Raw genomic sequence first — 60,948 nt, forward strand, 5'->3', positions numbered from 1 at the left:
TGCTTCTCAAGGTCCACTTGACTTCACATTCCAGGATGTCTGGCTCTAGGTGAGTGATCACACCACCATGGTTAACTGGGTCATGAAGATCTTTTTGTATAGTTCTTCTGTGTATTGTTGCCACCTTTTCTTAATATCTTCTGCTTCTGTTAGGTCCATACTGTCTCTGTCCTTTATTGTTCCCATCTTTGCATGAAAAGTTCCCTTGGTACCTCTAATTTTCTTGACGAGATCTCTAGTCTTTCCCATTCTATTGTTTTCCTCTATTTCTTTGCACTGATGACTGAGGAAGGCTTTCTTATCTCTCCTTGCTATTCTTTGCAACTCTGCATTCAAATGGGTACATCTTTCCTTTTCTCCTTTGCCTTTCACTTCTCTTCTTTTCACAGCTCTTTGTAAGGCCTCCTCAGACAACCATTTTGCCTTTTTGCATTTCTTTTTCTTGGGGATGGTCTTGATCACTGCCTCCTGTACAGTGTTACAAATTTCTGTCCATAGTTCTTCAAGCACTCTGTCTATCAGATCTAATCCCTTGAATCTATTTCTCACTTCTACTGTATAATCATAAGAAATTTGATTTAGGTCATACCTGAATGGTCTAGTGGTTTTCCCTACTTTCTTCAATTTCAGTCTGAATTTGGCAATAAGGAGTTCATGATCTGAGCCAGTCAGCTCCTAGTCTTGTTTTAGTTGACTGTATAGAGCTTCTCCATCTTTGGCTGCAAAGAATATAATCAATCTGATTTCAATATTGACTATTTGTTGATGTCCATGTGTAGAATCTTCTCTTGCGCTGTTGGAAGAGGGTGTTTGCTATGACCAGTGCATTCTCTTGGCAAAACTCTATTAGCCTTTGCCCTGCTTCATTTTGTATTCCAAGGGCAAATTTGCCTGTTACTCCAGATATTTCTTGACTTCCTACTTTTGCATTCCAGTCCCCTATAATGAAAAAGACATCTTTTTTAGGTGTTAGTTCTAGATGGTCTTGTAAGTCTTCATAGAACCATTCAACTTCAGCTTCTTCAGCATTACGGATTGGGGCATAGACTTGGATTACTGTGATACTGAAAGGTTTGCCTTGGAAATGAACAGAGATCATTCTGTTGTTTTTGAGATTGTATCCAAGTGCTGCATTTTGGACTCTTTTGTTAACTATGATGGCTACTACATTTTTTCTAAGGGATTCTTGCCCACAGTAGTAGATATAATGGTCATCTGAGTTAAATTCACCCTTTACAGTCCATTTTAGCTTGCTGATTCATAAAATGTCGATGTTCACTCTTGCCGTCTCCTGTTTGACCACTTCCAATTTGCCTTGATTCATAGACCTAACATTCCAGGTTCCTATGCAGTATTGCTCTTTACAGTGTCAGACTTTACTTCCATCACCAATCACATCTACAACTGTGTGTTGTTTCTGCTTTGGCTCTGTGTTTTCATTCTTTCTGGAGTTATTTCTCCCCTGACCTCCAGTAGCATATATGGCACCTACCACCCTGGGAAGTTCATCATTTTTGCCTTTTCATACTGTTCTTGGTGTTCTCAAGGCAAGAATACTGAAGTGGTTTGCCATTCCCGTCTCCAGTGAACCACGTTTTGTCAGAACTCTCCACCATGACCCATCTGTCTTTGGTGGCCCTACATGGCATGGCTTATAGTTTCATTGAGTTAGACAAGGCTGTGGTCCATGTGATCAGATTGGTTAGTTTTCTTTGACTGTGGTTTTCAGTCTGTCTCCCCTCTGATGGAGAAGGATAAGCGGCTTATGGAAGCTTCCTGATGGGAGAGACTGACTGAGAGGGAAACTGGGTCTTGTTCTGATGGGCAGGGCCATGCTCAGTAAATCTTTAATCCAATTTTCTGTTGAAGGGCGGGCTGTGTTCCGTCCCTGTTATTTGACCTGAGGCCAACTTATGGTAGAAGTAATGAAGATAATGGTCACCTCCTTCAAAAGGTCCCGTGCACACCTTAACTCCATATAATCGCTAATCTCTTCTCCATTTGTATATTGTTATCATCTCATCATGGCATCCGGTCCCACCACTTCATGGGAAATAGATGGGGAAACAGTGGAAACAGTGGCAGACTTTATTTTTCTGGGCTCCAAAATCACTACAGATGGTGACTGCAGCCATGAAATTAAAAGATGCTTACTCCTTGGAAGAAAAGTTATGACCAACCTAGATAGCATATTGAAAAGAAGAGACATTACTTTGCCAACAAAGGTCCGTCTAGTCAAGGCTATGGTTTTTCCTGTGGTCATGTATGGATGTGAGAGTTGGACTGTGAAGAAGGCTGAGCGCCGAAAAATTGATGCTTTTGAACTGTGGTGTTGGAGAAGACTCTTGAGAGTCCCTTGGACTGCAAGGAGATCCAACCAGTCCATTCTGAAGGAGATCAGCCCTGGGATTGTTTGGAAGGAATGATGCTAAAGCTGAAACTCCAGTACTTTGGCCACCTCATGCGAAGAGTTGACTTATTGGAAAAGACTCTGATGCTGGGAGGGATTGGGAGCAGGAGGAGAAGGGGACGGCAGAGGATGAGATGGCTGGATGGCATCACTGACTCGATGGACGTGAGTCTGGGTGAACGCCGGGAGTTGGTGATGGACAGGGAGGCCTGGCGTGCTGTGATTCATGGGGTCGCAAAGAGTCGGACACAACTGAGCGACTGATCTGATCTGATCTGGTCATCTCAAGAACATTATGGAGATTGAATTATATAGCTTGTGACCTTTTGTGATTGGCTTTTTTAGCATGATTCTCTGGAGATTCAACCAGGTTGTTGCATATAACAATAGTTCATTTTTTAAAAACAGAGATGTAATTGACATACAACATTATATTTGTTTCAGGTATACTACATAATGATTTGATATTTGTAGTTATTGTAAATGATCACCACAATAAGTCTGATTAACATCCGTCACTATAGTTACAAAATTTTTCTGTCTTGTGATGAGAACTTTTAAGATCTACACCCTTAGTAACTTTTAAATATACAATCAGTATTATTAAGTATAGTCACCATACTATACATTACATCCCCATGACTTATTTATCTTATAACTGGAAGTTTGTACCTTTTGATCCCCTTCCCCCACCCCCCAACCCCCACCAGCATCTCCAATCCTTGCCTCTGGCATGCTCTCTGTATCTATGACTTTGTTTGGTTTGTTTTTAAGATTCCACATATAAGTGAGATTATACAGTATTTGTTTTTTTCTTTCTGACTTATTTCAGTTAGTGTACTGCCCTCAAACAGAGTCAGACTTTATTTTGGGGGTTCCAAAACCACTGCAGATGGCGATTGCAGCCATGAAATTAAAAAGATGCTTACTCCTTGGAAGGAAAGTTATGACCAACCTAGATAGCATATTCAATACATGAACCTTGAACTTCCAGATGTTCACGCTGGTTTTAGAAAAGGCAGAGGAACCAGAGATCACATTGCCAACATCCGCTGGATCATCAAAAAAGCAAGAGAGTTCCAGAAAAACATCTATTTCTGTTTTATTGACTATGCCAAGGCCTTTGACTCTGTTGGTCACAATCAACTGTGGAAAATTCTGAAAGAGATGGGAATATCAGACCACCTGTCCTGCCTCTTGAGAAATCTGTATGCAGGTCAGGAAGCAACAGTTAGAACTGGACATGGAACAACAGACTGCTTCCAAATAGGAAAAGGAGTATGTCAAGGCTGTATATTGTCACCCTGCTTATTTATCTTATATGCAGAGTACATCATGAGAAACACTGGGCTGGAAGAAGCACAAGCTGGAATCAAGATTGCTGGGAGAAATATCAATAACCTCAGATATGCAGATGACACCACCCTTATGGCAGAAAATGAAGAGGAGCTCAAAAGCCTATTGATGAAAGTGAAAGAGAAGAGTGAAAAAGTTGGCTTAAAGCTCAACATTCAGAAAATGAAGATCATGGCATCTGGTCCCATCACTTCATGGGAAATAGATGGGGAAACAGTGTCAGACTTTATTTTTTGGGCTCCAAAATCACTGCAGATGGTGATTGCAGCCATGAAATTAAAAAATGCTTACTCCTTGGAAGGAAGGTTGTGACCAACCTAGACAGCATATTCAAAAGCAGAGACATTACTTTGCCAAAAAAGGTCCGTCTAGTCAAGGCTATGGTTTTTCCGGTAGTCATGTATGGATGTGATAGTTGGACTGTGAAGACAGCTGAGCAGTGAAGAATTGATGCTTTTGAACTGTGGTGTTGGAGAAGACTCTTGAGAGTCCCTTGGACTGCAAGGAGATCCAACCAGTCCATCCTAAAGGAGATTAGTCCTGGGTATTCATTGGAAGGATTGATGCTAAAGCTGAAACTCCAATACTTTGGCCACCTCATGTGAAGAGTTGACTCATTGGAAAAGACTCTGATGCTAGGAGGGATTGGGGACAGGAGGAGAAGGGGACGACAGAGGATGAGATGGCTAGATGGCATCACCGGCTCGATGGACATGAGTTTGACTGAACTCTGGGAGTTGGTGATGGACAGGGAGACCTGGCGTGCTGTGGTTCATGGGGTTGCAAAGAGTCGGACATGACTGAGCGACTGAACTGAACTGAACTGAATTACCCTCAAGGTCCACCCATGAGTTTTCAAATTTGCAAATGGCAAGATTTCCTTCTTTTCATGGGTAAAAAAATATCCATGTGTATGTGTTTGTGTGTGTGTGTGTAATATTTTCTTTATCCATTCATCCATAGAGGGACACTAAGGTTGCTTCTATATCTTGGCTAGTGTGAATAATGCTGCTATGCTATGGGGGTACTCATATTTTTTCATGTTAGTGTTTTCATTTTTTTGACTAGGTACCCAGAATTGTAGTTGCTGAATTGTATGGCAGTTCTATTTTTCATTTTTTGAGTAACCTCCATGTTGGTTTCCATGGTGGCTGCACCAGTTCGTTTATTATTTATTTATTCCTATTAGCAGTGCATCAGGGTTTCCTTTTCTCCAAAGCCTCACCAACACTTGTTATTTGCTGTTTTTTGACAATAACCATTCTAACAGGTATGGAATGTTATCTCATTGTGCTTTTCATCTGCATTTCCCTGGAGAGCAGTGATGCTGAACACCTTTTCATGCGCCTTTTGCCCATCTGAAGATCCTCTGTGGGAAAATGTCTATTCAGATTCTTGGCCCATTTATTAATTAGATTGTTCTTTTGCTGTGAAGTTGTATGAGCACTTTATAAATTTTTTATGAGGTCTTTATAAATTTTGGACGTTAAGCTCTTATCAGATAGATGACTTGCATGTCTTTTCTCCCATTGAGTAGGCTGCCTTTTCATTTTGTTGGTTTCTTTTACTGTGCAATAGTTCGCTTCCTCTGACTGCTGCAATCCACCATGGTGTGGATGGACAGCAGTTTGTTTAATCACAGACTGCAGAATATCTGGATTGTTCTGACTAGTTTTGGCTCTTACAAGTAAAACAGGTATAAACATTTCTGTACAAGTTTTAGTGAATACTGCTCTCATTTTCGCAACTGATCCTGAGGCTGTTGCTAGTATTTATGACTTTCCTCTGTCACTTCTCATTCCTTTGCCTTAATCATAGCTGACATTTATGGAGTGTTTACTACATGCCAGACCCTGTCCCAAGTGTTTTATAAGTATTACTCAATTCTCAAAATAACCATTTGATATATGAACTATTATTACCCCGTTTTTACAGGTATGGAAACTAAAGTAGACACAGGTACACAGCTAGCATGTGTTAACACTCAGATTTAAATCCAAGTAGTGTGTAGGCCATGAAATGTTTGCACCTTGTTTTATGTCCCGGGATATGTTCTAGTGTCTCCTGTTTATAGCGTATGGGAACTTGAATAGAATTTGTAACCTAATGTTGTATGAAAATTGTATAAATCTTAACTGTGTTGAATTGGTTCAAAATGCTTTTCAGATCTACTACATCCTTCTAGTTCTCTGTATATTCATTCTATAGATTTTTGAGAACTTGATATCGAGACTCCAACTAAAAATCTTAATTTATCTACTTAAAAAAAGCTGTAATATATAGTGGAACCTTGTTCTGTATTTTCCAAGTCTCCTGTAAATGTGTTGTCATACTTTGATAATTTTAAAAAATGTTAATTAAAAATAAAAATATAGAAATCCAGGTAATCTGGTACCAGAGCTCAGTCTCTAAACCACTGTTACACAGTCAGGTCTTAAGATGGTTGGATTCTTTTCTTACGGAGTGACCTAAGCCTTCACTCCTGGAGGATCTGAACTCTATTTTCTTGCTTCTGCTGCTTTAGTCTTCTGTTAACTTTAACCACTGGACATGGTGGTATAACTTATTCCTGGGTGCCCCTGGGTTGCACACATCTTCCTCTCATCCTGTTGTGTAACAGTAACCTTATTTTCTTTAAATCGTCAGAATCAATCTTCCCTTTTCTACCTGTTCACTCAATGGCATAAAAACCCTCCAATGGCCAGGTGTCTGCCTCCGATTCCAGTGGAAGGAGACTACTGGTGTCTCCTCTTTGTGGGAGCGTATCCCTTTGGGATGTGTGTGTGCTTATGTGTTCAGTTGTTCAGTTGTGCCTGACTCTTTGCGACCCTGTGGATGGTAGGCCGCTAGGCTCCTCTGTCCATGGGATTCTCCCATGGAGCGGTTGCCATGCCCTCCTCCAAGGGATCTTTCCGACCCAGGGATCAAACCTGCGTCTCTGATGTCTCCTGCACTGGCAGATGGTTCTTTATCACTAGTGCCATCTGGGAAGCCCCTTCTTGGAATATCAAACCTCTAAACCAGAAGAGCCAGAGTCACTGGACTACAAGTAAAAATATCGTGAATGGGTTATTAGGTGGAGAACTGAGAGGCCCCGCTCCCTGCTCTCTCTCTGTCTTCTTGGGCCACTGTGTATGCTGGCTGAGAGAGAAATGGTGTCATAGAACAGCTGCCAGTTCAGGGCATACACTGTACTCCCCTTTGTGGTCAGCACTCCGTCCTCAGAAGGTTTGGCCATAACTAAGTCTGTGTAATGCCAACTGCTTCTGAGGGATGGGGTACATCATAAGATCCATGACTCCCACGGGTCTTCCTGGAATACGTAAGAGTGTGGACTCTGGAACCAAACTGTCTGGATTCAAATACAGGGCTCCCCACTTGCTTACCCACTGTGACTTTGAGCCATTTACAAAACTTCTCTGTGGGCTTCCCTGGTGACTCAGTGGTAACGAGTCCACCTGTCAGCGCAGGTGACATGGCTTCAATCACTGGTTCAGGAAGATCCCGCATAACACAAGCAGCTAAGCCCATGCGCCAAAGCTATTGACCTATGCTCCCCAGAGTCCATGCTCCACAGCAAGATAAACCATCGTAATGAGAGGCCCACACACCGCAACTATAGAACAGCCCCTGCTCCCTGCAACTAGAGAGAGCCAGCTCAGCAGCAGAGACCCAACACAGCCAAATATAAATTCATAATAAAGCTATATTAGAAAAGCCTTCTCTGTAACTTCTCTGAAACAGATAAGTCAGTTTCCTTATCTGTAAAATTGGAATAATAATAGTATGTAGTTTAATATGGTTGCTGTGAAGATTAGATGAGCTAATGAAACAGAGCAGGACCATATGGTCCTTCCCCACCACATCCTCTGCCTGCATTTTGTCTGTGGAAAAACATCAGCCAAAGAATAAGTTTAATCAGAGGAGTGAGAAAATCAAAATCAGAGGAGTGACGGACACCAAAAAAGAGCAGTCAAACAGGACAAAGCAATAATAGTCAATAAGCAAAGTCAAGAGCCTTTAGACCCTCCTCAAGAGCTACAGCAGAGAAGGCAATGGCAACGCACTCCAGTGTTCTTGCCTGGAGAATCCCAGGGATGGGGGAGCCTGGTGGGCTGCCGTCTCTGGAGTCGCACAGAGTTGGACACGACTGAAGCGACTTAGCAGCAGCAGCAGCAGCAGCAAGGGCTACAGATAATATTCTGGGCCATATCTTATGAGCTGTCTTATAGATACCGAAGCTCCTACCAGGGGGAAGAAGTTAACTTACACGATGACCAGACTGTAGCCATGACGTAAGACATGACAATTCTGAGAAGTGGCCTCAAGGAAATGGGAATAAAAACCAACCCTGGAACTGAATACTAACTGTACTTGTAACAGTCAGGATGATGCTGGTCAGACCACCACATGACCAATTTCAAGAGGACTATGCTGTTTCTGCATGTAGCCCCCTCCCTCCATCTATAAAAGCTCTTGCCCACTGATTGTCAGTCAAGGGGAGTCAGCCTTTGGACAGTAGTCTGCTCTGGTCACCCTCCTCCGCCTGTCCCCAGTTGTCAGCATCTAAAATAGAGCAAACCCTCCCTCAACTTCCTTCTTTATTGGCTTTTGAGGGGTGAGCAGCTGGACCCCACTTTCGGTTACACTAATACTTGCAGAGATCTTCACATGCCAGACACTGTTAGCACTTTCGCCGTACAGTGAGATTCTGGTCAGAAGCCGTGTTTGTGGGGAACCGTGTATGTGAGGCATCCAGAGTGTCCATAAGTGGTGGGGATGGCAGATGGAAGGGAGCGGGGGAAAGAAATCCAAGGCTAAAAATATGTTATTGCCTTTTAAGAAAGGGTGGGACAAATTGAGAGAGTAGCAATGAAACATACACATTATCATGGATAAAATAGATCACTAATGAGAAGTTGCTATATAACCCAGGGAGCTCAGCATGGTGCTCTGTGACAACCTAGAGGGGTAGGATGGGGTGGGGGGTGGGAGGGAGGTTCAAGAGGGAGAGGACGTATGTATACCTATGGCTGATTCACGTTGACGTATGGCAGAAACCAACACAACATTGTAAATCAATTATCCTCCAATTAAAAATAAATAAGTTTAAAAAAAATAAAATAATCATGAAATCAACAGTGGAAAAAAGAGATATGTAATTGCCTTCTAGAGAGAACAAATTTCTGCCCTTTCCATGTGGGAAGAGAGCTAACATAAACACACTTCATCACGTGGGTGGGCTGGGTTTCTAGCATTTGTGGGCCAAGTAGTCTTCCCCACTAGGTCTGACTTGGTAAGGGGTGGTCCGTCCTGTGAAGGCCACATTCAGCTGTGTCCTTGGCACCACAGCCACTTTGTCCATGGAATGTCTGGGGGGAAGGCAGGGACAGAATGACAACCAAAACTCAGGTTCACCTCACCCATCTAATCACAGGATCAGCCTCTAAGAGAGTCAGCCTTATGATGGGGAGTCGATGTACTGGACACAAATATTCTTGTGTTCTGGGGTCCTCCTGTGAATTCTACTCACAAGACTTCTTCCCAAACCTCTGATTTTTGTTCCAGCCAAGTTTGTCCACCCAGCCAAAGCACTGGCCTTGCGCATGAATCACTGGAGATCCCCTGGGTCTTCTCCCAGTGGAGGCAATGATGCATTCTACTTGAAATTTTACCCCTTGCAGGATTTTCTTTCTCCATTAACATTCAGGATCATCTCTCAGAAAGGCTTTATTATTCTTTATCAAGAGACAATTATTATCTACAATTTAAGAAAAGGACCACTGATTCTCTAGAGTTGAAAGTAAATACCTTAATTACAAAATCCCATGTTAAAAACTTCTGTTTTCTAAGTGTTAAAACATTTTTTAATTGTGGAAAAAACCTATATGATTAAATGTACTGTCTTAATCATTTTTAAATCTACAGTTCAGTAGTGTTAAGTATATTCACACTGTTGTACAACAGAGCTCTAGAACTTTTTCTCAGAAAGGCTTTATTACTGCAATAATAACAGTAATACTTAGAGCATGTAAATACTATTCAAAGAGCTTTACATATATTGTTATCTAATTGTCAAAGCAACTTTTGAGGGTAGGTATTTTTATTGTCTCTCTTTTAGAGATGAGGAAACAGAAGTACAGAGGGATTGAGACGTTTGCCTAAATTGATATAGCTAGGAACTGGTAGAACCAGAAGTCAAATACAGGCAATCTGGTGCTAGAATTCTTGCCACTAATCTTTCTTCTTAAACCATGGGTTTGTTTAAGCATTTTTAAAAATTGGAGTATAGTTAATTTACAATGTTGTATTCATTTCAGGTATACGGTAAAGTGATTCAGTTATATATATATACACACACATATATATATACATACATATATAACTGATTCTTTTTTCAGATTCTTTTTTCCATTATAGATTATTACAAGGTATTGAATATAGTTCCCTGTGCTATATAGTGGGACCTTGTTGTTTGTCTATTTAGAATTCTTGCTGTCAGTCTCTTAATAATAAGCTGGTGATGGTATATGGTGGAGAGCCAGCCGGCTGTAATCCAAGCTGGAATGTTGTTTATTTTTTTCTCCCTTTATCTTTCATGCCTAACTTGTCCTGAAGCCACTGGAGGGGAATGCAGGAAGAGAGGCTATTTGATGAGACAGGGCATCTTGTAGCTTCTTTCTGCCTTCAGGGTAATTTTAGGCTCCACCCAGCTCTATTTGAGGATGAGGAGCACCGGGGCCTGTGAGACCCTGGGCCAACTAGATGGATTAGGTAATCCTCAATTCATGACGGGGCTAGGGTCACAAAACCCCATGCTTGGGTTTTGTTGGGATCCAAAAGCTACTTACCAAGAGAAGTACAGTTACTTGCTGAAGTGGACTGGGCCTCAGCACCCTTTTGGGCCACCCTGGGGACTCTCCCTCTGAGACTCACTTGTCACAGCTTCAGGGATCACCCCCGTTTATCAAGCACCACTGGATCCCCTGAATCATGAGGCCCCAGCAGCCGACATGCTTGAACTGCAGCCAGGAGCAGCCACAGAGTATTTCCTGGCCTGAGACTCCATTCTCCGAGCGCTACTTCTGCCTCTCAGATTTCAAGCACGGCCCCGGCACCACAGCGTCATGGCACCCTGGGGGCTTCTATGGTCTTGCTGTCCACCCAGAAAAGTTGCCTGGCCCCACAGCCACCAAAGCCCACTCCCCACTGGAACTATTTCTTTGTGTCACAGTCTGGCTATCCAGGGCCAAGTCCCATGCTTGCTCCTGGGTACAAGGGGACCTGAGACAGCGAGGGTCTGGTCTTTTGGTCCCTGTAGTGGTTGCTGGGTTCTGCCTCCCACCAAACTTAAAAAAAGAGGGGGACTTCCCTGGCAGTCCAGTGGTTAAGACACTGTGCTTCCAATGCAGGGGTCTAGGTTAAGTTTAAAAGGGATGTATGTGTTGGCCACACCCAAACAATAAAATAAAAAAGCAACCTATTCCAAAGAGTTGTGAAGATTACGTGATTTACCACTTATAGTGTAGGGTTTAGAGGCACAGAGTCTAAAGTCAATTCCCTGGGTTCAAATCCTGGCCTCCGCCGCTCCCTGCCTATATGACTTTGGCAAGTTATTTCCCTTTTGTATGTGTAACCCCCGTATTTGTCAAATGGCCACAAAAGCACTCACTTCACAGTGCTAGCGTGAGGATTAAACAAACAGAGGATGTAAAGAACTTAGAGAAGTACCTGGCACAGGCATGCTTGTATATGGGGCTTGGGTTCATGCCTCTTTAAGTCCTTAAAACAGCACTAAGGACTTAGTAAGCATTTAATAAGTGATAGCTGTTGTTGTTATCATTATTACCTATGTCTTGCCTACTTGTCCAGGTGTGTCTCTGAACCTCATCCTAGAAGTGGAATTCCTATGTAAAATGGTATGCATGGTTTCAATTTTGATAGGTATTAGCAGACTGTATTTTGTTAATAAGGCACCGACTGGTACTCACACCAGTCCTAAATGAGTGTGCCCTTTTCCTCATGTCTCACCAATACTGGATTTTAACCTTTTAAAATATTGTTCTTCTAATAGGAAACAGTGTTATTGTAGTCTTTCATTATTTCAATTTTCAAATTGTGCATTTAGTTGAAGCCTACTATTAAAATTTTAAAAACACATAATTGGGGAATTCCCTGGTGGCCCAACAGTTAGGACTCTGAGCTTTCACTGCCAAGGTTGCAGGTTCGGTCCTGGTTGGGAAACTAAGATCACCACATGGCCACAAAAATTGTTTTAATTTAAAAATCAAGATAAAAATACATAATTGATATATAACATACAAAATTTAAGTTTCTCCCTATATTTCAAGTCTTCAGAGAAAACCATTGTTAGTTACATTTGGTATACCTGGTATAATAAAGGAAGATTTATCTCTGCAAAGGGCTTCCCTGATAGCTCAGTTGGTAAAGAGGCCACCTGCAATGAGGGGACCCCAGTTTGTTTTCCTGGGTTGGGAAGATCCCCTGGAGAAGGGAATGGCTACCCACTCCAGTACTCTGCCCTGGAGAATTCCAGGGTCACAAAGAGTGGGCGTAACTGGGTGACTTTCACTTTCACTTTATGTCTGCAAACCCTTTTGTATGTATATAAATATACATAGATATAAGTTAAACATATATAATTTAAACTAATTAGTATAAATTAAGGAGAAGGCAATGGCAATCCACTCCAGTACTCTTGCCTGGAAAATCCCATGGACGGAGGAGCCTGGTGGGCTGCAGTCCATGGGGTCGCAGAGAGTTGGACACAACTGAGCGACTTCACTTTCACTTTTCACTTTCATGCACTGGAGAAGGAAGTGGCAACCCACTCCAGTGTTCTTGCCTGGAGAATCCCAGGGACAGAGGAGCCGGGTGGGCTGCCATCTATGGGGTCGCACAGAGTCGGACATAACTGAAGCGACTTGGCAGCAGCAGCAGCAGTATAAATTAAATTAATTTAAGCAATTAATTAATTAAAACTACACAGTTTAACAAGCTTCCCAGATGGTGCTAGTGGTAAAGAACCCTCCTGCCAGTGCAGGTAGATGTAAGAGATGTGGGTTCGATCCCTGGGTTGGGAAGATCCCCTGGAGCAGGGCATGGCAACCCATTCCAGTATTCTTCCCTGGAGAATCCCATGGACCGAGGATCCTGGAGGGCTACAGTCCATAGGGTTGCAAAGAATCAGACATGACTGAAGTGACTTAGCGTGCACATGGTTTAACACATTAATTTTATTTATAGTTTTAATTAAATGGAATTATACTCTTTTTTTTTTTTTTTGCCTTTTACCCCTCGACTCCTTGGATGTCCTGTAGTCCATGGGGTCACAAAGAGTTGGACACGACTGAGCGACTGAACAATACAATACAAAACTGTACCTTATGATTACTTGGTGTTCCATATTATTGATGTTACATAATGTATTTAACCATTTCCTGTATTGATTATTCTCAACTTTTTGCTATTACAAACAATGTTGCAATGAACAGCCTATTCACATATTAGTGTGCTTGTCTGTATCGTATACATGTCTTTCCATAGAGTAGATTTCTGATTAAAATGTTGCTGTGCTGTGCTGTGCTAAGTTGTTTTAGTCATGTCTGACTCTTTGCCAACTCTATGGACCATCTGGCCCACCAGACTCCTCTGTCCCTGGGATTCTCCAGGCAAGAATACTGGAGTGGGTTGCTATTCCCTTCTCCAGGAAATCTTCCCAACCCAGGGATTGAACCCGCATCTCTTATGTCTCCTGAATTGGCAGGTGAGTTCTTTACCACTAAAGCCACCTGGGAAGCCCCATAAAATGTTGCTGCTGCTGCTAAGTTGCTTCAGTCGTGTCCGACCCTGTGCGTGTTGCTAAATTGCATTCTTAAAATATTCCACTATTTATATTCTTGGAATGTGAAGTCAGTGGGCCTTAGAAAGCATCACTATGAACAAAGCTAGTGGAAGTGATGGGATTCCAGTTGAGCTATTTCAAATCCTAAAAGATGATGCTGTGAAAGTACTGCACTCAATATGCCAGCAAATTTGGAAAACTCAGCAGTGGCCACAGGACTGGAAAAGATTCGTTTTCATTCCAATCCCAAAGAAAGGCAATGCCAAAGAATGCCCAAACTACCACACAATTGCACTCATCTCACACGCTAGTAAAGCGATGCTCAAAATTCTCCAAGCCAGGCTTCAGCAATACATGAACCATGAACTTCCAGATGTTAAAGTTGGTTTTTGAAAAGGCAGAGGAACCAGAGATCAAATTGCCAACATCTGCTGGATCATCGAAAAAGCAAGAGAGTTCCAGAAAAACATCTATTTCTTCTTTATTGACTATGCCAAAGCCTTTGACTGTGTGGATCACAATAAACTGTGGAAAATTCTGAAAGAGATGGGAATACCAGACCACCTGACCTGCCTCTTGAGAAACCTGTATGCAGATCAGGAAGCAACAGTTAGAATGGGACATGGAACAACAGACAGGTTCCAAATAGGAAAAAGAGTACGTCAAGGCTGTATATTGTCACCTTGCTTATTTAACTTATATGCAGAGTACATCATGAGAAACGCTGGGCTGGATGAAGCACAAGCTGGAATCAAGATTGCCGGGAGAAATATCAATAACCTCAGATATGCAGCTGACACCACCCTTATGGCAGAAAGTGAAGAGAAACTAAAAAGCCTCTTGATGAAAGTGAGAGGAGAGTGAAAAAGTTGGCTTAAAGCTCAACATTCAGAAAACGAAGATCATGGCATCTGGTCCCATCATTTCATGGGAAATAGATGGGGAAACAGTGGAAACAGTGTCAGACTTTATTTTGGGGGGCTCCAAAATCACTGCAGAAGTTGATTGCAGCCATGAAATTAAAAGACGCTTACTCCTTGGAATGAAAGTTATGACCAACCTAGATAGCATATTGAAAAGCAGAGACATTACTTTGACAACAAAGGTCCGTCTAGTCAAGGCTATGGTTTTTCCAGTGGTCATGTATGGATGTGAGGGTTGGACTGTGAAGAAAGCTGAGCACCCAAGAATTGATGCTTTTGAACTGTCGTGTTGGAGAAGACTCTTGAGAGTCCCTTGGACTGCAAGGAGATCCAACCAGTCCATCCTAAAGGAGATCAGTCCGGGGTGTTCTTTGGAAGGAATGATGCTAAAGCTGAAACTCCAATAATTTGGCCACCTCATGCAAAGAGTTGACTCATTGGAAAAGACTCTGATGCTGGGAGGGATTGGGGGCAAGAGGAGAAGGGGACGACAGAGGATGAGATGGCTGGATGGCATCACCGACTTGATGGACATGAGTTTGGGTGAACTCTGGGAGTTGGTGATGGACAGGGAGGCCTGGTGTGCTGCAATTCATGGGGTCGCAAAGAATTGGACACGACTGAGCGACTGAATTGAACTGAACTGATACTCTACCCAATAAAATACAAGCATGACCTTTCCCCCATACTCCTTCCAACCCTGAATATTATCAATCGTTTTATTTTTGAAAATCATATCATACTGCTGTTTTAACAAGCATTTCTCTAGTTGTTAATGAGATTGAGTACCTCTTTGCTTATTTATTAGCCATTTATCTTTCCTTTTCATATTCTCAGCACATTTTTCTGTTGTTCTTTTTCCAATATTAATTTGTTGGAGATTTTTGGATCTGGGAGCAGTCACTGTTTTTCAGTTTGAAACTTTTAAACTTAGGTTACTGAGCAGACTTTTGATAAGCTAGACAGGAAATCTCACAAATATTTATTTACCAAATAGAAACTGTTAATATTCCAGGTCCTGGGGAGATCCTAGAGGAAACAGAAGGTTAGACAAGTGTATGGAAGACAGAGAATCTACATGAAGACTTTTTCCCAGGCCTCCTTCTGATTCAGAATTAGAACTAAGGACAGGTGTCCCCAGACCTCAGGATTCCTGTCTTTCTGGGAGAAGCAGCCCCTATCTTCTTCCCAGGGAGCATCTTGGTGCTGAGGTGAGAAAGCAGAGGCCCTGGGCTCCCCAGGGAAGGAGATGATTTGTTCCTGCCCATCCTGATTCTTAGTAGAGAAACTGTGACTCAGGAATATGACTCCAGGGACCAAAGGTCCTTCCAGTCTCAAATAGAAGGTTTTTTTTTTCCTTTGGAATTTTATTTACAGTATTGTAACATGTCCAAAATGAAGACTTGATTAACAGGTTTCATGGCTTAATTTGGGCCATTAACCAAGACTGATGCAATTCTTTCTTCCCAGGCTCTTAACTGAAAGGGTGCAAGCCAAGTGGGCCTCTATAAAGATGAAGACGATGGCATTAAAGTCATTTTATGGCCTTCGTCTCAGCACTCCTGGAGCCAGTCTTGGCAAGGGAGGAAGGCTTGGTGGGGGTGATGGTAAACTTTCACTTTTGTCCCTATAACCGATATTACCTTTTCTAGAACACATAACTGATTTTCAAATCCACTTCACCTTTTCTTCTTGTAGACTAGATGTATAACAAGACAGAACTTTTGTTCCAGTCAGACTCCTCATTTAAACAGAAAATCAAGGACTTCCCTAGTGGCTCAGTGGTAAAGAATCCACCTGCCAATGCATGGGTTCCATTCCTTGTCCAGGAAGATCCCACATGCCATGGAGCAACGAAGCCCGTGCGCATTAACCATTGAGCCTGGGCTCCAGAGCCTGGGAAATGCAACTACAGAGCCCATGGGCTGCAACTACTGAAACCTGGGAGTCCTGGAGCCTGTGCGGGCTCCAGAGCCTGGGAAATGCAACTACAGAGCCCATGGGCTGCAACTACTGAAACCTGGGAGTCCTGGAGCCTGTGCTGTGCAACAAGAGAAGCCACCGGATTGAGAAGCCCGAGCACAGAAACTAGAGAGTAGCCCCAATTCATCACAACTAGAGTAAGCCCGAGGAGTCATAAGGACTCAGCACAGCCACCAGTTCAGTTCAGTAGCTCAGTTGTGTCCAGCTGTTTGCAACCCCATGGACCACAGCATGCCAGGCCTCCCTGTCCATCACCGTTTCCCGGGGTTTGCCCAAATCATGTCCGTTGAGTCAATGATGCCATCCAACCATCCCATTCTCTGTCAAACCCTTCTCCTCCTGCCTTCAATCTTTCCCAGCATCAGGGTCTTTTCCAATCAGTCACTTCTTCACATCAGGTGACCAAAGTATTGGAGTTTAGCATCAGTCTTTCCAATGAACATTCAGGACTGATCTCTTTTAGGAGGGACTGGTTGGATCTCCTTGCAGTCCAAGGGACTCTCAGGAGTCTTCTCCAACACCACAGTTCAAAAGTGTCAGTTCTTCAGTGCTCAGCTTTCTTTATAGTCCAACTCTCACATCCATACATGACCACTGGAAAAACCATAGCCTTGACTAGATGGACCTTTGTCAGCAAAGTAATGTTTCTGCTTTTTAATATGCTATCTAGGTTGGTCATAACTTTCCTTCCAAGGAGTAAGCGTCTTTTAACTTCATGGCTGCAATCACCATCTGCAGTGATTTTGGAGCCCCCAAAAATAAAGTCTGACACTGTTTCCACTGTTTCCCCATCTATTTCCCATGAAGTGGTGGGACCAGATGCCATGATCTTCATTTTCTGAATGTTGAGCTTTAAGCCAACTTTTTCACTCTCCTCTTTCACTTTCATCAAGAGGCTCTTTAGTTCTTCGCTTTCTGCCATAAGGGAGGAGCCGTCTGCATATCTGAGGTTATTGATATTTCTCCCAGTAATCTTGATTCCAGCTTGTGCTTCTTCCAGTCCAGCGTTTCTCATGATGTACTCTGCATATAAGTTAAATCAGCAGCGTGACAATATACAGCCTTGACGTACTCCTTATCCTATTTGGAACCAGTCTGTTGTTCCATATCCAGTTCTAACTGTTGCTTCCTGACCTGCATACAGATTTCTCAAGAGGCAGGTCAGGTGGTCTGGTATTCCCTCTCTTTCAGAATTTTCCATAGTTTATTGTGATCCACACAGTCAAAGGCTTTGGCATAGTCAATAAAGCAGAAATAGATGTTTTTCTGGAACTCTCTTGCTTTTTCGATGATCCAGCAGATGTTGGCAATTTGATCTCTGGTTCCTCTGGCATTTCTAAAACCAGCTTGAACATCTGAAAGTTCACGGTTCATGTATTGCTGAAGCCTGGCTTGGAGAATTTTGAGCATTACTTTACTACCATGTGAGATGAGTGCAATTGTGCGGTAGTTTGAGCATTCTTTGGCATTGCCTTTCTTTGGGATTGGAATGAAAACGGATCTTTTCCAGTCCTGTGGCCACTGCTGAGTTTTCCAAATTTGCTGGCATATTGAATGCAGCACTTTCACAGCATCATCTTTTAAGATTTGAAACACCTCAACTGGAATTTCATCACCTCCACTAACTTTGTTCATAGTGATGCTTTCTAAGGCCCACTTGACTTCACATTCCAGGATGTCTGACTCTAGGTGAGTGATCACATCATCATGGTTATCTGGGTCGTGAAGATCTTTTTTGTACAGTTCTTCTGTGTATTTTTGCCACCTCTTCTTAATATCTTCTCCTTCTGTTAGGTCCATACCATTTCTGTCCTTTATTGAGCCCATCTTTGCATGAAAAGTTCCCTTGGTATCTCTAATTTTCTTGAAGAAATCTCTTGTCTTTCCCATTCTATTGTTTTCCTCTATTTCTTTGCACTGATGACTGAGGAAGGCTTTCTTATCTCTCCTTGCTATTCTTTAGAACTCTGCATTCAGATGGGTATATCTTTCCTTTCTCCTTTGCTTTTCACGTCTCTTCTTTTCACAGCTATTTGTAAGGTCTCTTCAGAGAGCCATTTTGGTTTTCTGCATTTCTTTTTCTTGGGGTTGGTCTTGATCCCTGTCTCCTGTACAATGTCACAAACCTCCATCCATAGTTCCTCAGGCACTCTATCTATCAGATCTAGTCCCTTAAATCTATTTCTCACTTCCATTGTATAATCATAAGGGATTTGATTTAGGTCATACCTGAATGGTCTAGTGGTTCTCCCTAGTTTCTTTGATTTAAGTTTGAATTTGGCAATGAGGAGTTCATGATCTGAGCCACAGTCAGCTCCTGGTCTTGTTTTTGCTGAATGTATAGAGATTCTTCATCTTTGGCTGCAAAGAATATAATCAACCTGATTTTGGTGTTGGCCATCTGGTGATGTCCATGTGTAGAGTCTTCTCTTGTGTTGTTGGAAGAGGGTGTTTGCTATGACCAGTGCATTCTCTTGACAAAACTCTATTAGCCTTTGCCCTAATAATTAATAAAAAAATAATTTTAAAAAGAATTATTATCTTGAAGGGATGCATACTGAAATATTAATTCAAAATACAATAAAATGCCTAGAGTTCACTGCCAAAAAAGAAATCCAAGGTAGAGGGAGGCTGGGAGGTATAGTTGAAACAAAATGGGTTATAAGCTGATCTTTACTGAAAGTGGATGATGTACCTGTGGGTTCATCATCCACTTTCAGTAAAAAATCATTCATTCTATTTTTGTATTTATTGATATCTTCCAGAATGAGAGAAAGAGAGAGATCTCCCTATCCTACTTGCTATTCTTTTTTTTTCTCTCAAGAGATAGGAGCAGGGACTTTCCTGGAAGTCCAGTGGTTAAGACTCCAAGCTTCCCAGCTTCCCTAGTGGCACAGTGGTAAGGAATCTGCCTGCCAGTGCAGGAGACACAGGTTTGATCCCTGATCCAGGAAGATCCCACATGCCATAGAGCAACTAAGCGTGTGTGCCATAACTACTGAGCCCATGCTCTAGAGTCTGGGAGCCCTAGAGATCGTGCTCCCCAACAAGCAAAGCCACCACAATGAAGAGCCAGAGCCCTGCAACGAAGAGTAGCCCCCAACCACCGCACTAGAGAAAACCTGCACAGAGCAACGAAGACCTAGAACAACCAAAAATAAATAAAACAACAACCACAAAAAGACGCTGTGATTCCAAAGCGGGGGGTGTGGGTTTGATCCCTGGCGGGTGAATTATGGGGCTTTCCAGGTGGTGCAGAGGTAAGGAGCCCACCTGCCAATGCAGAAGACATGGGTTCGAACCCTGAATCAGGAAGATTCCATTGAGTAGGAAATGGCAACCCACTCCAGTATTCTTACCAGGATAATTCCATGGACAGAGGAGCCTGGCAGGCTGTAGTCCATGGGGTCGCATGGACTACACTACTACACACAAAAAGAAGGAGGAGGGGAACTAAGATCCCATGTATCACCCGGCATGGCCACACACACAAAAAAAAAAAAAAAATTAAGGAAAAAAAAGAGAAATAGGGACAAAATAATTAAGCGCTTTAAAAACACTTTCTTTCCCTTCTTCAGAGTCTCCCTCGCTCTTGCCATTAGACCAATAGCCACTCCTCAGCACTGCCGACTGGGACGCATACATCTGACCACACTGCTAAGGTGCTTGTGGCTTAGCACCCCAGGGGTAATCCTTGCAGCTCAGGGGTGAGGTCACCCCACAAGACAAAGACCGAAACGGTGGGTGGCGAAGTTTCAAGCATCGGCTGCAGGCCAGAGGGAGGATATTTCTGCGTGTATTAGAGGTAGGAAGGACGCTCTCTCACATTCTGCCCTTTGCAGGAAGCCCTGGCAAAGGACAGTGTGGTTTTCTCTTTATTTCTCTTCTCTGAATTTTGTTGTCAGTCTGGGCAGCAGGCTCTGAATTCAGCATTGTTCAGAGAAGGGAGATACTGCGAGAGGAGGGTAAGCAGCTGGATAAATTAGTAAGATTCTGTCTCATTAATGCGGGATGAAGAAAAAAGCTCCTTGCCTCTCCAAGTTTGCTGTGGGCCTCTTGCTAGCATGCAGCGCCCAGCCTGGCACCAGTCACACCTGGTAACAGCTTCTCAGTAAAAGCTATTCCTTCCTCTGAGAGTGCAGAGAAATGAGCAGGGTAGGGCTCAGAAATTCTGAGCTGGTTAAAACCTCAACCTGTCTAGCCAGTTCTGCTCCAGGCTGCCATGGGCTGCTACTTTATGTGCTACAGGCATTTTTGTATACCTTCGTGTGTTCTTGGGCTCTTGGTTTGTTTATCCTGCTCTTTTGCACACAAATCTGTCCCTGTATATACCAGACAGCCCTATCGAATGTTGTTCTATCATCTTGACATTGTTGGACTTCCTTCCTAGCACTTATATGGAAGCATTAGTCACTCAGTCATGTCTGACTCTTTGCGACCCCATGGAGTGTAGCCCACCAGGCTCCTCTGTCCATGGAATTCTCCAGGCAAGAATACTGGAGTGGGTTCTTCTTCAGGCGACCTTCCCAACCCAGGGATTGAACCCAGCTCTCCTGCATTGTGGGCAGATTCTTTACTATCTGAGCCACCTGGGAAGCACCCTAGAATATATATGAAATGATCCTATTTATTTATACATTTACTTGATTACTTGTTATCTAATGATATTAGATAATATTCTAAGGCTATCTCCCTTAGAATGTCAACTCTTTGATAGAAATTTTGTCTTGTTCACCAATTTGCCTACCAAAACAGGGTATTTGTGGAGATTGAATGCATGAATGACCATGCACACGTTTGTCTTCCAAAGGAGAGGGTGGACAGGTTAGTGAGACAACTGCTGTGTGAAGGGTCCAGAGCCAGTCCTTCTCCAAGGCATGAGATCCCACTGTGGCCCTGACCACACCATACTGATCTTCCACCCAGCTTTCCTTCCTTTCTTCCTTCCTTCCTTCCTTCCTTCCTCTCTCTAATATTAATATATATGTGTTAGATAGCATATTGAAAAGCAGAGACATTACTTTGCCAACAAAGGTCCGTCTAGTCAAGGCTATGGTTTTTCCAGTGGTCATGTATGGATGTGAGAGTTGGACTGTGAAGAAGGCTGAGCGCCGAAGAATTGATGCTTTTGAACTGTGGTGTTGGAGAAGACTCTTGAGAGTCCCTTGGACTGCAGGGAGATCCAACCAGTCCATTCTGAAGGAGATCAGCCCTGGGTGTTCTTTGGAAGGAATGATGCTAAAGCTCAAACTCCAGTACTTTGGCCACCTCATGAGAAGAGTTGACTCATTGGAAAAGACTCTGATGCTTGGAGGGATTGGGGGCAGGAGGAGAAGGGGAGGACAGAGGATGAGATGGCTGGATGGCATCACTGACTCAATGGACGTGAGTCTGGGTGAACTCTGGGAGTTGGTGATGGACAGGGAGACCTGGCGTGCTGCGATTTATGGGGTCGCAAAGAGTCGGACACGACTGAGTGACTGAACTGAACTGTGTTTGTTTTGTTCTAATACCTTTACTTGGAGTTTGTTTACAAAAGTAACACATACTTGTTATCTTTTCTTTTCTTCTTTTTGGCCACACCTTTGTTTTGGCTGTGTAGCTTGTGGGATTTTAGTTCCCTGACCAGGGCTTGAAACCTGGTCACAGCATTGACAGTACTGAGTCCTAACCCCCGGACCGCCAGGGAATTCCCCATGCTGGTTATCTTTTAAAATGCACAAGTATATTTTTTAAATAATGGAAAATTATCCCCTTCCTTTCATTGCCTCTTTCCAAAGGTAACCAGGCTGGCATTCAGATGTATATGCTCCCAGTCTTTCCTGGAGCACAGGGGAGTTTTCACCACTCCCCCCACCAAGACTGCACAGTTCCAAGCTGAGGACATCTGCTTCCTCACTCCTCTCCCCCTTTCAAGAAAAACTCTCCATGTTCTGAGATTTCTCAGAAACAAAACACCACAGCTTTCCACATTCCTTCTGTGCTCCCCACCCTCCTCCTTCAACCAAACAAAGCAAAACAAAACACAGAAATGCCAAGGAATGATTATAAAAACTGTGAGCTCCTGAATCAGGCAGATCTGGATGGAAATCCTGCCATACCATCTGTCAGTTGCCTTGACCCTCTCTGAGCCTCAGTTTCTTTGTAAGAGAAAAGATGATTTACTTACAAGAGTGGGTTGGGACAGGGTTAAACTGGACGCTAGACAAGGGTTGGTGCGTGGGAGGAGATTTCATAACTTAATTTTTCTTTCTTCCCAACATCACTCCCAGGCCAATTGCGACTGCTTCCCTGTCACTTTTGTTCTGCTAGAGATGAAGAACACCAAGGTTTCTTTTCTTTTGTAAAAACATCATGTTGTTCATCATTTCCTCCCCCTTCCCTTCACTGGGTTTAGTACTTCTTTCCTCAATTCCCCGTTTCCCCGTCAATGTTCTCAGGGCCCCAAAGAAATCGGGCTTCAGGTGAAAGAAAAAGGGGGGACCAGCAGTGCCCCCCACCCCCGCCCCCTGTGGCTGCGGCTCCAGGACTACCCACTTCAGCCAGGAACACCCCACTTCCTGTGTGTGGAGGCCACAGCCAAAGCTCGGACAGCGGTTACACAATCGGTTACACAATCGCCTGGCTGTCTAGTTGTTAACCTGATAACCTATCACCTCTAATAATCACTGTGCCTCTCTGGGGCTTGAAACAACAGAAGGAATACACCCACCCCGCCAACCTTCCCAAGCACCCAGTTTCGGGCTGGGGGATGCCCAGAGTCAGGGCGTCATGCAGGGCCACCCAGGTGAGTAGACTGAAGTCCAACTCGCCCAGCTCCAGTTGGCCTCTGTTTCAGGAAAGGGATCCCTGAAATTCCTGAGAAGCAGCACTAGGGGCACTCAGGAGACCCGTGCTGATTGGGGTACAGTTCACCCCAAGCCCTGTTCATACCCAAAGAAGCAAATACACCAAGGCACTTCTCCGTTATCATTATCAGTCTGAACCCTGACCCTGGATTGCCTCTACCTGCAGCCCCGATTGGGACAACTTTCCCCAGAACTTTTCAGGCTCTGGAGTGAGGATTCTGAGAGAAAATCACAGGAAGAGGCTAGAGGTAAGAGTGTGGAGCCGCAGGGCATGAGAGAACTTGCATTGCGTGACAGACTCTGGGACAAGCTAAATAATAGCTTCTTTGAAGTTAAGAACTATTGATAAGGGGGGTGCTGAGGGTTCTTTCTCTTTCAGATCTTGGCTGTTAGTCTCCCTCAAGCCAAAAAGTAGAAGAGTAGAGAAGAGGTGGACAATAGAGACCCCAGAATGAGGGTGGCCAGAGGGATGGGGCAGGGTGAGTGGAGGCAGCCTGGAAGCAGGAAGCTGGCAAAGGTGAAGAAGTAGCCCTGAGGGGCCACCGCCTGTGGGACAGCTGCACCCCCTTGTCAGCTGCCTGGGTGACAGTACAATGGCGAGGATGTAGAAGCAGGAAAGAGCCAAGAGGGGCTGAGTGACACTGGGGATGAGGGGATAAGGGAGGACCCCGGTCATGGGCAGCCACAGAGCATCTTCCCTTGAGTCAAATGATCCCTCACCCATGGGAACCAGGAGGCCAGACACCCATCACACCACACACCAAAGCCCAGCCTCGCTTTCCTGCCTGCCACTCTGGTTTAGAAGCCCTGTGGCTCTTTTCGACAGGCAACCTCAAGCCCAAACATTGTTACTTTTACTCTCCAATAAAAACTTCAGGGCAGAGCTTTCATCCAGGAGATGAAAGAGGCTTCCTGAGACCAGAGCCAGCAGGTTCCTAGAAGAAGGGCGTGGGGGTTACTCCAGTCACGTAGCCAAGTTTGATGACAGAGGGGGCCCTTGGTTTCGAGATGCACAGCAATTTGTGGGGGTCCTCTTTTCCAGCTCTCTAAACCCTCACTCCCCAGATGAGGGCAGCCCCCAGAGAGATAAGGGATCAGGCTTTAACCATCCCTCAGTTCTTGAACAAGTAGCTGTCATTTGCCTAGGAGCTGGGACACTCTATTAGCAGGCTCAGAAGTCATGGAATCCTCCAGTTGGAGAACTATATCCTGGATAGATGGAGAGCCTGAGTTTTAGGGCCTGTCACGGTCAGCTAGGGACAATGGCATCACGCTGGGCTGTCCTTGGGCCCTGCTATGCTGCCCTAAGGAGTTGTTGGGGCACCAGGCTAGGAGGTGAGGGAGAGCATTCCACTTTCACCTTCTGAGGTTTACGAGGGTAGTAGAGGGTAGTAATGAGCACTGCCAAGCTTCTTTCCACTTCAAAGCTTATGAGGAGCTAATGGGTCTGGAGAAGGTGGAACCTGGACACACAACCCCGCCCTGGCCCCTGTCAGGGCAGCTGTGGTAGGGGAACACAAATGTCTGGAATAAGAAGGAACCTCAGGAGGGAGTTGACCCTGGCTATGGATTGGGGAGCAAATGAGCCCACAGTCCTCAGGGTCTCTGAATGCCAAGAGTCAGGTCCACGTGCAGAGATGAGTGTTTAGAGATCCAGAAACGTGTGAGCATACACACTCATGCCAATACACATGCCCATGCCCATAAAGGCATAAACATTCTGGCAGGTACACAGATGTACACAGGCACACACAAGCACCCTCACATAGCCACACTGACACAAATACACACTCCCGCAGGCACTTGCACATACACGCAGGCAGCACACAGGTATACAGGAGCGAAAACCCGCCCAGATACACAAAAGCGCATGGCCAGGCCCCCACCCCGCTGAAGGGAAACGTGCTCAGACATAGCGCACATCTGCACACGCTCAGGTTCCTTCGCACACACACTTGCACTCTCACACAAACAGCTGCCCAGGCCATTTGAAAGTGCCCCAGCTAGCCAGCCGCTATCCGTCATTCCCGCCTAGCTGCGGCCCGGGCCCTCCCCCTGCCCCGCCCACCCCAATTGTTTGTATAAATTCCGTCCCGGTGCCCCTTTCCCGCACAGCCAGCCAGCCTGGACACCTGCACAACCTTCTCTCTCTGCCCACTCTTGGCAGACCCCTCGGGAGCAAAGCGCACCAGCGAGCAGCATGGGTAAGGAGCGGGGCTTCTGACCACCGTGCGCTGCCCGCCGCTGGCCCGCCCCCCACCAGGAAGTGACCGAAAACCTGGAGCGGGAGCTGGTTAGCGGAGGGAGCTGCCCGGCTCTGCTCCACTGTCGCCACCCCACCCCGACCCCTGCATTTCCCAGAACCAAAGTTCTGGAATCGTCTGTCTGGGAAGGCAGAGGGACTGCTGGGAAGGGTGACCTTGGGCTCCCACCCAGCTCCCCAGCTGCAACCTGGGACCAGGGCGCCTTGCTGCAGCTGAGAAAATACGTACGGGTGAGGGCACTTAAGAGCTACTGTAGGGTCTCTGACAGTTACCATGGGAGACTGACAACCCTGATTCAGTCCTAGGCCAGCTTCTCACTGCAGGGACTAGGGAACCCGGCCTTCCGTGGCCAGGGGGGCTCTCTAGCTATCCTGCCCCACCAATCACTCCAGGAGGGAGGTCAGGGAGCCCCCACACTCTCTTAAAACGGGGGGCAGGGGAGAAAGGCTGTTTCAGACTGTTTCAGTGCCTCCACCTTCTCAGTTCTCCAAGTCTGCAAGCTCTCCTATTCCCCTATGCGTGGACTTCTTGATGTCAGGCTGAGGAGGAGCCTGGGTCTGCTTGGGAGTATTGAGGTTCTTGCCTCCTAGGACCTGGCTCTTTCCTGTGCTGGTGGAATGCCCAACAAGCCAGCCTGGCTTTGGAAGAACCCCTGGGCTCATCTCAAACCCAAAGATAGTCAGAGATGTTGCTTGAGATGCTTAAGATAGATGCTCCCCGAGAAAGAGGACTGATGATCAGTGGAGTCTGAGTGGCTCACAGGGCCTGACCCTGACTGGGAGAAATGCTGTGGGTGTTGCGGCATGGGGCACTTGGGCTCTGGGATGGGAGGATAGTGCTTAGGGGCAATACCTCCTTCACAACACACCTCCTTCATACCTTTACTTCTCTCTCAGTCTCTGGCTTTGCAGTTTTTGTATCTCTGTCTTGATGTCTTGGAGTTGTTTTTTTTTTTTTAATATTTTTATTTATTTATTTGGCTGCATGGGGTCCTAGTTGCAGCACCAGGGGTCTTTTAATTGCAGCGAGGGTTCTCTAGTTGTGGTGCATGGGTTCCAGAGCTGTGGGCTTAGTAGCCTTACTGCCTGCAGAATCTGAATTCCCCAACTAGGGATCGAACCCACATCCCCTGCACTGCAAGTCAGATTCTTAACCAGTGGACCACCAGGGAAGTCCCTTGAGGTCTTGGAGTTTTGAACCTCCTTCCATTCTGTTTCTGGCAAGCTCCTTCCCCTCCCCCTCACCTCCTGTGCCAAATCCTGACACAGCTTGGTTGTAGAGCTGAACAAGTATTAATTCCTTGGGGCTGGGCCTCACCTGTCCCAGTCCAGCCCAGCCCTCTCTCTGAACACCAGGCACTGCCTTGGATCTCTGGCACAGCTCTCCCCATATTTATACAACATTTCTCACCTGAAAGTACTTCTGAATACTTTGTCTCGTTTGGCTTTCACAGCCACTTAAAGAAGAAGGTGAGGTATTATTAGCCTTTTTAGGCAAAGGGGGAGAAAATGGAGAGAGTAGATGTCAAACCTGGACTTTGAAAGCACACTCTGGACTCTCCATTGCTGTTACTGCCTTTTAGACTCCTAAGTCATGTGGCTGCTGCAAGTAGGGGACCTGGCTCCCTGGCTGAGGGCCTGAGCCCAGGTACCAGTGGAAATGGACTCTGGAGCAGTGGCCAGACTGGCCAGGCTCCAGGCAGGGAGGCCGTGTCAAGTCCTGTGAACTCCACTCCAGGGTTTTTTTTGGCCTACAACTCCCTCAGTTTATTCCTCAGCCCTTCCTCCAGATTAGGCCCCAAATCCTGATGCTTAATGCCTAGTGGTAGCCATCCTTGTCAGGGACTGACTTTGGTTCCTGACTGTGGTCCCCTAGATCCACGTGGCTTCTCTTGCCAGACTTCAGGGGACAAGGAGGGCCACTTCCTACAGCTCTGGTGGTTGGGCATCTGAACTCTCCAGGGTTGGCTTACAGATAAACCAAGTGGATGGGGCCCACACAGGGGTAGAAACTGGTCTAAGGATCTTCAGCTGGGTCTGTCCTGCAGCCTTGAACTTCAGCCTCCTAACTCTTCCCAGACTCTTGGTTATATAACCCTAGCACTGGCTGGCAGCCTGAGGTTCAGGACCCAGAGGGGAGGGAAGCAGGAAGTATCCGAATTCCTGGCTTAGATGCCTTTCAAGTGAAATGAGATGAACAGGCGCCACCTGAGGGCTGTTCCTCAAGCACAACCAGGGTTAACTGGCTGCTCCCAGGCAAGGACACAGCCTCATGCTTGACTTCAACTCCTGGTTTATTTCTCATACAAGCCTACTGTGGTATTCTTATTACCCTCTTCTTACAGATGATGTGAAAACTGAGGCCAAGGAGGTAAAGTGATGTGTCTAAGTTCCCATGGCCAGTCAGTGACCAACCAGCTGAGATGGGGACCCAAGTCAATGTCATAACCATTGCACCACACAGCCTCCCCTGCACTTACCCTTCTCCTGCCTCCCCTGGGTCCTGCTTGAGGGTCGTGCACCTTCAAATATATCTCTGCAACTCTCCCCACCACTCCCACACACTCAGGAAGGTCTGGAGGGGACCTGGGACGGTTCCTCTGCCTTGGCCAGTGGTGGGATGGGAGGACTGGGGGGTGCAGCATGTAAGGAAGGAGCCTTCGCCCTCCAGAGCGTGGGCCAGCCAACAAGCCCCATTGTTTCCACAGCTACCAAATGTGGGAAATGCGGACCTGGCTACCCTTCCCCTCTGGAGGCCATGAAAGGTAAGTGTGAGAAGGCTGAGATCCAGCATCCCCAGGGGTGGGCAAGCCAGTGCCTGTTACTGACCCCGTTGCTGGCACACCAGCACTGGTCTGGCCCTCCTCCCCAGCACATCACCCCCACCGCCTGCTTTCTACCCTCTAGGACCCAGGGAGGAGCTTGTCTACCTGCCCTGCATTTACCGAAACACGGGCACTGAAGCCCCGGATTACCTGGCCACTGTGGACGTCAACCCCAAGTCTCCCCAGTATTCCCAGGTGAGGTGGCGCTTGGACGCCAGCGGGCCCTAAGACCCCCTCCTCTAGATTGCTCTGACAGTCCCCTCCCCACCCCATCCTTCTTCACCCTCTCTGGGTCTGGTTGTTCAGGTTGCTCATTGCAGAAGAGCACCCCCACCCATGTGCAAGGTCAGTGCTGGAATCAAGGCGGTGCTCTGCTGCCAGCTGCAGTGGGTCCAGGGAGCCTCTTTTGAAAAGCACACAGAGGCATGGTCTGGATAAGCACCGCCCATACCCGCTCTCCTCTGCTAGGTCATCCACCGGCTGCCCATGCCCAACCTGAAGGACGAACTGCATCACTCGGGATGGAACACCTGCAGCAGCTGCTTTGGGGACAGCACCAAGTCGCGCACCAAGCTGTTGCTGCCCAGCCTCATCTCCTCCCGAGTCTATGTGGTGGATGTGGCCACCGAGCCCCGTGCTCCAAAGCTGCACAAGGCACGTCCTCTGCCCCAGCCAGCTCTGAGCCCCTAATGTGCTCAGCACCTGGGGCAGCCTATGGGCAGGAAAGCCGCCCCTACAGCAGCTGCCTCGGGCCCCTGCACAGGGTCAGGCTCAGCAGCAGGGAGCGGGGCTGGACTTTGGAGGAGAGTTACCAAGTGTGCTGGGTCATTGTCACCCAGGGGCACCACAAGGGAGGAAGGAGGCTCTTGTTTTTCACTCTGAGCTGAAGGAGCCATTTCTTCCCCAGTGAGTTAGTGAGCCCAGGGTTTCCCTTAGGCGGAGCCTCTGATCCCTCCTTTCAACACTTTGCTGAGTGCCCTCTTTGTGCCAGGCGCTCACTGCTGGCCGCTGGTGATACAGAATTGACACTGGCATCCTCCCAGCCTGGGAGGAGCTTATGGTCTCAAAGGGCTGTGAATGCCCTCAAGACTGGGGAGGAATGGGAAGGAGGGAGGAGAGAAATTCCAGCTTTCTGCCAGAGAGTTGTCAGTCTGTCTGACGCCACTGCTGCTCTGCAGACTGAACCTTTGCCATATTCCTACAGAGAAAATTGTGTCCATGTTTGAAAGGAAAAGAGGGTGGGTCAGCAAATGGAAGTGTGGGAGGGGAGGAGTAAAGAGTGGAGACTCCTGGCCCTGTTGGTTTCTGACATCATTCCTTACCCCTCTCCAGGTCGTTGAGCCCAAGGAGATCCATGCCAAGTGTGACCTGAGCTACCTCCACACCAGCCACTGTCTGGCCAGTGGGGAGGTGATGATCAGTGCCCTGGGAGACCCCAGGGGCAATGGCAAAGGTATTGTAGGCACACCTGTGAGGGAAGCAGGTCCCAAACTACGGGAGGGACGGAATGACCTTCCGGGGAGAATCAGAGGGTGGGTCTCATCCAGTATTTAAATAATAATCATGTAACTTTGGTCTTCCCAGCTGGCACTAGTGGTAAAGAACTTAGCTGCCAGTGCAGATTGACGTAAGAGATGTGGGTTCGATCCCTGGGCTGGGAAGATCCCCTGGAGGAGGGCAGGGCAACCCACTCCAGTATTGCTGCCTAGAGAACCCCATGGACAGAGAAACCTGGTGGGCTGGAGTCCATAGGGTTGAACACAGTCAGACAAAACTGAAACAACTTAGCACATATGTGTGTAACTTCAGTTGTTTCAATTATTTTTATGAGGATGAGCCTTGAATGATGAATTCACTTACAAGTTCTGATCTGCCATGGGGAATGTGAGAGAGTACAGACATGGCCTCAGAAAACAGATACATTTAATATCAGCCTTCCCAAATTCAAGAGCAAATCTTACAATCCTTGGGATCCTTAATTGTCATAGCTACTTGCTCACTTATGATGTGATCAATAGCTTTTACATGAAATGTCTACTATGTGCCAGACGCGACCTACGAGACAGATGCTACTGTGATCCCTGTTTCACATGTTAAGAACCTGGGGTGCAGACTGATTAAGTCAGCAGCTATTAAGTAGCAGAGCTAGAACTCAAACCTGGCACTGTGCCTCCCCAATTATGTCTTAATCACTGTGGTGTACTGCTTCTCTCCCAGCCTCACCTGTTTCACCAGAGCTTTCCATCCAAAGGGCTTGGAGTGAACTATCAGTTAAGGTCATGGATGGCCTTACTGATTACTGCATTAGACTGCAGTAGATTACTGCATTAGACTGCATTAGATCAAGGTTACTGCATTAGACTCCATTTAACTGCTTTTTCCAGAAGACGGGTTGCATGACATTCCAAGATTTAAGAACACTTAGGAGTAGACATCTATTTACATTTGCAAAGAAATGGCAAGGTGTCACAACCTACTCAGCTAGGGAAAAACAGTGGGCACTCGTGTCAAATTACAAATAAATAGCATTTTCTTTGTCTAAAAAAATGTAGTGAGCTGAATGGAGTTTAGACTCTGGCAGGAATCCTACACTGAAAGTAGGAGACTGGGCAGAGGAAGCATAGGGTACAGTGTACTAAAAGATCCTGGCACAAGGGAGGAAAAATGAACCCTTTGGTCTGGGAGAGGGATGAACTGATGAAAGGCAGGAACACCAGAGCAAGTCCCCACCTTTCATCTGGCCTTCTGGGTGGGACCCTTTGGACAGGTGGCCAAATCCACCTCCTGAATCTAAGGACCTGGCACACCCAGTGGGAGGAGGGGCACCAGGCAATGGGCTTGGAGCCTCTTGGACAGGCCTGGGGTGAAGGCTGGATACGGGTCCTGTCTCCACCACCTCTATCTACCGCTCTACTTTCCTCACTGCTCAGGGGGTTTTGTGCTCCTGGATGGAGAGACATTTGAGGTGAAGGGGACGTGGGAGCAACCTGGAGGTGCTGCGCCTATGGGCTATGACTTCTGGTACCAACCTCGACACAATGTCATGATCAGTACTGAATGGGCAGCTCCCAATGTCTTACGAGATGGCTTCAACCCTGCTGATGTGGAGGCAGGTGAGAATCCCCCGTATACCCATGGGCTGGCTGGAGCCTGCTCACATGAACCCCTGCTTTTCTCTTCCAAACCCCCACTCTCCAGCCATCTTATTTCCCTCATGTGGATCCTGGAACCTTGGGGTGATGGTATAGGATGTGCTGAGTGCTTGACTTGCTCAAGCATCCTTCTGATCCCTCCAACCCATCTTTCATCCTTCTACCCTGGGCTGGGCCCCAGCCTTGGCCCAGGCTCTCCTGCCCTGATCCTGATTCCATCTTTCGGCCGTGTCTCCACCCCAGGGCTGTATGGGCAACACTTACACGTGTGGGACTGGCAGCGCCATGAGAGGGTGCAGACCCTGACTCTGCAGGATGGTCTCATCCCCCTGGAAATCCGCTTCCTACACAACCCGGCCGCTGACCAGGGCTTCGTGGGCTGTGCCCTTGGCTCCAACATCCAGCGCTTCTACAAGAACCAGGTGATGTGAGCTCTGGCCCTCTCCTCCCAGCAGTCCTATCAACTCTCTGCCAGCTTCCGTACTGTGCCCTCCCTTCTCCCTCAGGGTGACCCAGGCCTCCTCCTCCTCTGGCTCCACCAACCCAGACTTCCCAGGAATTAAAAATAAGGCCACCTGCCCTGCCTCTCTTCTCTGTCCTAGGCTAATTTCTCCCTAAGCCCCAACTGGCCATATTCATTCATTCATTCAAAAAATATTTAGTGAGTCAGGCACTGTGCTAGGGCTTCCCAGGGTGGTGCTAGTGGTAAAGAACCCACCTGCCAATGCAGGTAGATGTAAAGAGACATGGGTTTAATCCCTGGGTTGAGAAGAACCCCTGGATCAAGGCACAGCAACCCTGATACAGCAACCACTCCAGGATTCTTGCCAGGAGAACCCCATGGACAGAGGAACCTGGAGGACTGAGGTCCGTAGGGTCGCAAAGAGTTGGACACAGCTTAAGCAACTTAGCACACACACACACTCTGTGCTAAGTGCTGGGAACACAAAGGGAAAGCAGACATGATCCCTGCCTTAGGAAGGTCTGCATGGGAGTTAGACCCTAGTGGCAAGACCCTATACCTACTGTCTCTCTGCAGACGGTACACTCTAGGGGGACCTAGACCTGACACCCATCACCCGACTCTGACAGGCTCCCCTCTCTGCCTCTTAACCCCAACGCAGGAAGGGACTTGGTCAGTGGAGAAGGTGATCCAGGTGCCCCCCAAGAAAGTGAAGGGTTGGATACTGCCTGAAATGCCAAGTGAGTGCTCGGGGGAGCATGGGAATTGGAACGTTGGTTCCTGGGCTGGGGAACAAGAGTCCCTAAAGCCTCTGGACCCCACCCCATACCCCCAGGCCTGATCACTGACATCCTGCTGTCCCTGGACGACCGCTTCCTCTACTTCAGCAACTGGCTGCACGGGGACCTGCGACAGTATGACATCTCTGACCCCAAGAGGCCCCGCCTCGTGGGACAGGTGGGGTCCCAGCAGGATGGAGAGGGAGGGAGGGAGGAAGTAGATGTCTAGACATGAGGCAAAGGGTACAAAGTACCTGGGGGATGATAAAGAAGGTGCAGGAAAAACAGAGATGGGGGCTGAGGGACGCTCGGGCCAGAACCACAGGGAATCGTGGTTGCACATGGGGAATGTGAGGAAGTGAGGTGCTCTTCCTGGAATGTCCTCACCGCCCACCACTGTCCTCCTTTCCGCTCTGCACCTCCCCATCCAGATCTTCCTCGGGGGCAGCATTGTTAAGGGAGGCCCTGTGCAGGTCTTGGAGGACCAGGAGCTAAAGTGCCAGCCAGAGCCCCTGGTGGTCAAGGTGAGGCTGTCTCTCCCACAGATCAAGGGTCCCTCAGATCCCTGCTGGAGAGGTATGGGGGAGAGGGCTGGGCCGCAGCTGAATATCTCTCCGGGTTTGAGTGGTGCCACTGATTCCCACGACCTGTTTGTAACCCTGGGATCTGACCCCTGCTTTTCCCAAGGGGAAGCGAGTGGCTGGAGGCCCTCAGATGATCCAGCTCAGCTTGGATGGGACCCGTCTCTATGTTACCACATCGCTATACAGTGCCTGGGACAAGCAGTTTTACCCTGATCTCATCAGGTAAGGAGACAGCCTGGGCTCCCCTCCCAGCCCTCCTCTCCCAGAGGGGTTGGGCTTCCTGAAGACTCCTCAGCTCTCCTTGCAGACTCTCCTCCCTCCTCAGGAAGCCCTCCTCCTTCCACCAACACTTACCTAATTTTGATGGAAGGAGAGGTGGCCCCCTCTGACCTCTTTCTTCTCCTGCCCTGTCTCCACCAGGGAAGGCTCTGTGATGCTGCAGATCGACGTAGACACAGTAAGGGGAGGGCTGAAGTTGAACCCCAACTTCCTAGTGGATTTTGGGAAGGAGCCCCTTGGCCCAGCCCTGGCCCATGAGCTCCGCTACCCTGGGGGCGACTGCAGCTCTGACATCTGGCTCTGAAGCAGCCCCCCAGCCCCCCAGCTCCAGCTCCTAGCTGCAGCCCTCCAGCTCTCCATTCTGCAGAGACCTGGCTTCACTCTACTCTCTCAGCCTCTGACCCTTAGCAGCTTCTCCTTTTAAAGCCAAACCCAGGCTGGTGACATATAGTGAGCCATGTCTCCATCTGCCTGCCTCGGCCACAAACCGCTCACTGTGCTGTTTTTACATGAGCTGTTGGAAATGATTTTTCTAAGAAATAAACTGGTGAACCTCTTCCTGAGATCACTTTGTCTCTGGGGGCACTGGGCCTATGGCTCCTCCTCTGTTGACCCTTTGTATCTTGCACAGGAAAGTCCTGAAGAGGACCAAGGGGTGGGGTAGTTATGATGACTAGTTCATGCCAATGATTACAGTATGATGCCATTGGTGCCAAAATCTCATTTTTATGGCCAGATAGAACCTGAAGATTTTGAAGGCGGTTGTCACAAGGAGAGCTGGCAGGGTGAGACTATCAGTGTTCCTAAACTATTTTTTTTTAATCTTTTAAATTTTTTAAAAAACGTTTATGTATTTGGCTGTGCAGGCTCTTAATTGTGGCATGTAGGATCTACTTCCCTGACAAGGGATCTAATCTGGACCCCCTGCACTGGGAATGTGGAATCTTAGCCACTGGACCACCAGGGAAGTCGCTAATTTGTGCTTTCTTTTAATGAACCAACCATCTCATCCACCACCCCCAGGAGAACGTAACATGGCCTCTCACACACAGGAGATCCCCTAGACCCCAGACATAGATGGTGCTGTCAGGTCCCAGTGCTGCTGCCAAGACTGGGAGAGCACACCAGTCCGGGGAGGTTAGGTGTGTCACCTCCTACCTGGAAGACAGGAACGAGACTGGGCAAGGAAGGCTGGGACTTCAAGGTAACCAACCCAGCAGACCAGGCCCCAGGACTCTTCCCTCCTTGCCTGGACGGCGTTTTAGAACCTTGCCCAAATCAGAGATGTCTCCTTTCTCTGCATTAAGTCATCAGTTGTTTGTAAGAGGAATGCAATGGAAGTTTCAGGAATCTAAGAGGCAGCAGTCAAGCAGTAATTCCATTGACTCCTTCACTCTCTACCCAAGACAGTACCAAGCAACATGCAGGTATTAATCTACCTTATTTTCTGTCTTCCACAAAGATGTCTTTATTCTAAATACTGAAATAGTCTAAGACCCCCAAGATGGCCAGGCTGCACTCTTTCCCTCTGAGGTCTTTATGGTTATGTTTCATTTTGACCATGCCATGCAGCATGTGGGATCTTAGTTCCCCAGCAATTGGAGGCACTGAGTCTTAACCACTGGACCATCAGGGAAATTCCCTTTCCCTGAGGTCTTTAAACATGCTCCTTGAAACATCTACCTCAACTTGAGTGTTGATTCCCTCTCACTGCCGTACCTGCCATCTGGGCTAGATCGTGATATCCCTGGGAAAACCTCCTTCCCTAATGGCTCCAGGTTAGTGACATCCTACACTTTACCTCTGGTGGCTCAGTGGGAAAGAATCCACCTGCCAATGCAGGAGACACAAGTTCAGTCCTTGGGTCAGGAAGATCCTCTGCAGGAAGAAATGGCAACCCACTCCAGTATCCTTGCATGGGAAATCCCATGGACCGAGGAGCCTGGCAGGCTACAGTCCATGGTAGTCACAAAAGAGTCAGGCATGACTTAGCAACTAAACAATAACAGCAACAAACACTTCATCTCAGCTCGATTATATGCCACATTATACTGAGACTTCCTGCCTACTCTCAGCATCCAGCTTCTGCCTTAATCAACAAGTGACTGTAAAGGATGACTAAGTTTCAGGGAGCCTTGGGATTTACTGGGTCTTAACAGAGTCCCACTCCAGTACTCTTGCCTGGAAAATCCCATGGATGGAGGAGCCTGGAAGGCTGCGGTCCATGGGGTCGCTGAGGGTCAGACATGACTGAGCGACTTCACTTTCACTTTTCATTTTCATGCATTGGAGAAGGAAATGGCAACCCACTCCAGTGTTCTTGCCTGGAGAATCCCAGGGACGGGGGAGCCTGGTGGGCTGCTGTCTATGGGGTTGCTCAGAGTTAGACATGACTGAAGTGACTTAGCAGCAGCAGCAGCAGCAACAGAGTTCAAAGAAGAGCCTGCCAGGATATAGTCCATGAGGCCTCAAAGAGTCAGACAAGACTGAGCAACTTAGCATGTAACACGTAACAGAAGTCTCAGGCTTCCCAGGGGGTACTGGTGGTTAAGAACCTGCCTGCCAATGTAGGAGATACAAGAGACATTCAACCCCTGAGTTGGGAAGAGATGGGCATGGCAACCCACTCCAGTATTCTTGCCTGGACAATCCCATGGACAGAGGAGACTGGTGGGCTATAGTTCATGGGGTTGCAAAGAGTCAGACACGATTGAAGTGACTTAGCACTCAAACCCAGACAACACAAGTCTCTCCTAGGTTTCTACCCTGTCCTTTTCGATAACCAAACTTCTTCAGAAAGAACTTGCCTTGGGGTAAGCAAGTAGTTGATGAGGAAAAGTCCCTTACAAAGTCCTTTACAAAATGTCAGCTGGTAGGCAGGACATGGTCCTGCACCTAGTACCCCAAGGCGGTCAGGCCCCAGGTATCCTGACCTGTGGGGAGGGGTAGCCATCAGCTCGCCCAATGCATGACAGCCTTTAGGGGTTGGACTCCACGTCCCATCAGTCCCTGGGACATCAAATGCTGCCCCTAAATTGATGCCCCAAAGCCCAAAGCCTCCCAACTCCCAGGCAAAAATAAAATGAAGAAAACAACCAACCAAACAACAGCAACAAAGAATTTTAGCTAGTAAATTCAGAAGGAGTGATAGAATTTGGATAGTACCAATGTGTAACCTCTAATGACAGCTGGATCCAGGCAATAATCATCAGTGACTGCTAAAACCATTCAATGAAAGACCAAAATGGGGTTTCAGAATGGCTAGATCAGATGATGAAACCTGAGTACACTATTTAATCTTTATATCACAAGAAGAGTACATCTTAATGTGATGCAGTAGGAAGTACACAGCACCACCCATAAAGTATTCTTGCCAAAAAGTCAAAATTAAACTGATCAAGACTGAAGAGCTCATGGTCAGTTTACAGGAAATAAAGGAGACAGAGGAACAAGTTTTAAAAGGTTAAAAACAGGACCTCCCTGGTGGTCCAGTGATTAAGAATCCGCTTGCCAATGCAGGGGACATGGGTATGATCCCTGGTCTGGGAAGATCCCATGTCTGGGAAGATCCCACATTCTGTCAGGCAGTTAAGCCCATGCACCACAACAACCGAGCCTGCGCTCTGGAGTTGGTGAGCCCCTACTGAGCCTTCTTGCCTACAGCCTGTGCTCTGCAACAAGAGAAGCCACTGCAATGAGAACGATTGCCACTGGAGAAAGCCTGCACAGCAACGAAGACTCAGAGCTGCCAAAAATAAAATAAATACAAAGAAATACATAACTTTTCAATAATAAAAGGTTATTGTACTATAAAGGTGCAATTATAAAAATGGGGAATGTGGGAAATTCTATAGAGCAAATGACCAGTTTCCTCAACAAATAAACTGAGGGAATGTAGATTAGAAAGATTTAAGAAACATTAACCAAAACCAAATGTAATGCAATGTGTGGACCTTGCTGTTATTGTTTGGAACATATCATAGAAAAATACATTTTCTTTCAGAAAATTGGAAAAATTTGGACACCCAGTGGATATTTGATGATAATAACAGATTATTTTTTAGGCGTGATTATGGCATTAGGACTGTGTTAAAAAGAGTCCTTATTTTTAGTCATACTGAAGTATTTACATAAATCCTGAACTATTTGATATATGGGAGAAGGCAATGGCACCCCACTCCAGTACTCTTGCCTGGAAAATCCCATGGACGGAGGAGCCTGGTAGGCTGCAGTCCGTGGGGTCGCTAAGAGTTGGGCACGACTGAGCGAATTCACTTTCACTTTTCATTTTCATGCATTGGAGAAGGAAATGGCAACCCACTCCAGTATTCTTGCTTGGAGAATCCCAGGGACAGAGGAGTATATTATTTGATATACATATATATAACAGCTATAATGATACAATGAATATCTATATTAAATAATCTAGAGTGAGTGAGTTGGAGAGTGGAGGAGGTCTAGATAAAACAAGATTGGCCAAATGTTGACAATTCTTAAAGCAGGATGATGGGTATGTGTATATGGGGATTATAGTTTTCCTTTCTTTTTTCTATATTTGAAATTTTTTCATAATAAAAATTTTATTTTTTTAAAGAGATCTCTTCACCTGCATCCTTATCCTGGCCTCATCTCACTATTTCCGCCCCTACATCACTGGAACAGACACTCCAAATACAAGAGAGGCCCTCCTGTCACCAGCAATCTGTGACCCAGTCTCCCCTAATCCCTGATATATCCACCATGGCAAGACCTCTCGCTGTTGTCTTCATGAAGATTCCACCCCATGGCCCACCACTGGGCTACTGAGCAATAGCAAAACTGAGCTTGCTACATGAAAACTCTGGTATATCACCTGGGATCTCCTGCCAGCACCATGGTCAGCTCCACAAGTTGGCCTAGGAAACCATCTGGAAGGTTCTGGAGAGTTTGCTAAGCCCAGGGACACCATTTCCGCCCTGAGAAAAGCTGTAGCCTCAGTCTACCATGATGAAAGATGTGAGAGTACTGGAAAGTGTCCACCCCACTGCCATTCCATCAAGCATGATCAGCCCTCCCACACACTGTGGTTGGGTCCCTAAAGGCATCTTCAGGCAGCTGCACTCATCTCAGGGACTAATGAGGATAATCCTCCTTCTTGCACCTTCCATGTGTTTGATTGCCTGGCTCCATGCTCTAAATATCTGCTCTTGGCCATTCTCCAGCATGCTCTTAGGAGTCCCTTCCCTGCCTTACTGGTTTCGATGCTTAGCAGACTTTCTGCTCTAAACACTACCTGACAGACAAATACGTACAATATTTTGTAAGGTTAAAAAAAGTAAGTTGCAGGGACTTCCTGGTGGTCCAGTGGCTGAGACTCTGCACTCCCCATGCAGGGGGCCCAGGTTCAATTTTTGGTTGAGGAAATAGATCCCATATATCACAGTTCACATGCCACCAATTCTTGGTTGGGGAAATAGATCCCACATATCATAATTAAGAGTTCACATACCACAACGAAGACTGAAGATCCCGCGTGCCACAACTGAGATCTGGCTCAGCCAAATAAATAAAAACAAGTAAATATTATTTTAAAAGTTAAGTTGCAGATATGTGTGCATGTGTATATACTTTACATACATATAGTAAAATTCCCACTTTTAAGAAGAAATTCAACAAAAACTTCCATTCAGGTAGACTTGTGTTTGTAAGGACAGGGTAATAGGGCGGGATGCTACTTAGCAGAACATGTTACCTCAGAGGAGTGAAGGTTTTATACTGAAACTTGACAAGATGTTTCTAAAACTAATCTAGAAATTTAAATGCACTGTTTCAGTTATCTATTGCTGTGTAACAAATGGCCTCCAAAACTTAGCGGATTAATATTTTTACTCACAAACCTGTAATTTAGAAAGGGCTCTATGGGAACCGCTTGTTTCTGGTCCACTCTGCGTCAATGGGAGCAAATTAAAGCCTAGAGGCTAGAGCCATTTGCTGGCTCACTCACTCACATGTCTGATGACTGATGTTGGCTGTCACCTGGGACCCCCGCTGGGGCTATGACATACACAGGCCTTTCCATCTGGCTGCGTGGCTTCCTCACAATATGGTGGCTGGTTTCCAAGGGCATGTCCCAAGAGACAGGAAAGAAGAAACGCTAATACCTGTTCTAACCCAGACTTGGAAGTCATACAGTGTCACTTCCACCACATGCATTTATTGAGACACTCACAAAGGCTAAATTAAGGGGACAAGAAACAAACTCCACTTCTTGATGGGAAAGTGGCAAGGTTCTGGAATAGCATGTGGAACCAGAAATGTTATTGTGCCCATATTTGAAAAATATAATCTTCCCTATGTAGGAATAATTTTTTTCAGTTAACAAAACTAATAATGGAAAAGTTTCAGCATTAGACATCAAAACACACTGTTGCTATTGTTTAGTCACTAAGTCATGTCTGACTCTTTTTCAACTCCATGGACTATACAGCCCACCAGGTTCCTCTGCCCATGGGATTTTTCCAGCAAGAATACTAAAGTGAGTTGCCATTTCCTTCTCCAGGGGAGGGGGCTTCCCTGGTGGCTCCGACAGTAAAGAATCTGCCCGCAAATGCAGGAGACCCAGGTTAGATCCCTGGGTCAGAAAGATCCCCTGGAGGAGAACCACGGGGTTCTCCTCATTCTTGCATCTCTTCATTCCCACTCCAGCATTCTTGCCTGGAGAATTCCATGAACAGAGGAAACTGGCGGGCTACAGTCCATGGAGTCACACAAAGAATCAGACTCGACTCAGCAACTAACACTTTCACTTTCTCCAGGTGATCCTCCCAACCCAGGGATGAAACACATCACCTGCATTGGCAGGTGAATTCTTTACCACTGAGTTACCAGGGAGGTCCCCAAACATACTATATAATTGCATTAATTAAAATAGAGTGTTATGGATAGACTAATAGACAAATAGAATCAACAGAAGAGAAAAAGGCCCAGAAATAGGCCCAACTATAAAAGGGAACTTAGCATAGGATAAAAGTATAAGATAACATCATAAAAGGAAATAACTATAATAAGAAGGAAATGATAAATATTTTTAAATGACTGGCCATTCATTTGGGAAACAAACAAATTAAATTAGGTCCTATGGAAGACATTATTGATTGATTGGCTGCTGAACAATTATTCCCGAACCTTTCTTCCCTTGCTTACCAGAGGTAACTTATATCCTTAACTTTATGATAATGATACTATTACTTTTCATTTATTTTTTTACCAGATATGTAAATCCATAAATAATACATTATTCAGTTTTGCCTGCCATTAAATAGCTATTCATTGCATTGTACTGTATATTTTCTTTTGTGTTCTTTCACTGTTTCTAAAATTCATCCATGTGGACATGTGTAGCCATGGCTCATTCATTTATACTGCTCTCTGATATTCCATCATATGAATGTACTACAATTTATCATTCCACTGCAGGTGGGCATTTGGATTGCTTCCAGTTTTGCTAATGCAATCAATGGGACTATAAACCTTACTCCTTCTGTCTTTAGGGCATATCTGTAGGGGTAGGATTGCAGAATCATAAGATATTAACACATTCAACATTACCAAGTAATACAAAATAGTTATACCAAAACATACAATTTCTCAAAATAGTTATACCAAGTTATACTTTTCACCAGCAGTAGATGAGAGCTCCTGTTGCTCCACAGCCATGTCAAATCTCAATATTGCTAGACATTTAAATTTTTGCCAGCGTATTAGTGAGTGTGAAATGATATCTTCATGTGGTTTTACTTTATATTTTCTTGATTACTATAGAGAATGAACAACTTTTCATATTTATGAGCCATTTCTGCTTCTTTTATAAAATTCCTGTTCATTTTCTCTGCTGCCCCTTAGTCTATTTGGTGGTTCATCTTTTTATTTGTAGGAGGTCTTTATAAATTCCAGATAACAGTCCTTTTCAGTTATGTCTTGAAAACATCTTCTCCAAGTTTGTAGCTTGACTTTGCATTCTTTTTACAGTAGTTTTTAAAATAAATTTGTTTCTAATATTAATGTGTCTAAATTTATCAGTATTTTCCTTTATGATTTACATTCTTATGTTTGTTTAAGAAATTCCCTCCTAGGACTTCCCTGGTAATCCAGTGGCTGGGACTCCAAGCTCCCAAATGTGGGGGGCCCAGGTTTGATCCCTGGTGGGGGAACTAGAGCCCAGGAGCCACGACTAGAGATTCTGCATGCCAAAACTAAAAAAGGATCACATGCAAGGAAGATTGAAGATTGCATGTGCCATACCCAAACACATAACTAAAAGTAAATATTAAAGAAAAAAGTATTCCTTCCCAATTTTAGTAAGCAATGTATAATAGTGCCTAAGAGCAAATTTGGAAAACTGAGCAGTGGCCACAGGACTGGAAAAGGTCAGTTTTCATTCCAATCCCAAAGAAAGGCAATGCCAAAGAATGCTCAAACTACTGCACAATTGCACTCATCTCTCATGCTAGTAAAGTAATGCTCAAAATTCTCCAAGCCAGGCTTCAGCAATACGTGAACCGTGAACTTCCAGATGTTCAAGCTGGTTTTAGAAAAGGCAGAGGAACCAGAGATCAAATTGCCAACATCCGCTGGATCATCAAAAAAGCAAGAGAGTTCCAGAAAAACATCTATTTCTGCTTTACTGACTATGCCAAAGCCTTTGACTGTGTGGATCACAATAAACTGTGGAAAATTCTGAAAGAGATGGGAATACCAGACCACCTGACCTACCTCTTGAGAAACCTGTATGCAGGTCAGGAAGCACAGTTAGAACTGGACATGGAACAACAGACTGGTTCCAAATAGGAAAAGGAGTATGTCAAGGCTGTATATTGTCACCCTACTTATTTAACTTATATGCAGAATACATCATGAGAAACGCTGGGCTGGAAGAAGCACAAGCTGGAATCAAGATTGCCGGGAGAAATATCAATAACCTCAGATATGCAGCTGACACCACCCTTATGGCAGAAAGTGAAGAGGAACTAAAAAGCCTCTTGATGAAAGTGAAAGAGAAGAGTGAAAAAGTTGGCTTAAAGCTCAACATTCAGAAAACTAAGATCATGGCATCTAGTCCCATCACTTCATGGGAAATAGATGGGGAAACAGTGGAAACAGTGTCAGGCTTTATTTTGGGGGCTCCAAAATCACTGCAGATGGTGATTGCAGCCATGAAATTAAAAGACGCTTATTCTTTGGAAGGAAAGTTATGACCAACCTAGATAGCATATTGAAAAGCAGAGACATTACTTTGCCAACAAAGGTCCGTCTAGTCAAGGCTATGGTTTTTCCAGTAGTCATGTGTGGATGTGAGAGTTGGACTGTGAAGAAAGCTGAGCACCAAAGAATTGATGCTTTTGAACTGTGGTGTTGGAGAAGACTCTTGAGAGTCCCTTGGACTGCAAGAAGATCCATCCAGTCCATCCTAAAGGAGATCAGTCCTGGGTGTTCATTGGAAGGACTGATGAAACTCCAGTACTTTGGCCACCTCATGTGAAGAGTTGACTCATTGGAAAAGACCCTGATACTGGGAGGGATTGGGGGCAGGAGGAGAAGGGGACGACAGAGGATGAGATGGCTAGATGGAATCACCAACTCGATGCACATGAGTTTGGGTAAACTCCGGGAGTTGGTGATGGACAGGGAGGCCTGGTGTGCTGGGATTCATGGGGTCACAAAGAGTCAGACACGACTGAGTGACTGAACTGAACTGAAGAGCAAATTCTGAATCCAGGCAGCCCAGTTCAGATCCTAGGTCCATCACTTACTGTGTAATCTTGGACAAAGTATTAATCTCTCATTACCTCAGTTTCCTCATCTGTAAAATAGGGATAATCATTGTACTTATCTGATAGAGTTGCTATGAGATTAAAAACATAACATATATGAGGCCCTAGAACAACCCTCAGCACATATTAATGTTAATAAATATTTGCTGTTATTATAATGATGCTTATCGGACAATTTTTATTGTTACTTCTCAGGGCAAGGACCATCATACTGTTATCAAGTCCAACCTCACTCTGCTCGCTGTTCAGTAGACCAATGAATTCAAGAGACAAGGTGTTGAGGCAAGGCTAGCGCCTCAAAATAACCATTTTATTGGGGTCTGGATGCCAGATTGTTTTATAGATTAGAGAGAAAGAAGCAATGAGGAACTAAAGTCAAAAGGCAGAATACAGAGGAAGATGCAGTGGGGAAGTAAAGTGAAAGGGTCTTCAGTCTTGTAAAACTTCTCCAAGGGAATGTCCAGCCTTCAAATGGGGTGTGTTAGTCTCTTCTATTCACAGGTGGGCAGGGACAAACTATCTGTCCATAAGATGAAGAAAGGCTTTAGTTTACAGTCAAGCAGAGGGGCAGGGTCCTCCAGGCAAGCCATTGAGTATAATTATAATAATAAAAGCAAGTCAAAGGAACAGTTCCTAACATGGAGTCGGAATTGGCTTCCTTCCTGCAACAGTACCTTATTATACCTTATTCAGTTTTGTATCCTCAGCTCTTAGGCAGAAATTTGGCATAAATATTTAGTTGCCTGTTTTTCCCATCTCTAGCCTTCCCACCTCCTGACTCAACCTGGCCTTTCTACAGTGCTGTCAAAATAATTTCCCTTTCACAGCTATGATACTTTTCCTCCCTTTGCTAAAGGTTTTGATTATTCTCTGCCACCTTCAAATTCCTAAGCCAGGGCTTCCATGGTGGTTCAGTGATATAGAATCCACTTGCCAATGCAGGAGACACAGGTTCAATCCCTGATCTACATGCCTCAGAGCAACTAAGTCTGTGCACCAGAACTACTGAGCCTGTGCTCTAGAGCCTGGGAACCTCAGCTACTGAGCCCACGTGCCCTAGAGCCCCTGCTCAGCAACAAGAGAAACCACAGCAATGAGAAGCCCATGCAGCAACAAAGACCCAGCGCAGCCAAAAATAAATAAGATTATTAAAAAAAAAAATGAAATTCGTAAGCCAGCATAATTTACCCCAAATTCTTTTTCCATTTAAAGTGCTTTACATTCCACTTTATACCAAACAGTGGTGTTTGGGGTATCTTTCCATCAGTCTATACCCATATTTGTACATGAGCACCTGAAAATCTGTATAAATGCAATCTAGGGCAGTATTCAAGAGAATGGGCTCTCAAGGCAGAGGGACTGACTTTGGATCCTGATTTCAGCACTTACTACAATGTAACTCTGGACAAGTCCCTTCACCTCTCCAAGTCTGCTTCCTTGTCTGTAAAATGGAGGCAACAATAATTCCTACTTCAAAATAAGGTATTTAACATTCGGTCTGGTGTCTGGCACGCAATAAACAAATAAATTTTAGCTGTTACTAGAAAACCTTCTAGGCAGTATATTTGTATTTCCCCAACTCCACAGTCCCCTGGGTTTGTTCCCCCAGGACCCACCAAAGCTAGTAGTAGGGAAATGCAGGCTGCAAAGGGCGATGATCACAAACTCAGGCTTCCCAGATGGCTCAGTGGTAAAGAATTTGCCTGCCACTGCAGGAGACCCCAGAGACATAGGTTCTTTCCCTCGGTTGGGAAGATCCCATGGAGAAGGGAATGGCAACCAACTCCAGTATTCTTGCCTGGAAAATTCCCTGGACAGAGGAGACTGACGGGCTACTGTCCAGGGGGGTCACAAAGAGTCAAAATGACTGAGCTGCATGAACACATGAGGAGGCAACACTGCTCTCCTCTGTACAAAAACACAATGATGATGAGACTGGAGAACTGCAGGACAGGACTACAAACATAGTTTTGGGTGTAATGTATCTGCTGTGCAAAACAAAAAAACTGTTCATCCATTCAAAGGGTGGTTAACCTTGAGTCCGTGACCTCTTAAATTAGATGCACCACTTGGCCTGTACCTGTATTTTCGTGGCAGAAGGTTCATTGTTTTCATCAGACTCCTGACCTTAAAAAGCCTTAACCAAAAGGGAGAGGGACGCTTGACCGTTCAGTACAATGTTCTCTGAAGCAAAACAGTCCAGGTGGGAATTCAGCACCCCTTGGGGGAGTCAGTCAAAATGCCATTATTCACTGACTGCAGAACTAAGGGGATGCAAAAGCAGCAGCGACTCTTTGGAAGGAAACGAGGTACTTGCGGGAAACCTTGCGGGAAACCTAGGAAGACTAAGGGCACTTTAGCTTTATGTGGTACAGCTGCTGAGGTTAAGAGGCCTCCATCAGTTGAGGAATGTGAGCTCGGGCTTGCAGGTTTCCTCTGAGTGTCTGCAAGCACGTGTTGGGTGGTGGGGACTAGGGGCGAATAGTTCGACTTGTTTTTCATCAAAAGCTGGTAATGTGAGTTTCCAGCGACTTCCATCACTGCTACCTATAATTTTCTAGCTATTTTATCATCCATTGAATCTTTTCTTCCAGTAGCTCTGACGCCCGAAGTCAAAACTGAAACACGGAAGGAGAAAGCAAAGAAAGCTTCAAAAGGAGGAGAGCGTCCGGTCTTTCGTCCTGCGGTCCCTTTAAGAGAAGAACCTCTTGGGACCGGCAGTCCCAACCGACCCCAGTTTTAACCGAAACCTAACCCGGACTTCCCCCTCTTGACTCAAATAAGACCAACTTTGGATTTTCCCTCCCCTATTGACCAATCAGATTCTGTTACCAGGCAGATTTTAGCGGCTGCCGGTGCGAGCCCGGCGCCTTCTGTCTCCGGGTGGCAGCAACGACCAATCGTAGAGCAGGCCGTCCGAGTATCTAGGCAGATCGGGGCCGTTCCAGCCATTCAGAAAAAAGGAAATAAAGCAACGCACGAGCCCGCTGGGCCAGGATCGTGGGGCTGGGCTGGAGTGAAGGTGGCTACGAGGTAGTTTCTCTTTCTCCCTTACCTTTATTGTTGGTTGTTTTGGAATGTGACTGTTCAAAGGTAGGGAGGGGGCAATATGAGTTGGGAGGAGAGCAGACAAGATTTTGGCTGTATTTTCAACTGCTTCTTCACCCATGTGCACGTGCCCCGAATCTAGGACCCCCCCTTTCCCGCAACCGGGTTTTCTACGCCCAGCACAGGAATTCCGCTACCCTGAACCCCCTACTTTGCAGCAACGCGGGATTGAATGGAGGGGGAAGGGAGAGAGTGGGGGCGCGCGTCGGGAGGGGAGGTGAGGGCGATGACGTAGGGGCCGGCGACGTGGGGAGGGGGAGCTGCGGGGGAAGCCGTGGCGAGATTAAGTAATGAGAAGTTGGGCCCAGTTTTTTCCAAGCCTGGAAGGGCAGAAACTGTTCGTATCCTTTCTGACCTCCCAGGCAAATTCAGTGGTGAGGAGTATATTAGAGAATTAGACAACTTTATCCTGTGGTGGTGGTTGAGGGAAAGGAGGGTAGTATGGGGTTAGAGGCAGAAATGAAAATTTCTCTCTAACGTGGATTCCCAGTCCCCCGTATCTCTTCCTTTACAGTTTTCCACATTTAGGAGACTGCAGAAAGGTGGGGCAGATAGAATGGAAATGGCAAAGATCTCTTTGGGTATATATGGGCCTGGAGAAGTAATGGAATAATTTCTAATTTTTGTAGAAGGCAAATTATAGAAAAAGACCACTGGGGAAATTCGGAGGCTTTCTTTCTGTTTTTCTGCCTTTCTGGGTAGAGAGGTGAGGAGTGCCCTGGGACCTCCAGCGGGGAAGGAAAATCTTGTTAAATCTTGTCCTGTCTTCTCTCAACTCTAGCCCTCATGCCAGGATGGCAGAAGATGAACCTGATGCTAAGAGCCCAAAGACTGGGGGAAGGACTTCCTCAGGTAGTGCTGAGGCAGGGGAACCCACCACCCTTCTTCAGAGGCTCCGAGGTACCATTTCGTAAGTACTCATCACCATCTCTAAACCTTGTTTCAGACCTGGGTATAGATCCCTATAGCACTTCTCTTCCTCTGTATTGGATGACCTGCACCTCCCCACGCTAGTGCATCTGACCAGGGGAGATTTTCATCATGGTAGCAGTTCTTGAGCACCTGCTAGGCTTTTCAGACCCCTTCCTCTCCCTAGCAGTCAGCCACAGTGATGGGGAGAAATCTTTTGTATGACCTCCAGCTTTTTCCTCTTCTCTACAGCAAGGCCGTGCAGAACAAAGTAGAGGGGATCCTGGTGAGTATTTGCGGAAGAAGGCAAGAGAGATGGCATTGGTGGGGGGGGATGAAGATGGTGAGGATATGGGTTAGAAAGATTCATGCAAGGGAGTCAGGGAGTCAGTGCTGTCTGCCCTGTCAGAAGATAGTTGGCTTTACAACTTGTTATCGCTTTGACCTTGAGCATCTCACTTCATCTCTGTGACCTCTTGTGGAGAAGCCCAGTAGAGATAAAATCAGAGCTGATCCCCTCCACTACCCTTCTCACCTTGGTAATCCTTAAGGGCTCCTAGCCTTAAATCATTTCTAAGGTCCTTTGTCAGCCTGACACTCACTCAGCTAGACTGTTTAGTAAGGATCAGAGGGTCCTACCTTGGGTATTTCTTGGCCTTATAATTTTTCCTACCTCTCTGTTACTCCCTACCTCAGCAAGATGTACAGAAATTCTCAGACAATGACAAGCTGTATCTCTACCTTCAGCTCCCCTCAGGGCCCAGTACTGGAGACAAAAGGTAGGTTTGGTGCTGGAATTTTAGATATCAGAGGTGCTTATTTTTAAAGAAAGGCTCCCTAGGGGTGGTCCCTGGTGGTCTAGTGGTTAAGACTTCACTTTCCAGTGCAGGGGGTGCGGTTTCAATCTCTGGTTGGGGAGCTAAGATCCCACATGACTCCTGACCAAAACGTAAACAACAGGAGCAGTATTGTAACAAATTCAATAAAAACTTAAAAAAAAAAAAAAGAAAGGCTCCCTTAAAAAGGGCTTGGTGAATAGGAATACTCATAACAGCTCTCCTTAGTTGGGAATAAAAGTTGCTGTCCTGCCTTGGTTTACCAGAGAAAGGTGAATTCTGGATGCACTGATTCAGTCCAGCCCTACTGAGGTGATAATCTGGATGGAACCAGGGCAACTGTTGGGATGTTGGCAATACTTGTCTCTCTTATTTCTCTTGCAGCTCAGAGCCAAGTACACTCAGCAACGAGGAGTACATGTATGCTTACAGGTGGATCCGCAACCACCTAGAGGAGCATACCGACACCTGCCTGCCAAAACAAAGTGTTTATGATGCCTATCGGTGGGTGGATGGGAGGGGGGTATATGGGGGCTGGGGAGGTGGGCCTAGGACTACCCCCTCCTCCCTGGAGGCCCCTGCCTCGATGGAGCCGGACTTCAAGGGTCTCCCAACCTTGATTCCCAGGGACCCTCTGAACCCACCCTTCTTCTCTGAGTGTTCTTCCCTCTCTGTCCCTGCCTCACTCAGGAAGTACTGCGAGAGCCTCGCGTGTTGCCGCCCGCTCAGCACAGCCAACTTTGGCAAAATCATCAGAGAGATCTTCCCTGACATCAAGGCCCGAAGGCTTGGTGGCCGGGGCCAGTCCAAGTATCCTTGACTGGAGAGGGTGGGCTGGAGGACCTGGGGAAAGAACCTTAGGGTGAGGATGTGAAGAGCTGGAAGTGGAAACAGCCCAACCTTCCTACATGGGGACCTCCAGTGTGTTGGTTACCCCTTAACTTATGTCAGATATTGCTACAGTGGCATACGAAGGAAGACCTTGGTATCTATGCCGCCCTTGCCTGGACTTGACCTAAAGGGCTCTGAGAGTGTAAGTAACAACCCTCCGACTGCACTCTTCTCCCCAAAGTAGATGGCAGAGGACTTTGGGAGGTGTTTTGAGGCCTGACACAGCCTAGGTTGTTTGGCACAGTTTCTCAGCCTATAGGATATGCCCTTCTGCCTACGCTATGGCTGAGGCAGAGGAGAAAGAGAATTTGGGGGTTTCTGGGATGGCATGATAGAAGCTACTGCCATCCCTAGTCTGGTCTTATGGTCAACATTGGTGCCTGAGAGGGGCGCAGGGGCCTTTGTTCACAGTGTAATTGGGTGTGTCCTTCCCCTGTTTAGCCAGAAATGGGCCCAGAAGTAACCCCAGCGCCTCGGGATGAGGTGGTAGAAGCAGCCTGTGCCTTGACCTGTGACTGGGCTGAGCGAATCCTGAAACGGTCCTTCAGTTCCATCGTTGAGGTTGCCCGCTTCCTGCTACAGCAGCATCTCATCTCTGCCCGATCTGCACACGCCCATGTGCTCAAAACTGTGGGACTCGCTGGTGGGTGGACCCTGTATTACGTTCAGAGAACCCTTCAGCCACTTTCAAGCTTAAAGGCTCTCCCACATAAATGAGGAGAGAGACACCTTCTGTTTCTAGAGACCCTTCTCAGACATGCCTTAGCCCACCTCTTTCTCCTGCCTCTCTACCAGTCAGAATCACCTCCCTCCTCCATTCTGTTCCTTCCTCACCGCTTTTCCTTTTCTGGCACCTCCGCAGAAGAGGACGAACATGCCCCTCGGGAACGGTCATCTAAATCCAAGAACGGGGTAGAGAACCTGGAGGGCGGTTCTCATAAGAGACCAGAGAGACAGGTCCAGGTGAGGAAGCTGATGCCCTTGACCTTACTCCCCTGGGCTGCAGGTGTAGTACACCCTTCGCCCAGTGGGTTCAGTACTTTTTCACGTCCTGTTCCTATATTCCCTCCATTGTCCAGTCTTCCCACTTACTGTGTTCTTCTCTTTACTTTTTAGCCTCCTAAAGAGCTAGACCCCCGAGCTGGGGCTGGCCCCTCTGCACGTGGAGAGAGAAAGAAGAGTGTAGCGGAGAGCCCGGCGCCAGTAGCCAATAACCCGCAGGTTAATGCCCTAGTGGCACGGCTGCCTCTGCTCCTCCCCCGGGCCCCTCGCTCACTTATTCCGCCAATCCGAGTCTCTCCACCCATCTTGGCCCCCAAACTTTCTTCAGGCACTCTGAAAATGGCTGCACTGCCTCTGCCCAGTAGGGCTGGGGGACCCCAAGCAGCTGTTCCCATCATTAACATGATCTTACCAACGGTTCCTGCTTTGCCTGGACCTGGACCTGGGCCTGGGCAAGCTCCCCCTGGGGGGCTCGCTCAGCCAAGGAGTGCAGAGAACAGGGAAGTGGGCATAGGGGGTGACCTGGGACCCCATGACAAAGGTGTCAAGAGGACAGCTGAAGTGCCTGTGAGCGAAGCCAGTGGGCAGGACCCACCAGCTAAAGCCACAAAGCAGGATCTAGACGATACAGGAAGTGATGCCAAAAGAAAACGGGGGCGCCCTCGAAAAAAATCAGGTGGAAGTAGGGAAAGGAATTCTACCCCCGACAAGTCAGCAGCTGCTGTGGACTCAGCCCAGTCCTCAAGGTTACCACGGGAGGCATGGGCCTCTGGAGGGGAGAGCAACTCAGCTGGAGGATCAGGGGGGCCAGGGCCAGTAGGAGAGGCTGAGAAGGGGGTGCTTGCCCAAGGTCAGGAGGATGGCGCCGTTTCCAAAGGAGGAAGGGGCCCCAGTTCCCGTCATGCCAAAGAAGCAGAAGATAAAATTCCTCCCGTCACCCCCAAAGTGAGCGTCATCAGGGGCAGTAGAAGCCAAAAGGAGGCTCTTCATTTGGTCAGGGGAGAAGTAGACACCTCCACACAGGGTAATAAAGACTTAAAGGGGCATGTGCTTCCGAGCTCCATTCCCCATGAGCGGAAAGACCCCAAAGCGGCACCCCCATGATAGGTATGTGGGAAGGAGTGTTTATAGCCCTATGTTAACTCTACCTGGCTGCCTAGAAGAGGCCCTTCTTTGCACTTGCTTCTCACTTGGCTCTTCATTCTCTTCTGTATAGACAGCTGAGGCACCCTGTCTTACATAGTGCCTGATTTTTGCCTCTCACCTTTCCAGCTCAGTCCCCTTGGCTTTAGAGTCACTAATCTGTAGTGACCCCTCTCCTGGATCCCTGCACTATCTTGTGGGAATATAGGGATGAAATACGATGAATGCCTAGGCTTGGAGTCTTTTGGTTTTAAATCATAGAAAACCTAACTCAGACTGGCTTAAAAACAAAGATTTATTGGCTCATGTGACTGGCAAGTCCAGAGGTAGGGCCAACTCCAGGTAAAGCTGATCCAGTGACTCCGTAAGTCTCTGAATACCTGATTGATTTTCCCCCCTACCTTCTGTAGGATCATCTTAAGACTGGTCCACCTCGTGGCTGCCAGCACTCCTGGGATTCCATGTTTCCTCTCTCATGTCCAACCAGAAAGAGAGGGCATCTTTGTGCCAGGAATCCTAGCAATAGCCCTAAGATTCATTTCGGTGAGGTCAGCCTGGGTCACACACCCATCCCTAGCCAGTCACTGTGGGCAGGAGATTGGTATAATAAATGCTAATTTGCTTATTTACGCTACATCATGGCCTGTACCTTTTGAAAAAAAAAGGCAGGATCAGCCTCCTTAGAATCACATAGATTCCTCAATGGGGACTGGGAGCGGGGAGTTCCCGGGGAGTCACCTGACACCTGGCCACTGCTATGAAGTAGGTGTGGTTTTAGCTTGCTAGGCTGAGACCAGTTATCTTCCTTCCTTTTTTTCCAGATAGTTTTGAATTTTCCTTACAGCAGCTGTAACCTCTTTTCCTCTTATTCTGGTCTCAGGGAATGAGAGGGAAATCTTTCTCATTTGGAGACTAGCTCTTTAGTCTCATTTGGATAACAATCCCCCTTTTTCTTCCACCTCCTTCTCAGAGATGGGTATCCTTCATTCTCCTCTTTCTGAATTTTAGTTTTCTCCTCATTCTCAATGCTTCACTCTACTGCCTCTTTCACCAAGTAGAGTGAGGTTTACTCCCTAGTCATTTTATTAAATTCACTCTGTATCCACCAGGTGTCAGTCTCTTGTCATGTAAGTGTCAGGACTTAGCTGGACCGGGATTGTGGGTTTAGGCTGTGTGTATGGAAGAAGGTACCTTGCCTATCTGGGAGCACCAGTAGGAAAGGAATTCAGGTATATATTTGGGAAAAGCAGTAAACCAACCAACATTAATTAAGGACCTACTTTATCTTCTGCATAGGGTAGCTTCCATCAGGGATTCTCCATTTTCTTTCAGGGAGCCTTCATTCATTTGTTCCTTTATTTCCACCATTGCAGATTTTTAAAAATTATATGTAATGTTTGATATCTATAAAGAATATATTTAACGTGAATAAGTTATGAAGCATAATAACTAAATGACTCATCACCCAATTTGTACATTAAAACATTAGAAATACTACTGAATTTCTCGTGTTCTTCCCCTAACCTATGCTCCTGGCTCTCCCTAGAGGTCACCACTATCTTTAATTTTGTGTTTATTAACTACCTGCAATATATACATACATACATATATATATATATATATATATATATCCTTTCCATTTATGTATATACCCTTTAAAAATGGTTTTGCTTTTTAGCTTTACAAAATTTTATTCTCTAATACTTCCCTGTGGTTTGCTTTTTTTTCCCCACATAACATTATTTCTAAGATTCATCCATGTTGTAGATAGCTATTACTCACTCATTTTTATCTATATAATATTGCAAGTGCTTAAACCACAATTTATCCATGTCAGTGGACATTTGGGTTGTTCCCAGTTTTTTGCAGTTATAAATAATGCTGCTACTAACATTCTTGTACAGGTTAGTGCCTTTGTTTTTAGTAAGCTTTCTAAGGCTTCTGAGATGATTCCTTTGGTCTGTACACCCTCTGAGTTGGAAACTGTTCCCTCTTGTCTCATTCTCTAAAAACGTTTATATTAGATTGAACTGAACCATCCTTTGATCGTTTGATAAAACTTACTTGGTAAGCCATTTGAGCCTGGCCTTTCTTTGTGGGAAACATCTTAATTTCAATTTATTTAATAATTATAGGCTATTTGGGCTTTCTATTTCTTCTTGAGTCAATTTAGGTAAAGTGTTTTTCTAGAGTTTTGTGCATTTTACATCATTTATTTTTAATGAAATTCCTTCCATGTTCTTTTTCTCCTTTGCTCCCTGGGTGGTCGTGTCCTTTTCATTTCTGCTGTTTACTTGTGCCTTCTTTTTTTCCCCTTTGACCAACTACACCAGAAATTTGTTTTACTTGTTTGATTTAGCTGCCATTCTGGGCTTTGTTGATACTCTCCCTTAAATATTTGTTTTCTACTTCATTAATTATGGATGTTATCTGTGGTATTTCCTTCTGCTTTCTTTAGATTTAATTTTATGTTCTTTTATATCAACTCTTTGCGACCCCATGAACTATATGGTCCGTGGAATTCTCTAGGCCAGAATACTGGAGTGGGTAGCCTTTCCCTTCTCCAGGGGATCTTCCCAACCCAGGGATCAAACCCAGGTCCCCCGCATTGCAGGTGGATTCTTTACCAGCTGAGCCACAAGGGAAGCCCAAGAATACTGGAGTGGGTAGCTTATCCCTTCTCCAGGGGATCTTCCTGACCCAGGGATTAAACCGGGGTCTCCTGCATTGCAGGTGGATTCTTTACCAACTGAGCTATAAGGGAAGCCACAAATATTTGTTTTCTACTTCACTAATTATGGATGTTATCTGTGGTATTTCCTTCTGCTTTAATTTTATGTACTTGTACATCTTAATTTTTATCTAATTAATTTTCAAGTTGTGTTATTTTCTATAAGTTTTCAAGGACTCACTTCCCTATATTCTCCACATTTTTCTGTTTAAAAGTATTTAAGTATTTAAGAATATTTAAATTACCTTTATGACTTTTTGGATTCGTGATTTAGAAAAGTTTTCTAAATTTCCAAAATCTAGCTATTTAAAATTTTATCTTTTTGATACTAATTTTCAGTTTGATCATTTGTGCTCAGGAAATGTGGTCTCTGTGATAGCAGTTCTTTGAAGTTTGTCAGGATTGTTATTTTTATATTCTGGGGCTTCCCAGGTGGCTCAGTAGTAAAGAATCTGCCTGCCAATGCAGGAGATGCAGGTTCGATCCCTCGGTTAGGAAGATCTCCTGGTGAAGAAAATGGCAACCCACTCCAGTATTCTTGCCTGGAAATTCCCATGGACAGAGGAGTCTGGCAGGCTACAGTCCATGGGTTCACAAAGAGTCAGACTCAACTTAGTAACTGAACAACAATTTTATATTCTGTAACTTACCTTGGATATCTACCTGTTCTGTTGATTTCTGCTGATTTTCCCATAGCAGCTTGTTCCCTGGTATATTTTGTATTTTTGGATTTTGAGCTCCTATTTTGTTAATCTAAGGAAATCCAGTGGGCCTAAATTGGGGGTACTTTCCTCCAGAGAGAATTTGCACTTGTTTCTGCCAGGTGACAAAGGGTGCTCCTTACCTGGGACTGTGTTAACCTTTCAGGAGTCCTGATTTAACTCAGGAGTCCCAGATTTTCTCCCCTGCTTTGGCTGGGCCCAGGGTTTAGCCTCTGTTAATGATACTGATACTAGCATTTGTCCCCAGAGCAAACCTGCTTCTTCTGCTGCATGTTACTCATTCTGCATAAGGATTCAGCTCAATGTTATTTTTTCCCCTTCCTTTAGTGATCTCTTCTACTTTCTGATGAGCGTGACAAACATGTTTACTGTAATTTATCCAGGATCCAGTGGTATTCTATGAGAGAGCCCTTTCTCTCCTCCATGCTGCCAGAAGTAGAAGTCCATTACTGTAGTTTTGGCATTTTCCTTCTTGTTAAGAGCTCTGCACTTGTTGGAAGCTAGCTGACTTAGCACTATCCTTAAGTCAATAATGATTTCAGCACAGTGTGAGTTATGTTAGCAGTAAGCACAGAGAGTGGTGGGAGCCCAGAGAAATAGACAGGGATCAGAAATGACTTGCTAGTAGAGGTGAGTAGGACAAGGCCAACTCATAAAGCAAGGACAGAACAACAGAAGACATGATACAAAGAACTGAATCATGATACCCATTCTGCTGCCTAAGAGCTGTAAATTCAAAGAGATTGAGTAATTTGGGAAGGCTTCTTGGAAAAGGTAGCCTTGAGTTAAGCCTTTAAGTAGAGCTTAAGATTAAAAAAAAAAAAAAAGTCATTCCAGGAAAAGCAGGAGTTTGAGGATGTGAGTAAGGACATGGCAGTCTAACCCAGTAAAAAGACCTGTTCGGCAGAAAGGTTATGTATGAACAAGAGAGAGAAATCAACTGGAAGAAAAACACACAACAGTTGAATGAATGGGTAAAAGTTATCCAGTGATGGAATTGAAAGTAATCCATTGATTGAATGAATGAAAGATACGAAGTTTGCATTAGAGGATGGAGGAACTGAAGTAAAAAAGAACCCTCCAGACAGCTGTTGCCATTGTCCATGTGGGAGGAGATGAGGGACTGGACCAGGTTGCTAACAAGTTAGAGGTGATAGGCATATGGAAAAGTAAACCACTGGTGATACGATAGAAGCTTCCAAGGGAACAGTGCCCTCACCACGATTGGGTTTGGGGATATATCCATTCACTTTAGGAGACCAGACCACTGGGTGATTTTAAGATTTACATGAATGTTATAGGGGTTTTAAGTAGCCTATTTTATATTTTTACCCTAATATTTTAAAAATCTAACATGAAACAAGTTATTCTTCTCTTGGTCAGGAAGTCTTCAGTTGGTTAGATGAAGGGCTAAACGAAGGTTTTGGGGACTGCCTACTGCTTCCTCTCTACTATTCCTTATTCTCTCCCCAATACCCTGTTCCCCAGTCCCATTGTTGTCTTTTTTCATTTTAGCCTTAGCATAAAGTAAGTCAGAAATAAAAATTTGTTACTTACTAAAACTTGAAATAATCTTTTGCTGTTAAACCAAGGTAAACTCTATGTCTAGTCTGTGGCCTCAAATAAATGAATGTATTGTTAACTTTTGTAGGCAACAGTCAATTTTCTTAAAAACAACAAAAAAAAGTAAATACCACATTGACTAACATGCTAAACGGGGGAATTAATATCATTATATATTTGTCTGTGTGTTTTGTCTCATGGTTCATCAGTAGGCCTATTCCTGCTTTGTCTAGGATCATTCTGCTGGTTCCATCTTATGCGGTAAAGCTAATTTTATATATATATATATATATATGCTGCTAAGTCGCTTCAGTCGTGTCCGACTCTGTGCGACCCCATAGATGGCAGCCCACCAGGCTCCCCCATCCCCGGGATTCTCCAGGCAAGAACACTGGAGTGCGTTGCCATTGCCTTCTCCAATGCATGAAAGTGAAAAGTGAAAGTGAAGTTGCTCAGTCGTGTCCGACTCTTAGCGACCCCATGGACTGCGGCCCACCAGGCTCCTCTGTCCATGGGATTTTCCAGGCAAGAGTACTGGAGTGGGGTGCCATTGCCTTCTCCGATATATATATATAATACGATATACTATATATATATATATATAGTATTAAAACATGTTTGTGAAGAGGCATTTACCAGAAAGAGCATGAGTTCAGTTTACCACTTTCTATAGGATTTTGAACATTATTTAGTCCAGTTTTTTAAAACAGATTCAAAAACAGATGGCAACTCTGTAGTCGGTTGTGAAACTAATTTAGCAGTATGCAAAGCTAAATGTTTTTAAAAAGTGAAACAGGGACTTCCCCAGTGATCCAGTAGTTAAAACTCCATGCTGCCCATGCAGGGGGGTGGCAGGGGGTTCAATCCCTGGTCATGGAACTAAGATTCCATATGCCTTGTGCCACGACCAAAAGATAAAATAACTTTTAAAAAGTAAAATAGAGTAGAAAGTATCAATGTGCATTGCATATAGTAGGGTAATTGCATATCACTTCCTGAAACTTATTTCAGTGAAGACCATGTCTATGTGCTCTTCAATGGTCGTGATTTAAAAATTGATTTCTTATTGTGGGTTGAAATAAAACAATTTCAAAAACCAATGACTTAGTCGTTCTGAAGCTCAGTTTCCATAAAATAACATCTGTTTCACAAAGATGTACTGAGGAATAAATGAGGTAGCATTAGTATTTATACACAGTAGGAGGCCAAGCAATAATTGCTAGTAGCTTCTTTTTCTTTTCTCTGGGGAAAAAAGCCAATATCTATGGTTCAGGGGAAAAAAATTACTCATTATAGTTTATTTAACCATAGGGGTGTTTAATATATAATTGGAGCTGTATTATGACCTGGGTCCTCTAGTTTTACCAACTTTTGATGAATAAGCCAACTTCTTTCCTCAATTTGATGACATTTAAATAAATAAATGAAATCAACAAAGCTAAAAGCTGGTTCTTTGAGAAGATAAATAAAATAGGCAAACTATTAGCCAGACTCATCAAGAAAAAAGGGAGAAGAATCAAATCAACAAAATTAGAAATGAAAATGGAGAAATCAAAACAGGCAACACAGAAATACAAAGGCTCATAAGAGACTACTATCAGCAACTATATGCCAATAGAATGGACAACTTGGAAGAAATGGACAAATTTCTTAGAAAAGTATAACTTTCAAAAACTGAACCAGGAAGAAATAGAAAATCTTAACAGACCTATCATAAGCATGGAAATTGAAACTGTGATCAGAAATCTTCGAACAAACAAAAGCCCAGGACTAGACAGCTTCACAGCTGAATTCTATCAAAAATTTAAAGAAGAGCTAACACCTATCCTACTCAAACTCTTCCAGAAAACTGCAGAGGAGGGTAAACTTCCAAACTCATTCTATGAGGCCACCATCACCCTAATATCAAAACCAAAGATGCCACACACACACACACAAAAAGAAAAAACTACAGGCCAATATCACTGATGAACATGGATGCAAAAATCCTTAAAAAAATTCTAGCAAACAGAATTCAACAACATATTAAAAAGATCATGACCAAGTGGACTTTATCCCAGGGATGCAAGGATTCTTTAATATCTGCAAATCAATCAATGTGATACACCACATTAACAAATTGAAAGCTAAAACCCATATGATTATCTCAATAGATGCAGAGAAAGCCTTTGACAAAATTCAACATCCATTTATGATAAAAACCCTCCAGAAAGCAGGAATAGAAGGAACATACCTCAATATAATAAAAGCCATATATGATAAACTCACAGCAAACATCCTCAATGGTGAAAAATTGAAAGCATTTCCCCTAAAGTCAGGAACAAGACAAGGGTGCCCACTCTTACCACTACTATTCAACATAGTTTTGGAAGTTTAAGCCACAGCAATCAGAGAAGAAAAATAAAAGGAATCCAGATTAGAAAAGAAGAAGTAAAACTCTCACTGTTTGCAGATGACATGTCCTCTACATAGAAAACCCTAAAGATCACCAGAAAATTACTAGAGCTAATCAATGAATATAGTAAAGTTGCAGGATATAAAATTAACACACAGAAATCCCTTGCATTCCTATACACTAACAATGAGAAAAATAGAGAAATTAAGGAAACAATTCCATTCACCATTGCAACAAAAAGAATAAAATACTTAGGAATAAATCTACCTAAAGAAACAAAAGACCTATATATAGAAAACTATAAAACACTGGTGAAAGAAATCAAAGAGGACACAAATAAATGGAGAAATATACCATGTTCATGGATCGGAAGAATCAATATAGTGAAAATGAGTATACTACCCAAAGCAATCTATAGATTCAATGCAATCCCTATCAAGCTACCAATGGTATTTTTCAGAGAACTAGAATAAATAATTTCACAATTTGTATGGAAATACAAAAAACCTCGAATAGCCAAAGCAATCTTAAGAAGAATGGAACTGGAGGAATCAACCTGCCTGACTTCAGACTATACTACAAAGCTACAGCCATCAAGACAGTATGGTACTGGTACAAAGACAGAAATATAGATCAATGGAACAAAATAGAAAGCCCCGAGATAAATCCATGCATCTATGGACACCTTATCTTTGACAAAGGAGGCAAGAATATACAATGGAGAAAAGACAATCTCTTTAACAAGTGGTGCTGGGAAAAGTGGTAAACCACTTGTAAAAGAATGAAACTAGAACACTTTCTAACACCATACACAAAAATAAACTCAAAATGGATTAAAGATCTAAACATAAACCAGAAACTATAAACTCCTAAAGGAAAACGTAGGCAAAACACTCTCTGACATAAATCACAGCAGGATCCTCTATGACCCACCTCCCAGAGTAATGAAAATAAAAGCGAAATAAACAAATGGGACCTAATTAAACTTAAAAGCTTTTGCACAATGAAGGAAACTATAAGCAAGGTGAAAAGACAGCGTTCAGAATGGGAGAAAGTAACAGCAAACAAAGCAACTGACAAAGAATTAATCTCAAAAATATACAAGCAGCTCCTGCAGCTCAATTCCAGAAAAATAAACAACCCAATCAAAAAATGGGCCAAAGAACTAAACAGACATTTCTCCAAAGAAGACATACAGATGGCTAACAAACACATGAAAAGATGCTGAACATCACTCATTATCAGAGAAATGCAAATCAAAACCACAATAAGGTAACATCTCACGCCAGTCAGAATGGCTGCTATCAAAAAGTCTACAAACAATAAATGCTGGAAAGGGTGCAGAGAAAAAGGAACCCTCTTACACTGTTGGTGGGAATGCAAACTAGTACAGCCACTATGGAGAACAGTGTGGAGATTCCTTAAAAAACTGTAAATAGAACTGCCATACGACCCAGCAATCCCACTGCTGGGCATACACACCGAGGAAATCAGAGCTGACAGAGACATGTACCCCAATGTTCATCGCAGCACTGTTTACAATAGCCAGGACATGGAAGCAACCTAGATGTCCATCGGCAGACGAATGGATAAGAAAGCTGTGGTACATATACACAATGGAGTATTAGCCATTAAAAAGAATGCATTTGAATCAGTTCTAATGAGGTGGATGAAACTGGAACCTATTATACAGAATGAAGTCAGAAAGAAAAACACTAATACAATATACTAATGCATATATATGGAATTTAGAAAGATGGTAATGATGACCCTATTTGCTGATGACAGCAAAAGAGTCACAGATGTAAAGAACAGTCTTTTGGACTCTGTGCAAGAAGGCAAGGGTGGGATGATTTGAGAGGGTAGCATTGAAACATACATATTATCATATGTGAAGTGGATCACCTGTCTAGGTTTGATGCATGAGACAGGGTGCTCAGGGCTGGTGCACTGGGATGACCCTGGGGCATGGGATGGGGAGGGAGGTGGGAGGGGGTTCTGGATGGGGAACACATGTGCGCCCATGGCTGATTCATGTCAATGTTTGGCAAAAACGACTACAATATTGTAAAGTAATTAGCCTCCAACTAAAATAAATAAATTAATTTA

At 45.2% G+C, this 60,948-nt stretch overlaps 2 protein-coding genes across 5 annotated transcripts; both read left to right on the plus strand.

Annotated features, from left to right (window-relative positions):
• The first annotated feature begins 25,481 nt into the window (after positions 1 to 25,481).
• Positions 25,482 to 34,293, plus strand: SELENBP1 (selenium binding protein 1). Its single transcript, XM_061406883.1, has 12 exons — positions 25,482 to 25,589; positions 28,357 to 28,413; positions 28,556 to 28,668; positions 28,942 to 29,127; positions 29,806 to 29,926; positions 31,404 to 31,586; positions 31,869 to 32,047; positions 32,750 to 32,828; positions 32,924 to 33,045; positions 33,299 to 33,391; positions 33,555 to 33,673; positions 33,872 to 34,293. Exons 1-12 carry the CDS (start codon positions 25,586 to 25,588, stop codon positions 34,032 to 34,034), a joined length of 1,419 nt encoding a protein of 472 aa, XP_061262867.1. The 5' UTR covers positions 25,482 to 25,585; the 3' UTR covers positions 34,035 to 34,293.
• A 12,172-nt stretch (positions 34,294 to 46,465) lies between these two features.
• Positions 46,466 to 56,523, plus strand: RFX5 (regulatory factor X5). 4 transcript variants are annotated; one of them, XM_061406993.1, is made up of 10 exons: positions 46,466 to 46,572; positions 47,429 to 47,557; positions 47,809 to 47,842; positions 48,253 to 48,335; positions 48,777 to 48,896; positions 49,083 to 49,202; positions 49,344 to 49,425; positions 49,725 to 49,926; positions 50,146 to 50,246; positions 50,400 to 56,523. In XM_061406993.1, the coding sequence occupies exons 2-10, from the start codon at positions 47,442 to 47,444 to the stop codon at positions 51,387 to 51,389; spliced, it is 1,848 nt and encodes a 615-aa protein (XP_061262977.1). In that variant the 5' UTR covers positions 46,466 to 46,572; positions 47,429 to 47,441; the 3' UTR covers positions 51,390 to 56,523. The 4 variants fall into 4 exon arrangements, with proteins under 4 accessions (XP_061262977.1, XP_061262994.1, XP_061262967.1 ...); XM_061407010.1 differs by having other exon boundaries at positions 46,468 to 46,632; XM_061406983.1 differs by lacking the exon at positions 46,466 to 46,572 and adding an exon at positions 46,904 to 46,984.
• Positions 56,524 to 60,948: the final 4,425 nt, after the last annotated feature.

The sequence above is a fragment of the Bos javanicus genome, chromosome 3 (assembly GCF_032452875.1).
Source record: "Bos javanicus breed banteng chromosome 3, ARS-OSU_banteng_1.0, whole genome shotgun sequence".
Taxonomy (NCBI): domain Eukaryota; kingdom Metazoa; phylum Chordata; class Mammalia; order Artiodactyla; family Bovidae; genus Bos; species Bos javanicus.

What these genes read in the sequence shown, in the direction of transcription:
- SELENBP1 (XM_061406883.1), top strand. An exon ending in CCCTCTGGAGGCCATGAAAG is followed by an intron (nt 28,414 to 28,555) that starts GTAAGTGTGAGA and finishes TCTACCCTCTAG; the next exon opens with GACCCAGGGAGGAGCTTGTC. An exon ending in CCCCAGGGGCAATGGCAAAG is followed by an intron (nt 29,927 to 31,403) that starts GTATTGTAGGCA and finishes CTCACTGCTCAG; the next exon opens with GGGGTTTTGTGCTCCTGGAT.
- RFX5 (XM_061406983.1), top strand. Translation starts at nt 46,938, where the DNA reads ATGAGAAGTTGGGCCCAGTTTTTTCCAAGCCTGGAAGGGCAGAAACT. An exon ending in ACAAAGTAGAGGGGATCCTG is followed by an intron (nt 47,843 to 48,252) that starts GTGAGTATTTGC and finishes TCCCTACCTCAG; the next exon opens with CAAGATGTACAGAAATTCTC. An exon ending in GACCAGAGAGACAGGTCCAG is followed by an intron (nt 50,247 to 50,399) that starts GTGAGGAAGCTG and finishes TTTACTTTTTAG; the next exon opens with CCTCCTAAAGAGCTAGACCC.